This window comes from Centropristis striata, chromosome 8 (assembly GCF_030273125.1).
Source record: "Centropristis striata isolate RG_2023a ecotype Rhode Island chromosome 8, C.striata_1.0, whole genome shotgun sequence".
Classification (NCBI taxonomy): Eukaryota; Metazoa; Chordata; class Actinopteri; order Perciformes; family Serranidae; genus Centropristis; species Centropristis striata.
The window spans coordinates 40,748,539-40,809,753 of NC_081524.1; the positions used below are offsets into that span (position 1 = coordinate 40,748,539).

At 42.5% G+C, this 61,215-nt stretch overlaps 7 protein-coding genes across 9 annotated transcripts in view; 5 read left to right on the forward strand and 2 right to left on the reverse strand.

Annotated features, from left to right (window-relative positions):
* Nucleotides 1-191, forward strand: part of hoxa10b (homeobox A10b) — a 2,277-nt gene extending 2,086 nt beyond the window's left edge. The window contains exon 2 of the mRNA XM_059339730.1: nt 1-191. This exon is cut by the window's left edge and continues 421 nt beyond it. The gene's annotated coding sequence lies outside the window, so the exon portion shown is untranslated.
* A 1,962-nt stretch (nt 192-2,153) lies between these two features.
* hoxa9b (homeobox A9b) lies at nt 2,154-3,492 on the forward strand. The gene is made up of 2 exons (XM_059339775.1): nt 2,154-2,695; nt 3,254-3,492. Exons 1-2 carry the CDS (start codon nt 2,176-2,178, stop codon nt 3,490-3,492), a joined length of 759 nt encoding a protein of 252 aa, XP_059195758.1. The 5' UTR covers nt 2,154-2,175.
* Nucleotides 3,493-11,371: 7,879 nt separating this feature from the next.
* On the forward strand, nt 11,372-13,163 carry hoxa2b (homeobox A2b). Its single transcript, XM_059339626.1, has 3 exons — nt 11,372-11,730; nt 12,231-12,525; nt 12,646-13,163. Exons 1-3 carry the CDS (start codon nt 11,391-11,393, stop codon nt 13,007-13,009), a joined length of 999 nt encoding a protein of 332 aa, XP_059195609.1. The 5' UTR covers nt 11,372-11,390; the 3' UTR covers nt 13,010-13,163.
* A 3,405-nt stretch (nt 13,164-16,568) lies between these two features.
* Nucleotides 16,569-31,144, forward strand: skap2 (src kinase associated phosphoprotein 2). The gene is made up of 13 exons (XM_059339624.1): nt 16,569-16,696; nt 17,020-17,125; nt 17,215-17,240; nt 19,134-19,229; nt 19,988-20,068; nt 22,518-22,601; nt 22,730-22,854; nt 23,211-23,274; nt 23,773-23,895; nt 24,053-24,127; nt 25,466-25,578; nt 30,808-30,911; nt 31,016-31,144. Exons 1-12 carry the CDS (start codon nt 16,660-16,662, stop codon nt 30,898-30,900), a joined length of 1,023 nt encoding a protein of 340 aa, XP_059195607.1. The 5' UTR covers nt 16,569-16,659; the 3' UTR covers nt 30,901-30,911; nt 31,016-31,144.
* Nucleotides 31,145-33,933: 2,789 nt separating this feature from the next.
* Nucleotides 33,934-37,622, forward strand: LOC131976775 (uncharacterized). Its single transcript, XM_059339928.1, has 4 exons — nt 33,934-34,084; nt 36,555-36,852; nt 36,929-37,388; nt 37,446-37,622. Exons 1-4 carry the CDS (start codon nt 33,934-33,936, stop codon nt 37,620-37,622), a joined length of 1,086 nt encoding a protein of 361 aa, XP_059195911.1.
* A 4,267-nt stretch (nt 37,623-41,889) lies between these two features.
* snx10b (sorting nexin 10b) lies at nt 41,890-44,006 on the reverse strand. The gene is made up of 6 exons (XM_059339664.1): nt 43,939-44,006; nt 43,681-43,767; nt 43,495-43,595; nt 43,260-43,361; nt 42,409-42,615; nt 41,890-42,188 (listed from the first exon to the last, which is right to left on the reverse strand). Exons 1-6 carry the CDS (start codon nt 43,957-43,959, stop codon nt 42,065-42,067), a joined length of 642 nt encoding a protein of 213 aa, XP_059195647.1. The 5' UTR covers nt 43,960-44,006; the 3' UTR covers nt 41,890-42,064.
* A 721-nt stretch (nt 44,007-44,727) lies between these two features.
* On the reverse strand, nt 44,728-48,746 carry cbx3b (chromobox homolog 3b). Of its 3 annotated transcripts, none has more exons than XM_059340186.1 (5): nt 48,514-48,746; nt 48,005-48,145; nt 47,772-47,922; nt 47,221-47,375; nt 44,728-46,037 (listed from the first exon to the last, which is right to left on the reverse strand). In XM_059340186.1, the coding sequence occupies exons 2-5, from the start codon at nt 48,142-48,144 to the stop codon at nt 45,917-45,919; spliced, it is 567 nt and encodes a 188-aa protein (XP_059196169.1). In that variant the 5' UTR covers nt 48,145; nt 48,514-48,746; the 3' UTR covers nt 44,728-45,916. The 3 variants fall into 3 exon arrangements, with proteins under 3 accessions (XP_059196169.1, XP_059196167.1, XP_059196166.1); XM_059340184.1 differs by having other exon boundaries at nt 48,428-48,746; XM_059340183.1 differs by lacking the exon at nt 48,514-48,746 and having other exon boundaries at nt 48,005-48,252.
* Nucleotides 48,747-61,215: the final 12,469 nt, after the last annotated feature.

The following is a 61,215-nucleotide window of genomic DNA, read 5'->3' on the forward strand; positions in this document are numbered from 1 at the left end:
CTCCATTTGTAACGTGTTGAAGATGTTCAGAATGTGACCACAATGTTTCAGAGCTTCAGGCTTGTACAGATTGTAAATCAACCTGAGGGAACCATTGGACTTTGCATGCTGGACGAACCCTTTGGGATACTTGTATTACATGTAGACCTCTATGTGACAGCTAAAGAGCCGAGAGGTCTGGTGAATATTTGCACATTTTGCTGGTCAAATTAATAAAACCATCCCTGCAACTGCAGACTTCTTATTTCATTGAGCAGGACAGAAGGACCGCGTGTTTAAATCTTCCACTTGGCTCAGGAACACTGCGTGGTGCTAATGCTCTGTGTGTTGGACAGGTCCGCTCCCTGCACTGTAATATATATATATATATATATATATATATATATATATATATATATATATATATATATATATATATATAAATATTACTACAGCAGTGGAGGCTGATCTTCATACTTTAGGCCTGTAATGGATGTCTCTGCACACTTCGCTGCTTTTTGTCCTTGACTTCAATGCACGAGTGGAGAAGCTGTGATTTCCCTCTTTATTATTATTATTATTATTATTATTATTATTTTTAAATTATTTTAAATTGTGAATAAGTTGTTGAAAAAACGGAGACAAACATGAATCATTTTTGGTAAAAATAAAATAAAAAATACATTTTAAAAAAGTAAAATGTATTTGAAGGTGCAGGCAGCGACTCATCTGACGGGACTAGAACACCAAAATAATTTAAGAATTGCCGCAATCACTGATAGAATCAGTCTGAGTGCCTTTAATTTTGTCTTTTGCGCATTTACAGATTTCTTAAATTCTTGCAGGTAGACCTGTTGTACTGAGAAACTATTTGCACACCTTGAAAACACAAAACCGACTTTTAAAGAGTTTTTCTGCAGAGGAGAGCGGGCTGTGGAGTGGTTTAGGTAGTCTCATGTTGTTGGGCTTTTATATTTCCCCACAACACGAAACTGCCTTGATTACCTCAGTAAAACTCGTCGCATCATGAAAAGTGAATCACTATTAATTTACTGCTCGAATTTATTAATAATTTGGCGCAGGTTGCTTCAAACACATAAAACATTATTGTTCCAAAACGTGCAATAACGTGTTTTATTGTTGTGCGTAAAATGAGATCTTAAAATGATTTTTGTCTTGTGGGTTTTCTTGATTAAACTACATTCTGTTATACATGTTTTTGGTTATATTTAATGTTAAAGACAGAAACTTTTGTCTACGGTTGAAGGATCCTGAGCGTCTCTGTGTGATCCTAACAACAGGAAGCATGAAAGGATTCAGGCTCTGTGAGTCCAGAGAGGACTAAAGCACAGACAAGGCCTCGGTTATGATCATTGCAGTCTGCCAGTTGCTCGCGGAGGAAATGCCGGAGAGAAAGGACACAAAGGCTGAGTTTATTGGTGATATTTAGCTGAGACAGCCAGGTTGTAACCTAAAGAAAAACAACCCAATTGCCCGTGATAAAAAGGTTATATAGCACCCAAATAACCTCTCCCCACTTTCCGTTTTAGATTGCCTTCAGAGTAGATCCCTGCAGACACAGCGATGCTGTCCCTTCATATGTTTTCATATTATAAACTTCAATGAAGCTTTAAACACATTTCTGCTTCTTTTATTTCATTCAAAAAGCCTTGAACATGTTTTATATACCAGCCACTAACAAGAACCAGAAATGTCTTTCTCAGAATCAGAGGCTTTTTTTTATGAAGGTCATTAAATTAATATAAGTTTAATACTTTGTAAAATAAATAATCCCATTAGTCACAGTTTTAAAGGGAGGTTGTTGCTTTAAAGTCATTCTGCTCATTTCTATCACAACTATGTTCGATTACAGCAACGTGACAAAAATCATAACATTTATTGCTTATAAAAAGAAATATTTCCCAATAAAGGCGCGGGGACTTGCTATTAAAATATGGTGGGGAAAATGGTGGCCATTTAGTTGAGCAGCAGGCTGATTTATTATTTATTGTTCTGTCCCACGGTCACGTGTTCGGGGCGCCCTATCCAGTGTTGGGCAAGGTTCAACTAACTGGACGCGTCGAGCCTGGCTGGTGCAGGAAAGCAGCACATTAAATGCAATGAATGTCTTTTTTCTAAGCAGTGCAAGGCTGTAACGCGTTACAATTATACTTTTTTTGCTTTTGCATTTTTGCAATGTCGACGCTGGGAACGAGTTATTACGTGGAGGCGCCTCTTCTTCCCGAGCAGGAGGATCTGGCACCGAGGTTCTCGTCAGCTGCAGGGGTGGAGCAGGCGATGCTCACCGAATATGGCGGACAGGAATCCTGCCCTTTGCAGGCGAAATCTTCTATTTTTGGTGGATCTTGGAGTCCCATCCCGGCCCACCCTCCGAACACAGCCGCCCCCACCTACATACACCACCACTACAGCGGCGCGGACAGCGATGGCATGTTTACGCGCTCCTGGGCGTTGGATCCGGTCTCTGCGTCCCTGTGTTTGACGGGGTTACCGTCGACAGCCATGCATTATGAGATCAAACCAGAGCCTCTGATTGGGAGTGCTGAATGTACAACTTTGGAGACGCACACACCTCTTTTGTCTGACATTGAAACCGGAGCGTCCCTGGCGGAGATTCCCTGCGAAACCACATCCACGACGTCCAAAACCACCGAGGAGAGCCCGGCAGCAGAGGACCAGAGGGGGCTGGATGCAAGTAAGCACTGTTTCTTTTTACTCTGGCCACTTTCTGGACTCATCGGAATGAATGGAAATGGCATTGAGGATGGAGAAATTGCTTGGATGTCAATGTTTTGGTTCAGTGTATGGATTGGCATGACATTTTCATAGCAAATTATGTTTATGATCAATTCATCTTATGGCTCAGTGGCATAATATTCTGTAATAAAATAATAAGAAGTGCATATACTTAAAGGTGATTGACACACTTCACTGCGTAATTATTCACATTCCAAAGGACTTTGGTGAGAATTTGGCTATTCTTAACCCCAAAATGCTTAAAATAAGACAAAAATAATTCCTATATAAATATCCAGTCCTGCTTGAAGTCAGTCCTGTGTTGAGTCCTATTATAGATAGATACATAGATAGATAGATAGATAGATAGATAGATAGATAGATAGATAGATAGATAGATAGATTGATAGAGAGATAGAGAGATAGATAGATAGATAGATAGATAGATGGATAGATGGATGGATAGAATAGTATTGTGGGAGCATTAACTCTCTGTCTCCTGGTTTAACTCCTCCAGATAATCCTTCGTCCAACTGGCTTCACGCGAAGCCGACCAGGAAAAAGCGGTGTCCGTACACAAAGCACCAGATTCTCGAACTGGAAAAGGAGTTTCTGTTTAACATGTACCTGCCCCGGGACCGGAGATACGAAGTAGCCAGAGTCCTGAGTTTGACCGAGAGACAGGTGAAAATCTGGTTTCAGAACCGCAGGATGAAGATGAAGAAAGAAAACAAAGACCGGCGGAGAGACAGTTAACTGGTTTCTGGAGACAGTGAACTGGTTTCTGGAGAGTTAACTGGTTTCTGGAGAGAGTTAACTGGTTTCTGGAGACAGTGAACTGGTTTCTGGAGAGAGTTAACTGGTTTCTGGACTCTGGAGGATAAGAGGAGTCTGTCTTTAATATTCCTGACCTGTTACACATGTTGTTGTAAAGTTTGTGTTGTTAAACCGATGCTGGATGTTTTTTCTCTGTGTATCCAGTGTTTGATAGATGTTAGTGAACTGTTTGTTATTTGCATGAAGTGATCCTGACTACCTGAATGTCTCAGCTACCTATTGATTATTGACTTGTTTAACTTATTGGGGTTTTATTGTTTTGTTTTTTGAGTCTAGATGTTTTTTAACCGTTATGGTTTGTTCCATTTGTGCACACTTCAAATACCTCGTCATTGGAAATAAACAGTAGTTTGTATAGCACTTGATACAATTAGTATGGCTTATTCATTTATTAATATCTTTTGCTTGATATTAAAGCAAACCACGTATTTTAACACATTTTAACAATATATTTATTATCAAAGTACTGCTACTATTTTCTTTTCTTTTCTTTTTTTTTTTTTTTTACAATTAATTTTCTGTTTACCTAAAACATTTAAAAACAATTTCTACAATATCAAAATCTGATTTTTCTGCTTTTAAAATGAATTGCAATGTTTTTATTTCAGGGTAAAAACACTTTTATGACGTCTTCTGGCTTTTGTTGAGCTTTATGGCGCAAACAACCCAAACAAGCCACAGAAAGAAAATCCTCCCTCCTGTCCACATATTCTCTTCCAACAAATCTTTTTCTTTACTGCACTGGCATGAAATTACGTTTCTAAAAATAATATTTATATATTGCAATAATACTAGTGTTGAAATGAGAGAGGGCTCTTTATTTGATTGTAACACGGCCAATAACTTTTTATTTCTTAAGAGGCCCTATTCAAAGAGCCTTGTTGAATCAAATATTGAATATAAAAACACATTCAACACATGAATTATCTTTTGGATATTCTTGGATCCTTCGATTACATTTTTTAAAAACATAAAAACAATCTGCAGCACTGAGGAAGCAACCCAACACACACACACACACACACACACACACACACACACACACACACACACACACACACACACACACATAGTATTAAAACAGAAAAGTCACGAAAGAGTGAAAGTAAACTAAACAGAGTTCAGTATTTATAGATTATTCTGCATCTAATTGTTGTCTGAACCTCAGCATGTTTATATTTATTTGTATTTTCAGGACTTTTTTTTGACGACATGCAAACTAGACGAGATGACGAGATGTCCTCGTGCAGGAAACCTCGAGCAGCTCAACTGTTTATAAGGTGCGAAGACTGAGAATCAGCAGAGGAAAGCTGCATAATGAGGCTCACACACACACAAATATGGGATATTGTTGTAAGATACACACACACACACACACACACACACACACACACACAGGAGGAGAGGTGCAGGCTATGTCAGGACTGCAGATGGGTCTGTCTAATTACTTTACAACCGTCTACCAACAATTAGTCTGTCTCAAACATCCGTTTGTTGCAAAGCTCTCTGGACAACACACACACACACACACACACACACACACACACACACACACACACACACACACACACACACACAGTTACACAACATGTTTCACTCACTGGAATAGTTTCCACATAAATTACCCTCCAAACTTCACTTTATTTCACTTTATAGTGTGTACAACTGGAAAATGACACAACATAATAAAAACAAACAAACAAACAAACACCAGTGCCAGTAGAAGCCAGTGTGCTGTGGTGCTGGTGGTGCTGGTGGTGCTGCTGTGCTGGTGGTGCTGCTGATGGTGCTGGTGCTGGTGCTGGTGCTGGTGCTGGTGGTGCTGCTGTGCTGGTGGTGCTGGTGGTGCTGCTGTGCTGGTGGTGCTGGTGGTGCTGGTGGTGCTGGTGGTGGTGCTGGTGGTGGTGCTGCTGTGCTGGTGGTGCTGGTGGTGCTGGTGGTGCTGCTGTGCTGGTGGTGCTGCTGTGCTGGTGGTGCTGGTGGTGGTGGTGGTGCTGCTGTGCTGGTGGTGCTGGTGGTGGTGCTGGTGGTGGTGCTGGTGGTGGTGGTGGTGCTGCTGTGCTGGTGGTGGTGCTGGTGGTGCTGGTGGTGGTGGTGGTGGTGCTGTGCTGGTGGTGCTGTGCTGGTGGTGCTGGTGGTGCTGCTGTGCTGGTGGTGCTGGTGTGCTGGTGGTGCTGGTGGTGCTGGTGGTGCTGCTGTGCTGGTGGTGCTGGTGGTGCTGCTGTGCTGGTGGTGCTGCTGTGCTGGTGGTGCTGCTGTGCTGGTGGTGCTGGTGGTGCTGGTGGTGCTGCTGTGCTGGTGGTGCTGGTGGTGCTGCTGTGCTGGTGGTGCTGGTGGTGCTGGTGGTGGTGGTGGTGCTGCTGTGCTGGTGGTGCTGGTGTGCTGGTGGTGCTGGTGGTGCTGGTGGTGGTGCTGTGCTGGTGGTGCTGGTGGTGCTGGTGGTGGTGCTGGTGGTGGTGCTGCTGTGCTGGTGGTGCTGGTGGTGCTGGTGGTGCTGCTGTGCTAGTGGTGCTGGTGGTGCTGCTGTGCTGGTGGTGCTGGTGGTGCTGGTGGTGGTGGTGGTGCTGCTGTGCTGGTGGTGCTGGTGTGCTGGTGGTGCTGGTGGTGCTGGTGGTGGTGCTGTGCTGGTGGTGCTGGTGGTGCTGGTGGTGGTGCTGGTGGTGGTGCTGCTGTGCTGGTGGTGCTGGTGGTGCTGGTGGTGCTGCTGTGCTGGTGGTGCTGCTGTGCTGCTGTGCTGGTGGTGCTGGTGGTGCTGGTGCTGCTGCTGTGCTGGTGGTGGTGGTGCTGCTGCTGTGCTGGTGGTGCTGGTGGTGCTGGTGGTGCTGGTGCTGCTGCTGTGCTGGTGGTGGTGGTGCTGGTGGTGGTGCTGCTGTGCTGGTGGTGCTGGTGGTGCTGGTGGTGCTGCTGTGCTGGTGGTGCTGCTGTGCTGCTGTGCTGGTGGTGCTGGTGGTGCTGGTGCTGCTGCTGTGCTGGTGGTGGTGGTGCTGCTGCTGTGCTGGTGGTGCTGGTGCTGCTGCTGTGCTGGTGGTGCTGGTGGTGCTGGTGGTGGTGGTGCTGCTGTGCTGTGGCCGCCAGCAGGTGGAGGCAGCGGCTCATCTCAGCAACTCTGTTCAGACTGGATGATGCGTTCAGGGACCACCAGGACCACTCCCCATTCATCAGACCTGCACCAGTCTGTCGCTTTCCGTCGTAAAACGTCTCGTCCTGCTGTACGGGCTCAGTTTGATTTTATGGTCATCCATGGCATTAATTGTTCTTTAAAAATCTTTATTGAAATAAAGTGTAAAGGTCCTTTTAGCTCAGGGATTCCTTTACTCTTTATTTTATTATTTCGAATATTGTATCAAATGACTCCATCTTGTTCTTTTGGATAGTTTAAAGGAATCTGGGATGACGTCAGTGCTTGATCCAATAAATACTCACAAATCAGCAGCGGTGGAAGAAGAATTCACATATTTTACTTTAATAGAAGCAACAACACTGTGTGGTCCTACAAACACATGTTTACTCCAGTAAAAATACCAAAAGTGATCATGTCAATGTTTATTGCACTACTAGATTATAATTATTGATACTTTAATACATACATCATGTTAATGATGGTAAAGCTGGACACCATTAATGTGTCTATATCATAGACTATATATAAATGGTCTTTATTACCTAATGTGTTGCTTGTTAGCTTGTAAATTCACCTCCAGGGATCAATTCTCATATTCAGCTATGATAAGACAGTTTCTGTTGATATTTTGTTTTGTTAATAGGAATCTGCAAAGTGACTAAAAGCTATAGAATAAAAGTAGAGGAGTAAAAAAAAGTACAATATTTGTCTCTGAAATGTCAAGAAATAGAAGTTTAAAGTAACAAAAAATGGAAATACAAGTACAATAAAATGTAAAATGTGAATACAGTGAGTGAGTAAATGTACTCGGTTACTTTCCACCACTGCAAAAAAATAAATTCAGCTGATACAGATAGAGATGTAAAAAGTATAATGTATCTATTTATATGCATGGGATCATTCAATATTCAACCATTTAAACACATCTGGATATCATCACTTCTTCCTCCAGGACCTGTTGGACCTTACTGGAGCAGCTAGTGATGAACTTGAGGCCTTGAACAGTGAGAACAGAGAGATACCTGAACCTTCTTTACTTCCTGGTTCCCCCCCCCCCCCCCCCCCCCCCCCCCCATCACCCCTAAGGTCACCCACATGCAGCTCATTATATCTGATATTCCTTTTTGGGGAAAACTGTTAAGATAAGCGTGGTAACATTGTGACATTACACGATATTTATTCATCTTAAAGTAAAGTCTCTAAGAGCATTCCTGTCTGATCTGTGAATCTTTAGATGGATATCTTCTGTGCAAACAGCCTTTTGGGGAGCCGTGCTGCAGGAAAACAGAAAGTTGTTAGATGCTGCCTTCACTGACCCTCATGACCCCGATGCATCAAACTCCTGACACCGCTGGTGACGGAGGAGCCACAAGAACCCTGCAGGAGAAGTTCAGGGGAGTAAAGTCAGGAGCACATGGAGGCTTGTTGATCCACTTCCTGTCTGCCAGCATTCTGTAGTTCTGATCAAAGTGGATGTGGATGGTGAGGTTACTGTCACAATGGTGTGTGTCATTATAGGCTTATTATATGCTTATTATAGGCTTATTACGCATTAATAACACCTCAGATTAATGCAGTTTTCTGTGAGCTTGGAGAGAGATTCTTTGGCACCACTGCATTATTTTTATAGTTATTTATTTTGCACCCTCATCAATTTTAAACGATGCTATTTCCTCATTTGTATCCATTTTTTCTCCATCAGGGCAACTTGGCTCACAGCAGACTCTTGTTGTGTTGCACAGGTTGGTATTTATTCCTTTACAATGATCCCACATTCTAATAGTTTGGTCCTCTATGATTTCCTGAGAGGTTAACAGCGATGGGGGTCCAGAATCACCTATAATAATAATAATAATATCTGAGGTTCCATCACGATGTTTGATTTGCCAACAGTGACAACAGTTTGATTTGCGGCCCTGAAATATCTGTCAAATGTTGTCGTGAATCAGAGGCTCAATAAATACAACTGTAATGTGAAAATCCTGTCGGGAACACTGCTTTGTTTCCAGACACACACACACACACACACACACACACACACACACACACGGCTCGACCCTAAATGTGTTTTCCTGAAGGATACTGTTGTATTTTTTTAGAGGTTTTTTTTTCCCAGAAGCAAAATGTGATGTGATATTTGATATAATGCAGCTTTAATGATTGATATAATGATGTAACAACTTGCAATAAAAACTAAAAACTAAATATCAATCATTTTCATCATAAAGAATTTCAAAATATTACACAACCTCACTCATGCAGACTGTATAATAAATGAACATCAACATGAATACATTTTCCATCTTTTCCGCAGTGAAAAACAAAACACGTGCACAAGAAACCGTCCAATTATTTATTTTTAGTCTGGCTACACATTTATATCACATTCACTATAAATGGGAATAATTTCCCAGCACAGTATAGACTGAGAGGTAATATTTCCTTCAGCAGAGATAAAGAAAGGAGCCCAGTGGTCTCTGGTCTGGGGTCTCTGGTCTCTGGTCGGCCTGCTGGTCCAGATGTCTCCTGTTGTCTGAACAGACGGGACGCGGTTCTTCTTCTGTTGCCTTCAACACGCAGCAGAATCATAAATGTTCCTTTGTGCTCAACAGCAACAACACACATAAACACTTAGCTGCAATAAATAATGTTCATTCAGTCCACAGCATCAGAATACAGTGTCCGGCTCTGATAAATATGACAGTGGTTTATTTATTTCCTCTGTTTGTTCTCCTTGTTCTGATTCGATTTAAATCTATATTATCCATATAAAACACAATGTATTTGCACATTAAATAAGCAGAAATAGTGAGTAAATGTGGTTAGTTTAGAGAATAGTTTTCATTAATAACCATACATGCACAATGAGCTACACAAATGGAATTCAGTTAAATTAAATTAAAATAAAATACGTTTCTATTATTGGTGATTCAGTTATTTTCAGTTTACCTAAGCCTAATAATTGCCTCATATTATAAGCATATTATAAGAACATTATTCGTTCACAAGCTCCCTATTATATTCCGAGTACATCCTTAAAAATAAAAAATATATTTAAAATAAATACACAGGTATAAAATATAATAAAAGCTAACATTTTCAAGCCAATGTGGTCAAACTGAGTGATTGTATTTATTTCAGACTGAGGCAGAGAAAGATGAGGCTGAATGGATTCCTGCTGAATGAAACTCCCACTCACCTCAGCAGACAATAAAAGCTGCTCCGCTCGTTTCTGACACTAACCGGGTCCTCTACGGGTTTCTGAGCCAGTAAAGTCCTTTTAGAAAACGAAAAAGCGACAGATTTTCATCTTTAGATGGATTTATTATCGAGCGAGTGTAGAAAAAAGAAGCTTTTGTGCGTCTCATCCGTGCGTCCTTTAGAAACCTCTACATTAGTAAATGTAGAACTTGTCCTACAGCAGAGAGAGAGTCTGTCCTCTGCCTGGCCATGTATGATCTCAGATCTCTACATTAGTAAATGTAAACCTTGTCCTCCAGCCTAGTGCCTGTCCTCTGCCTGGCCATGTATGATCTCAGCAGTGTTAGATGCTTTAACGTGTTCTCAGGGCAGGAGCTGTCAGACCTTTTGGAGAGAAAGATTGATCACAGCAGCTAGCAGGCTCTTTGTTTAGAGCCGAGCCATAAACAGCCTCACATCCACCTTTCCTCCGCCTCACTAGTGGCAAATCATTCATCCCGCCGTTATGTTATAACCAATAACGCTGAAGGTGTAAGGATGATGGCTGGGTCAACATTATCCCTACAGGTGGGATAAAATAAATGAAATGGGATGTGGGGCAGGGAGCTATAAACTGGGAAATGGTGACAAATGACTCCTAAATAACCCGACTGCTTTCTTATGTTGACACAAAATATTGTTATTTTTTCAACAAGCTTTTAATGATAAATTATACCAATAATAACACAATTTATTGTAGATAATTTCAGATGAGCAGAAATCAAATTGTGCCAACATTTGATGCAAAATCATGTTGAATTTTATTAAAAACGAATCTTTCTAATCTGTCTGACTCTCTCTGTGTGTGTGTGTGTGTGTGTGTGTGTGTGTGTGTGTGTGTGTGTGTGTGTGTGTGAGTGTGTGTGTGTGTGTGTGTGTGTGTGTGTGTGTGTGTTGGGGGAGGGGTGACATGCTGCTGCAGCGTTTCCTCTCCAAGTAAAAAACAAACCTTGAAGAAGAAAGTCTCAGATTAGCGCCTTGCTGCTGATAACGACTGAGGGCGTCGCCGCATTAGAGACACACCAGTGTGATGCTGACATGATTTGTGGATTTGTGGATTTGTGCAGTGCCACGCTACAAATACATGCGCGCGCACACAAATCACACGCGCGTACAGCAGACTGCGTGGACGCGCAGGAGGCAGAGTGTTTTTGGAGGGGGGGGGGGGGGTAAATTAAAACTGTGTAAATAAAGAGACCCCTACCCGGAACGAGGCGGGACCCTCCGACTCTCTCCATCAATCACAGGGACAGTGGCTTCTTTTGATAAAAGCCCAAACTGTCATTGGGCAGATCCAATCATGTGACAAGCAGCAGGTCTGATTCCGACCATGTCCTCATGGAAGCAATAGTTTATGGCACAGAGGTCTCCACACGACCGACTTTAGTAGTTTATGATAATAAACTGCTAATAATAAGCTTAAAAATCTTTTTTTTTCGAAGACAACGGGGAGGAGATGAATTACGAATTTGGGCGAGAAAGTGGATTCATCAACAGCCAGCCGTCGCTCGCTGAGTGCCTGACATCTCTCTCTCCTGCCGGGGAGGCTTTCCACAGTTCATCCATCAAGAGCTCGGCGCTGATTCCTCCTCCCTTTGAGCAGAGCATCCCCGGCCTGAGCCCGGCCATCCAGCCCCGCACCAGCCGCTCCAAGCTGCGGGTTGCGGCGCTGCTGGCCCCGGAGTACCAGGAGTACCAGGAGTACCAGGAGTACCCGTGGATGAAGGAGAAGAAGAGCATCAGGAGGAACCAGGCTGCTGCTGCTGACTCCTCGCCTCTCTACTTCTCCCCCCAAGGCAAGACATAATGATTAATAACCTCTGTGTAAAAAAGAGTCTCCTCATTGTGTGAGGAGCCTCAGCGTGGAGCTGCATCCCGGGGCCTTGTGCAGCGTGGGCGTCCCTGTAAGCCGGGATAGCATTTTGATTTAAGCATGCTTAATCTCATCAAGTAACGCAGTGATTTGTGATGCAGTGTAAGAGTGTTAATGTGTGACAGTAATGGAGAGTGATAGATGATTCTACACGGCCAGCAGCTGCATGTCCATCAATCTCCATCTCCGTCCTGTCCTGTCCACCAGACCATCATATTCTGCCTGGCCGCCATAAATCTCCCCAGTCCCGCTGCTGCTGCAGCCACAAGTTTCACCCCATGCAGCTTGTTTTCTACACACACACACACACACACACACACACACACACACACACACACACACACACACACACACACACACACACATGCAACTGTTCAGCAGCTTTTCTGTGATTACAAAAACAACCTTTGGTTTATGTTCCAGGCTCTCCAGAGGAGCCGGAGGTCGGTGGAGGCGGTGGAGGCGCGTCCCGGAGGCTGAGGACCGCGTACAGCAACACACAGCTGCTGGAGCTGGAGAAGGAGTTCCACTTCAACAAATACCTGAGCAGACCGAGGCGGGTGGAGATAGCAGCGCTGCTGGATTTAACAGAGAAGCAGGTGAAAGTCTGGTTTCAGAACAGGAGGATGAAGCACAAGAGGCAGACTCACTGCAAGGAGAACCGGGACAGCGAGGGCAAGTACGCGGGTCTGGACGACGGGGACGGGCCGGAGGACCAGTTCGATCCGGCTGGAGGCAGCAGCGCAGCCGGGACGCTGCTGGACAGGGACAGGGACAGAGACAGGGACAGGGACAGGGACCGGGACCGGGACCGGGACCGGGACCGGGACAGAGACAGGGACAGGGACAGGGACCGGGACCGGGACCGGGACAGGGACAGAGACCGGGACAGGGAGAGGTATTTCCACAATACCTTAACTTCACAACAATGTCACAATGGGGAGAATTTGAGCAGCAATGAGAAACATCTGAAACATTTTCCTCCCACTGTTCCTGTCTGCGGGTCCTCAATAGGTCCGGACAATGATCATTCCCCGGGCCTCGACGTGTCTTTGCAGGATTTCCAAGTTTTCTCCTCCTCCTCCTCTTTCTCACCGAGTTTGTCAGATTCTGCACAAAGTCCTCTGTCTTTATCCTCCGAAACTTTTGACCTCTTCTCAGAAACACTCACAACCATCGACCTGCAGAACTTGAGTTACTGAACATTTGTTTTATTCACTTGTGTTAATCAGTTAATAGATCTCACAGAAAAGGTAAGTTAAAACAAAAAAACAACTATATTGACAGATCATTCCATTATTTTTATATGGACTATAACTGAGCAGAATATTTTTCTTGAAATAAAAGTTTACATTGATTGGAAACAGAAGAGCTATTGTCTTATTTCACAGCAAGAAAGTTTGCAGAGCTCATTGGTTTTAGGCCTATACGCAATAAAACACCAAAATACATACAAGAATATCGGCCATAAGAGATGAATTATGTTCATGCATAATTCATAATGCTGAATATCGTTTCTCACCGCATTCAAATACAGATAAAATAAACGGTTTAATTTAAAAGCCACGGGATATTTTATAAATTATAGTCCGAGTTAATGTGTTCTTGTATCATAAAGATACTATTGATTTTATAATTTCAAAGTTCCACAGAAACAATTAGCCAAGCAGATGCAGCGAACAAATACAAATAAAACACAAGTGACAAGAAATCTGAAATTGTATTCCATTTTTTAAAAATCATTCTTGAAATAGTTTTAGTTGGAATATATTTTCTCATCGACCACTCCTCTGGTACAGACCAGTGATTTATCTGACCAGAGAGAAAAAGATCAGATTCATGGCCTCCGCGTGTTTCAACCCAGAAAAAGAACATTTGCAGTGAGAATCGCCTGAAGGAGTCCCAGGCCAGAAGCGATGACTTTTCTTGGCTCTCTAATTAAATTTTATTGCCTATAAAACTCACAGCACTGAGGTGCCTGTTTATAGCTGATCCGCAGTGTAATACAATCCTTTTGAATTAAGAATAGCTCCAATACGCATTGTGTTTTTTTTTTTTCAAAACATTGTATGATTTAAAATTATATATATATATATATATATATATATATATATATATATATATATATATATATATATAAAATTTAAAGCAGGCGACAAACGACGTTTTCCCTCAAAATTGGTGTAATTTAAAATTTAATAAGGTTTTGAAACTAAGCCAGAAACAAAAACATGCTATTTATATATTAAGCCAAAGCAGAATGTATTAATTCATTCATTTGTCGTATTTTGCCATAATGGAGGTAAATGTTGATTCTTTACTGCAGAAGGAATTCTTCACACCGACCAGTTGAGTTTCCACTCGATAACAAAAAAATACCAGCCGTGCTGCCTGTTTCTTTATTAGTGCTGTTATTACATTTTAGAGGGGAAAAGTATTGATAAAGCTAGAAATTGTTGCAGGAATCACACGATTAACAATCACACTGATCAGTTATTCTACCACAGTGATTGTTAGACGGTCTGTATCATCGAGCTGCTCTGCGGGTTTTCTTAGAATAATACTGATAATAAAACGGAGAGGAGAGCTGGTGGACGGCTTTCCTACTCACATATGGGACTAAGTGCGGGCTAATTGTGATCATTTTGAAAATTGATGGTGAAAGTGTAGAAAGCCAGGAGGCAGAGAGATCAGGTCTGGTCTGGTGGTTTTACAGAGAGAGATCAGGTCTGGTCTGGTGGTTTTACAGAGAGATAGATCAGCTCGTCCACCACAGACTCACTACAACACAGCTCCTGTTTATTACTGGACAAAGTTTACTGTCTTTACTTTGAGCAAAAAAATAAAGTGCATCATTATTGATGCATTATTTTATTTTCCACCTAAGTGTGCCTATTTAATTATTACATAATCAGATTTGTGAATTTGATTATGCATTTATTTATTGTTTATAGGAAAGAGTCTGGTGACTTGCAGTAATAAGATTACAAACATGCAATCGGTGATTAAAAAGGGTCGGAACCAATCACAAGAGAGACAGAAAAGTAGATAAAGCTTTATGGGAAACTGGATACAACTAGCCAGCAGACCCCTCCCACACACACACACACACACACACACAGGTCAGAGGTCACGCTGGCGCTGCTCTGCTCTCCAGGCTGGGAGGAACTACTGCAGGTCAGAAGGGGGTCAGGTTCTCAATGACCTCAGAAGGTTTGAGGCTCATAAAGAATGTAGTCAGATAACTCTGGACAGGAAGTGACATCAGAATATGTATAATATAATATATAATGATCATGCAGAAAATGATGTGGGGTTTACTTTAGCATTAAGATGTGTTGTGTCAAGAGCTAAAAGGTGTCTTGTGAATAAACATCCAGGTATTTTATTTTATTTTTTCAGTTGCTAACAAGCTTTGGTCAATACTGAAGCAATATTTTCTAAATGCTTACAGTTGGCCTCCAAAATCCACTCAAAATAAGGTTGTTGGACAATAACACTGGCAATAATTCAGAAACATAAATCATACATTACATACTGACCCAAAAAAACACAGGAAGCATAACATAAATTATTAACTTTTACCTTTTTCTCACATAAATCAATATTTCACCATCTGAAAAGAATAACACACTTTCTTTTGATTGACTGTACTAAAGTATATGTAACACAAACGAATCAGGAATGCACCATTAAAGTGCTTATTGGACGCACTTTGTGTGAAATCAGTGGAAAATTATCCACAGTTTGCTCCACAAAGACTTCTGATTCAAGCACAGTTTGGAAAGTTTTGACAGTTTTCACAAATGCATGTTAGCAATTTAAAAAAAACTGTAACAAACTACTCAAAATATAAATCAGAAGTATATAAGTGCACCCCTGCCATCTTTTCCTCTATGTAAGAAAAGGACTATAGATTTAAAACAGACTAGAATAGATATTGTGGTGATGTTAAATGCTGCTGGACTGAAACTGGAGTAAATAAAGTGTTTCTGTGTGTTTCTGTGTCCTGCAGCACTAAACAGCGTCCAGCTGCAGCTAAAGTAAAGCTGCAGCTCTTCACTCTGACATCTCCGTCTCATTTCTCCACAACAACAGGCGATACAGTTCAAAGGCTGTCTTTAAAGCTGGATTGGGTGATTCTGCCTGTCAGAAGATGACTAATGAATGACTGACAGCTTCATAAACAATATGACAACCAGCTCCTAGACACCAGGAGGACCAGTCTGCCTCTCTGTTAGAAGAGACTTTACTCTTGTTTGTCATTCAATAGAAACTGATTAGAAACAGTCTCACAAATGAGATGCAAATATTCAAAATTAGAGTTATGAATAAATCATGGCAGCAGAAATTGCACAGGCTGCTTGGAACCGACGAAAAATCTGGCACAGAAACCTGCAGAACAGTTTTATATAATTGCCTTCTCAACTATTAATGATCCCTGTTTAGATTTACAATGTTGACATATTCATAAACCCAAAGTGCTTGCATCATTGTAAAAAAGACACTCCCAATGTGTCCAGTGAGTCAGTCACAGACTAAAGTGCCAGAGAAATATTATCTGGAATCAATCAAAAATATGATCATGTGTTATCCGCTGACTTTATTAGTCTGTAAAGACTCGTAGCTCCATTAAAGCATCAGCTCAGGAGCAGTCACACACACACACACACACACACACACACACACAGAGGGAAGCTGGTGGACCAATAAACGTCAGTGGGTGTTTTTTCTGCAGCGAAACTGTGTGGTCAGTTATAAATAATTAGCAGATTACAGATTAACTTCCGTGTCCGTGAACTCATCGCAGCTTCCGTGTAGTGGTCCACAGCTGCTGACTGACTGCAGCACAATGACCATTCCCGAGGAGTTAACCACGCTCATTTCAGGTAAAAACACTTCATAAACTCATGTTTATTTGCACACAGTGGGTTGTTTCCGTGTTAACTTGGGGTTTGAGCCTAAAAGTCCAGCTTTAACAGCCGTTTAGTAGAAAGAGGAAGCGCAGACTACATCTGTAGTCAGATGATTTGAGTCCATGTCGTGAACTCACCACGCTGTTGTTGTTCATTCAAACTGTGTTGTCTTGCTTCAGAAAGGTAACATGATCTCCAGAAGAACTGGGTCATTTGCCTGCCAAAATAAAAGCCCACAATCAGTAAGTGATACCAGATTATATTCACGTTTACATGGTGCTGTTGTTGTTTTTTAGATCTAGAATATTTCCTCAGTGATGGATTAAAAGGGGAAAGTCTAAGCAAGAAGGCAAAAGAGAAGAAGGAAGCCTTCATCAGGAGGATTAAAGAGGTCAAATCTGGGTATGTGTGTTTGCATCATTAGCTTTAGTAGATTGTTGTTAATGCAACATGTGGAAGTTGTTGACAAACATTTACTGTCTCCTCAACAGATTCCCACATGATTTCAAGGACAAAAGTGAGTGTTATTATTTAATATTCCACCTGGGGGACACAACATCAATCTAAAGGCTCACAAGAAGTGAGGATAAAACTCTTAAATTTAAATCTGAATCAAATGGGATTGTTGATACAGTTATTAGAGCAGAACAGTTAACCAACTGCCAGCTGATATTCATAATAGATAATAGAGCTTTTTTATTTGGATTGTGCACCAAATTTGGACAAATATGACTGCAGAGGTTCTCAGAAAGCTGCTTTCTTAAACAAATAACTTTATCAACAAATATTTAACATTATTATTGTTCATTATACACCATAAATACACAGTATTACATTGTCAACCAGTTCTAAAAATGATAACTGAGAAAATTAAAAATAAATAGCTAAATAAATACATGTACTTTATGTTTAATATCAGTCAATTGCTGACCACTTGAGTAAAGATTAACTAGAAGTAAAATACATTGGTAATGCCATTTCTAAATCATAAACATCAGTTTATGCATTATGTGTTGAAAAAGTTTTCATATTTGCTCATATGATGATAAAAATCAAAATGATCAAAATGATGATTAGCAACATAATAAAAGAACTCTGCTACACAAAAGATTATTTTCATATCTGTCTCTATTTTTTTCATGGCAAATAAGAACAATAATAGGCCTTTACAACATTTCAGAACAGTCTAAAAAGGTTAACTTCCTCGTTATGACATCATAACACATCATCGGTTGGGAACCACGGTGTTACAGAACAACATGTAGCATTACAGAACAACATGTAGCATTACAGAACAACATGTAGCATTACAGAACAACATGTAGCATTACAGAACAACATGTAGCATTACAGAACAACATGTAGCGTTACAGAACAACATGTAGCATTACAGAACAACATGTAGCATTACAGAACAACATTACAGAACAACATGTAGCATTACAGAACAACATGTAGCATTACAAAACAACATGTAGCATTACAGAACAACATGTAGCATTACAGAACAACATGTAGCATTACAAAACAACATGTAGCATTACAGAACAACATGTAGCATTACAGAACAACATGTAGCATTACAAAACAACATTACACAACAACATGTAGCATTACAAAACAACATTACAGAACAACATGTAGCATTACAGAACAACATTACAGAACAACATGTAGCATTACAGAACAACATGTAGCATTACAGAACAACATTACAGAACAACATGTAGCATTACAGAACAACATGTAGCATTACAGAACAACATTACAGAACAACATGTAGCATTACAGAACAACATTACAGAACAACATGTAGCATTACAGAACAACATTACAAAACAACATGTAGCATTAGAGAACAACATGTAGCATTACAGAACAACATGTAGCATTACAGAACAACATGTAGCATTACACAACAACATGTAGCATTACACAACAACATGTAGCATTACACAACAACATGTAGCATTACAGAACAACATTACAGAACAACATGTAGCATTACAGAACAACATGTAGCATTACACAACAACATGTAGCATTACAGAACAACATGTAGCATTACAGAACAACATGTAGCATTACAGAACAACATGTAGCATTACACAACAACATGTAGCATTACAGAACAACATGTAGCATTACACAACAACATGTAGCATTACAGAACAACATGTAGCATTACACAACAACATGTAGCATTACACAACAACATGTAGCATTACACAACAACATGTAGCATTACACAACAACATGTAGCATTACACAACAACATGTAGCATTACAGAACAACATGTAGCATTACAGAACAACATGTAGCATTACACAACAACATGTAGCATTACAGAACAACATGTAGCATTACAGAACAACATGTAGCATTACTACACAGCTTTGTGTTTTATAGGTGATGACTCTGATGATGAGGAGGAAGTCGACAGCAACAACGATGGAGGGTCGCTGCAGTCGGAGCGAACAGACAAGGATGAAGAGGCCTGCGAAGGTAAAAGCCAGAAGCACTTAGCAGACGTCCACACGCTGACGTGCTAACTGCTAACAAGCTGCGGATTAAAGTATTGAAAATTGGATCTTGGCATGAAAATATACAAATCTCTGGGTCTGCTCCTTGGAGAAAGTGACTTTGAGTGGCACAATGAGGGAGACATTCCAACTGTAACTTGGCAACATACTTGGAGCAATTTGGGGGCACGACTGCTCCTCCCACCTCCTCCCACCTCCTCCCTCCTCCTCCCCTCTGACAGCCAGAGCTGCTTTACTGCTCTCAGTCTGGGGCCTGAATGTTACTGCCATGGCTCTAGTTTGAGAGAAAACATACCTCAGTATACAGTAGCTTTAACCCTGTACACTCCACCATAGTCATCTATGCAAAGATTTCCTATTTTCTTTTATAAATAGAGTATCAGGGAAATCTGTGTGAAATGGCTAACAGAGGTCTGGGGTTTATGGGCTGCAAGCAGCTGCCAGTTTTATGGCTGCTCTTTCACACAAAGCAACTTTGACACAGCAGTTGAACATTTGCATTGAAGTTGCTCGCTGCAAGGGGAAGCAACACATCGCTCAATGGCTTTGGCTACTTAATTTAACATCAGTCAAATGGATTCATGATAAACTACATGCATGAAGAATCCATAAAGATAGTCAAAATCCCATCTGCTATGTTTAACTGTAAAAAAAGTAGGCTTATTTTGACTTTTGCATATAAACACACTTTAAAACAACTGTTTCTCGACTCTTCTTCAGGTGCTCAGCAGTCTCCACCTGTAGCGGCTCAGGACCTGACGTCTGTCTTTAAAGCAGGATACCTGGAGAAGCGCAGGAAGGGTGGGTGCTTTCATGTTTTGGGGTTTTTAATGGAAGAGGTGTCACCCAGTTGAAGGGACAGGTCACCTCCAAAATCAAAAATGCATATTTTTCCTCCTACCTGTAGTGCTATTTATCAATGGTTGCAGTGTTCTACCAGCCAAGAGATGTCTGCCTTTTCTTTGATATAATGGAACTAGATGCCACTTGGCTTGTGGGAACTATTTATTTATTTATAGTTTCTACATGAAACCAATCTCAACAAGGCCTGTGGATTATCTTCAGTTACCGGGTCATGATTTCAGGAAAGAGACATTGCTTTTAAATTTTTCAGACGTATTTTTTGGCACCTTGAGCACCACGAGCCGAGTTCCATCTCTTTCCCTTTTTGCATAATGAATGGGTTTGTATGATTTCTTGCATAAATGTATATAGTTTGGTATATATGATATACTACAGTATGACTGACTGCTATTTCAAACACATTAACCTTGTGAAACTGAACTACTTTGTTAAGTTTAGGCACCAAAGCTACTTGGTTATGGTTCTGTTAAAGAGAACAGGGTTAAAATAATTACAGTCTTAATAATAACGTCCAGTAGAGATGAAGACCAGTCAGTAGAGATGAAGACCAGTCAGTAGAGATGAAGACCAGTCAGTAGAGATGAGGACCAGTCAGTAGAGATGAGGACCAGTCAGTAGAGATGAAGACCAGTCGGTAGAGATGAAGACCAGTCGGTAGAGATGAGGACCAGTCAGTAGAGATGAACACCAGTCAGTAGAGATGAACACCAGTCAGTAGAGATGAGGACCAGTCAGTAGAGATGAACACCAGTCAGTAGAGATGAGGACCAGTCAGTAGAGATGAAGACCAGTCAGTAAAGATGAAGACCAGTCAGTAGAGATGAACACCAGTCAGTAGAGATGAAGACCAGTCAGTAAAGATGAAGACCAGTCAGTAGAGATGAAGACCAGTCAGTAGAGATGAGGACCAGTCAGTAGAGATGAAGACCAGTCAGTAAAGATGAAGACCAGTCAGTAGAGATGAAGACCAGTCAGTAGAGATGAAGACCAGTCGGTAGAGATGAGGACCAGTCAGTAGAGATGAGGACCAGTCGGTAGAGATGAGGACCAGTCGGTAGAGATGAAGACCAGTCAGTAGAGATGAAGACCAGTCAGTAGAGATGAGGACCAGTCGGTAGAGATGAAGACCAGTCAGTAGAGATGAGGACCAGTCAGTAGAGATGAAGACCAGTCGGTAGAGATGAGGACCAGTCGGTAGAGATGAGGACCAGTCAGTAGAGATGAAGACCAGTCAGTAGAGATGAGGACCAGTCAGTAGAGATGAGGACCAGTCGGTAGAGATGAAGACCAGTCGGTAGAGATGAGGACCAGTCGGTAGAGATGAAGACCAGTCAGTAGAGATGAAGACCAGTCAGTAGAGATGAAGACCAGTCAGTAGAGATGAGGACCAGTCAGTAGAGATGAGGACCAGTCAGTAGAGATGAGGACCAGTCAGTAGAGATGAGGACCAGTCAGTAGAGATGAAGACCAGTCAGTAGAGATGAGGACCAGTCGGTAGAGATGAAGACCAGTCGGTAGAGATGAGGACCAGTCGGTAGAGATGAGGACCAGTCGGTAGAGATGAAGACCAGTCAGTAGAGATGAGGACCAGTCAGTAGAGATGAGGACCAGTCAGTAGAGATGAGGACCAGTCAGTAGAGATGAGGACCAGTCAGTAGAGATGAGGACCAGTCAGTAGAGATGAAGACCAGTCAGTAGAGATGGGGACCAGTCAGTAGAGATGAAGACCAGTCCGGGCTGAGAGCGTTGGGCTTCTTTCCCCCATCGACCACCTATGGGAGATTATGTTGCTCCAACACTGGACCAAGTGTAGCTGCCAGTTTCATGGCGGCTCTTTGACGCAGCAGTTGAACATTTGCTCTCTCGTTGCTCGCTGCAAGAGGAAACTCCTCCAGTGAAAGCAGAACATCGCTAGAAGATTGATATGACTTCTAGTATATTACTTTACATAGAAATACCTATAAATGGTTATGAGGATAGCCATTAGATTCAAGAGAAGGCCGACATTTCTATGGGCGATATCTCCAACAATCGACAACTCACCAAAATATCTCGATTGATAGATTGGTATGCAAGAGGAATAATATGTTATTTATATTTTAACTGTCCCCTTAAAGCTCCCAAAAATGTGTTTTTGCATTTGTATTGATTGATGTTATGTTTTGACCTACAAGGTCCTCTTCTGGCAAAGCATCCAGGTGAAGGAAAAGCAGTCTATTTATAAAGACAAAAATGACAGTTTCACCTACAACTGGGACATAATATAACCCCTAAAATCCCATTGACATTCTCTTTTCTTTGCAACACGCATCTCCAGCTAACTTCTAAGTAAACCAGGAGAGGATTTATCTTTTTTCCGCTGATTATTGTTGCTTTCCCTCCACAGATCACAGCTTCTTTGGCACTGAGTGGCAGAAGAGATGGTGCGCTCTGAGCCATCAGACCTTCTACTACTACGGCAGTGAGAAAGGTACTCACAATCATCCCAGTACCTTTGGATCACACGCTGTTTGAGAAGGATATTTTGCATTCTGCCTTTGACATCAGTGTTGTTGAATGTGAACCATTCATGATGATATGTTCATTTCCTGTAACCAGACAAGCAGCAGAAGGGCGAGTTCAGTATCGATGGCTACACCGTCAAAATGAACAGCAGCTTGAGGAAAGACTCGAAGAAAGACTGCTGCTTTGAGATTTCTGCTCCAGACAAGCGAGTCTATCAGGTGCGCTGCTCGTGATGATTTGAGTCACGGCTGTTCTCAGTGTACGTCCTAATTGAAAAACAAATGTGGACTTGAGATGTGCCATGTTTAAAACTTGGCAAGGCACATGTGTACATGCACTTCATTAAATCGTTATTTTTAAAACCTATTCATTCATTTGACACTGCTGCCTTTGCAATGGCTCAACCTGACACGCATATTTAAGAGTCTAAATGAGTGTTTCTAACATTCGGGCTCTTCCATGCGGAACATTTTACTATGCATAAATGCAGTATTATTTGTTTATGTTAATTAATATATGTAGAACTGCATATAACACTGACTGCAGTTTTCATTTCTCTCCTCTTTCATCACAGTTTTGTGCGTCATCGGCAAAAGAGGCGGAGGAATGGGTGAAACAGATAGACTTTGTTCTGAAAGGTTCGGACTGTTTCAATCACAACAACTCATCATAATGCTCCGTCCCAGCTGATATAATGTCCCAGCTGATATAATGTCCCAGCTGATATAATGTCCCAGTGATATAATGTCCCAGCTGATATAATGAGACCATGGGGAGATTATGAGAGAATGGGCCTCTGGGCCATAGCAGCAAGACACAGACTTTATGGTTGTTTAGCCTCTTTTTGTGGTCATTTTGTTTCTCTTTGTGGTCATTTTGTGTCTCTTTGTCATTGTTTTTCATCTCCTTGTAGTTGTTTTAGATCATTTGTTGTCATATGAGTTTCTACCTGTTTGTGCATGCTCTTTCATTGACAGTTTGTTGGTAAAGGCCAGGGCCATTCAGTAATCCATCCATGTCAGAAACAGCAACAAGTTTTCACAAATACAAAAAACAAAATTGCATAAAATACTCTATGTTCTTGCTTAATACTCAGGAGAATATAGTGCGTTTGACATGATCGCTCTTGTTTGCAGATATGTCGGGCATCATCCCAGAGGATGAAGAGGAGGAACAGGAAGTGTACGATGATGTTGGAGCGATAGAAGATGCAGATGATGCGGAGCCGATTGATGAAGACATCTATGAAGAGCTCCCAGGTCGGCCATTGTAGCACAACAACACATCAAACAGATCAAAAATGGCTTCCATCTCATTCATACTGGGTTTTTTTTATTATTCAAGGTTTTCTTCTTCTACTGTTGCATATTTCTTTGGATAATCTTAGATAGGGAACCTTTTGTTCTGTTTCTCCAGAGGATGACGTGCCGACTCCAGTAAAACCTCCTCCGAAGGTCGAGCCGGCCAGCAAACCTGCTGCTCCTGCTGCAGGTACACAGCAATGTGTGTTTGGCCTGCAGAGAGATGAGTGGTGTGTTTACTGTGTAGATGAGGCTGCAGACAATTTAACTTTATATAAAGAAGATAAGACGAGACTAATCGACATTCTGTCACACGCAGTCTTTGTGTGGTGGTTCCCCAGTTTAGAAGAAGTAACCTCAACATGGGAAGTTTCTGTGAACATGAAAGTTAACACAATGCTGGAAATAACTTTCAGCCTCGTTGGCCAACTTCCTTTTTACAATAAGTGGCGTGTTAAAGTTATGCAAGTGCAGAAATAGCACGCTGTCTCTCTACATCTGCTTTATCTGTGTCAACCTTCTCACAGCATGAACTCTGAGGGCCGACAACCAACAGAAGAAGTTCATTTCAGATCAATAAATAGTCTGTGGAGGTAGAATCACTAACTGTGAAGAAACTAGCTGCACCTCATTCCTACTACTCACTAACTGTATACAGCGGACTATAATGCAGTATTTTTAGTTAGTAAATCATTTATCATCACTTGACTTATAAGGAGATAATGCTATACAAATGCTGTACAAAGGCAAACAAGCTTTACAAGAAAGTTTCAAGTTAAGATTATTTCCAATATCCGATTTAATCATTTTCTTTACTAAATATCAGAAATTCATTCATTTCTTAATGATTTAAAGCAGAAAAATCAGACTAATTTTCTAACCAACTTTACAATGACAGCACAAATTAAACCTTACATAGATAAAGCTAGATATTAATAGTTATTTTCCCCTGAGGTGTTCCTGGATCTGTTTCTCTTTTGTGCAATGCATTTTGGCAAACTTTGTTCCCATACGACGATACAATTTATTATGCCAGAAAGTGTTTTAGTAGGTCCCAATACGTAGTGTAATATATCAAATGCAGAATGCCAAAAATATCAGAATGTCGACTACATCTGGTCGTATTTTGCAAAATGCACGCAAGCATGATTTCTGGCTATTCTGACCAACAATCCCCTGCACAGCATGAATGAGCTAGAGGCTCAAAGTTCACAATGCAAAGATGAAGGATGTCCCGACTGCAGCTGCAGGATCAACGAAAGTAAAAAGAGAAAGATTTGGAATGCAGCAAGTGTTTTGTTAGTCTGCATACTGACTTTTCTTCTTTAGCATACATCAGTTTGTCCCTTTGCCAGCGGGAACAGACTACATCCTGGAGAGTTAGTAGATGTATGAACTTGGAGCAGCTGCTGTCTGAGGCTCTCCACTGCCTCCTGTTGGCTTTCTGCACACAAACAACCAGCTGTACACTGCAGGTTATTACTCTCTGTGAATATGTTCTCATCTTTCTTTCTACTTTCCCATCTAGTTGATAAGAGCACAGACTACCCCAACTTCTACCAGGGCCTCTGGGACTGTGCAGGGGACCAGCCAGACGAGCTGTCCTTCAGACGTGGTGATGCCATCTACATCCTGAGCAAGGTGTGTTCAGGGACCTCGCTACTCAGAGCTAAAACATCCTGAGCAAGGTATGTTCAGGGACCTCGCTACTCAGAGCTAAAACATCCTGAGCAAGGTATGTTCAGGGACCTCGCTACTCGGAGCTAAAACATCCTGAGCAAGGTATGTTCAGGGACCTCGCTACTCGGAGCTAAAACATCCTGAGCAAGGTATGTTCAGGGACCTCGCTACTCGCAGCTAAAACATCCTGAGCAAGGTATGTTCAGGGACCTCGCTACTCGCAGCTAAAACATCCTGAGCAAGGTATGTTCAGGGACCTCGCTACTCAGAGCTAAAACATCCTGAGCAAGGTATGTTCAGGGACCTCGCTACTCGGAGCTAAAACATCCTGAGCAAGGTATGTTCAGGGACCTCGCTACTCAGAGCTAAAACATCCTGAGCAAGGTATGTTCAGGGACCCTCGCTGCTCGGAGCTAAAACATCCTGAGCAAGGTATGTTCAGGGACCTCGCTACTCAGAGCTAAAACATCCTGAGCAAGGTATGTTCAGGGACCTCGCTGCTCACAGCTAAAACACTGATTTGTCCCTTAACGAGTGTTTTCTTGATGCCTGATGAAGTCAGGGTGAGCTCAAACCAACTGTGATGTAAAATGAGACGAGGTCTGCAGTCAGAGTGGTTCTGCTGGTCTCAGACCACCTAAAGTGAGTTATTTCTAGGCCCTCCGAGGAGCCGCCTGTTCATATCCTTTACTGGCAGCACCTGGCGCTCCGCCTGGAGGTAAGAGGCAGACTGGGCTGGTTCTCTCTCTGGCGCTGTGATGGGGATTAGTTGTGTCACAACGGAAACTGTTTTAGTGCTGCTGGCGGAGGCCGGGCTTCGCTGGCACGCGGCGCCGTTCCATCACTTCCATCTGGACGTTTCAGCGCTCTGCCGCTCTGCCATGCAGCCCACACACCTCTCACACGTCCCCTCACCTCCACAAATAGGAATGTGTGTTTCAGGAAACCAGGCTCAGCCCGCCACTCTGCTCAGAGCAGGTGAGGACGTGTGGTGGACGCTCAGTTTCCGAGGCTTGTCGGCTTGGTGCGGCTGCCAGCTATTGAGAACTGAAGGGCTGTTCTTCACCTTTATTATGTAACTCAACAGGAGCCCTTTTGTGCTTAACTGGTTCATATGAACGTGGAATTGGTTTTTAATGTGATTAATTTAACAAGCTTGTTTTTGAACATTGAACTGCAAATAAGTCAAGGAATTTGATCCTTTTACAGATGCATGTCGACCTGTGGTTTGTATAAAAAGAAGGTGTGAAATGTTCACCATCTAGACTGGTTTGATTTCCTGTCTGGTTTGGTTTCTATGGAGCATGAAGTCAACGGAGACACACTTGTCAACTGGCCAGCTGCTTTTACAAATTCAAGTCTGCCATCTAGTGGCACCAAAGAGCCATGAAGGCCTAAAAACATGACGATGAGTTGCAAACATTATTTATTTCTAAAAACCTGAATTATAATTTAGACTCATAATTCATTTCATGTAAGCTACAGCTGCTGTTTTGATGATTAATTACTCTGTTTATTTCTCTGATTTATAGATTAAATAATATAAAATAGTGGCGAATGCCAACCAACATTTTCCAGTCTGATGACTTTCTTCTTTTGGTTTGACCAACAGTACAAAGTCTAAATTAAATGCATCTGTTTCACATTTGAGAAGCAGAAACATACAAATGTTCAGCAGTTTTGTTGTAAATAGTAAATATTGGATTTTCTAAATCTTGTGTTGACCAGCTAATTGATTAATTGATTAATTGATTCAGCTCTGATGGAAGGAAACAACTGCACAAAGGCAGACAGACGCCATCGACGCTCATTGGCCAAATGCCTGTTTATGACTCTTCTCGTGTGGAAAAGGACCAAGAATCAAGTTGCCCTTTCACTCAGACTGGGAGCCATTAGCTGGAACCTTGGTGTTGGGGGTTGTGGCCCGCTGCGAGGGCAATGACCATAAAACCCGTCTGGCCTGCAGCAGCCAGCTGCATCTAAAGAGTCCGCTCCTTCCTCCTATTCTCCTTCTCCTGCTCCTCCCCCACCCAGACCCCCCAGTCAGGGCTGGCTGTTGATTATGGGGAGACTGGGAGGGAGTGTTGTCCGGATGTGCTCCACCCCCTCCACCCAGCCTGGTCCACCCTCCACCCAGCCTGGGATACCCTCCACCCCCTCCACCACCCAGCCTGGGACACCCTCCACCCCCTCCACCCAGCCTGGGATACCCTCCACCCCCTCCACCCAGCCTGGGATACCCTCCACCCCCCTCCACCCAGCCTGGGACACCCTCCACCCAGCCTGGGACACCCTCCACCCCCCTCCACCCAGCCTGGGATACCCTCCACCCCCTCCACCCAGCCTGGGACACCCTCCACCCAGCCTGGGATACCCTCCACCCCCCTCCACCCAGCCTGGGACACCCTCCACCCAGCCTGGGATACCCTCCACCCCCTCCACCCAGCCTGGGATACCCTCCACCCCCTCCACCCAGCCTGGATACCCTCCACCCTGAATAACAGCACATAAACTAATGGAGATGTAACATCTCACTTCTCTTTAGTGGCTGATAGAAGTAAACACGTCTCTTCCTGCTTATTCTACAGTCTGTAAGCTGTGGAGTGTTTTATTTGATAGCAGTAATATGATTATCTTTATATATTATGTGTGTGGTATCATTAGTCTTCCACAGCTTCAGACGTGTTCTCATGTTGTGTCCCACATTCACTCAACCGCGACTTATTTGTCAGCTGAACTCACCAACGAGGTGTTGCTGCTTTGAAAGGCGAGCTGCAGGAAGTTATAACACACACACACACACACACACACACACACACACACACACACACACACACACACACACACACACACACACACACACCTCACGTCAATCTGCTGTATTACCCCTCAGGGGCTTGTGAAATGTCATTTTAACCATGTGACACATTAATTATTTTCCTCTGTTTGTTTCTTGTGACGTTTAATTTGCTGTTAATAATGTACTCGTACTAATAACTTTTACTGCGTCCTGCGTATTAATATCTGACAGTCAGTCATGCAGCGTTTTATCTGACGTGATGAATGAATCACTGTTGTTATTGTAATCTTCTTGTGTCTCATACTGCCATAAGATCACTTCATCCATTACTCTCTCCTGGGAATCACAGACACAGATGTGATCCTCTTAGTCTGAAACATTGAACAGGTTCCTTCAGACGGAGATCTCCATGTTGATTCATGTCCTGGAGGACTTTGATGTGAGGTCAGAGAGAGAGAGAGAGAGAGAATAGAGGGAGAGAGAGAGATTCTCCTCTGGTCTCAGATCTCTCTCTCTCTCTCTCCTCTTGTCTCAGATCTCTCTCTCTCTCTCTCTCTCTGGTCTCAGATCTCTCTCTCTCTCTCTCCTCTTGTCTCAGATCTCTCTCTCTCTCTCTCTCTCTCTCTCTCTCTCTCTCTCTCTCTCTCTCTCTGGTCTCAGATCTCTCTCTCTCTCTCTCTCTCTCTCTCTCTGGTCTCAGATCTCTCTCTCTCTCTCTCTCTCTCTCTCTCTGGTCTCAGATCTCTCTCTCTCTCTCTCTCTCTCTCTCTCTGGTCTCAGATCTCTCTCTCTCTCTCTCTCTCTCTCTCTCTCTCTCTCTCTCTCTCTCTCTCTCTCTGGTCTCAGCATGCTGTCAGCCATTGGAGCCGTTTGCAGCTATAACTTGTTATAACTTGTCTGCTGTGACAGATTTATGTGTGATGTTCTCTCTGAGGTTTCTGTGTGGAGAGGAACAGGAGGAGGAAGTTGTTGATGAGATGTAGGTGTTGTTTTGGAGGAGGGGAAGGAAGATATGATATGATATGATATGATATTATATTATATTATATTTAGTGAATAGTTATCAGGTTGTGCTGATAATAACAGATCTGGTCAGTCAGATGAGGGATGGAGGCAGGGAGAGCTGCTGAAACCAGCCAGAATAATTCCTCCAGCTGTGAATCCATCAGAGGCCCCACGACTCGAATCCCGATATTTGTAATTAATCCCGATATAATCCCGATATTTGAGTCACGATATTTTTATTTTTATTTTTTTTGGCATTTTACATGCTTTATTGAAAGTGAGAGATAGATAGAAAGGGGGTGACAGAGGGGAGGACATGCGGTAAAGGGAGCTCAGGCCGGATTCGAACCCGGCTCCGCCGCAGTGAGGACTGTAGCCTCATGGGGCGCCTGTGTAACCCACTACGCTACGGACCACCCGATTTTAAGCATTTTGTGATTATGGTGACTATCACAATACAATATATTACAATTTAACGGTTTAATGAATTTTGTATCCACAAAATTAAATTCAATCAAGAATTATTTTGTCAAATAAGAGAAAATTCTCAGTGTATTTATCACAATGAGAGTCAAACCACAGACTGACAACAAAGTATCCAGTCAAACTCAACAACTGCAGCATTTTATCAAACTTTCCTCAATTTTAAGCTTCACTGCTCTGATTTTTTTAAATTACACATTAAAAAAACAACTTGACAACTTACTGACACGATATCCTGACGCATATATATATATATATATATATATATATATATATATATATATATATATATATATACTTACTTGGTGGCCATGAATTGATATTATTGCCACGCTAATAATCATGATACTGTGCTGTATCGATTTTTTTCCCACCTCTACTAATTTCAGTTAGTTGTATTCATCTTTAGATGAATCCTAGTTACCATAGTTCAAGCCCAGGTACTTTGGTGATTTATGCTGAGAACTATGTTGAGTTTGTTTGATGGAACAGAATCTATTGAAAATGAATCAAACAGACATGATGCTGGCTTGTTCTCTAACTCTGCTTCATGGATCAGAGCCCAGAGGGTCTATAGTATTAAACATCCTGCATCTGTTAGACATACTGTCTGTCTCAGGGTCTCCATAGTAATATATATATATATATATATATATATATATATATATATATATATAATATATATATATATATATGCTCTCTGTTCCTATGGAGCTTTCCCATCAGGCAACATTTTACAATATAACATGAAGCCTTGTGGTGTGATGAGTAATGGGCGATATTTATTTCATTAAAACAAAAGTCTGTTTCTCAGGGATGACTACATGAATTTAAAGGGATGGAATGTGTTTTATAATCTTATATATATATATATAATCTATAATCACTGTGTCTGTTTCCAGGAGTATCAGAGTTTTGGCTGGTGGGTCGGAGAGAAGAATGGAAATATAGGAATCGTCCCCAAAGACTTCCTGATGGAGCTTTACGTCATATAAATGCTCCCCGTGTAAGTTGTTCAGCTCTCAGGACTCCTGGAACTATTCCTTACACAAAATACATAAATGTAATTATTCCACTATATTTAACTTACATGCATTCTGTCATTTTCAGGGCCGTTCCTCCATATCCTCCATATCCACTGTAAGAGACTGATGATCGGATCATCTCATGACTGAAATACATTTCAAGGAGTATTTTTCTGCACTTTGCACTGCTTTTTGTATTTATTTCCTTTTTGTGTATATATATATATATATATATATATATATATATATATATATATATATATACTCACACTGTTTTTTCACACCATTTCATGCTGTGCTTTTGGGAAATTTGGTATTTGCAAATGAATAAAGATTTAAACCTTTGTGTTGTATGAAAGTATTTTTATTTGTATTATTTAACCAGCAACTTAAGCCACAAGGTGGCAATAGAGCCTCTTCAGAGGTCAGATTACTGCCTCTACAGAGACGCTTCAGGCAGGATGGCCACATGCCAGTTAGTTTTATATTTGCCTTCAGACACAAAGTTTGACACACTAAGGTGAAAAAAAAGTTAACAGCAGGAATTGATTAAAAAACTGTGTGATTTGAGGTTTGTTGAAGTATTTTCTTGATGCAAAGACCCTATTAACATGCATAAACATAAGGAAAAAGTGCATTTATCAATGATATTTACCCTGCTGCATCACATTATATGCCCTATGTAATTCTCTGCAGTTAGCATCAGGCCAATGTCAATATCAAATCCTGTGTGCACACAAAATATAAATGATGGACCCTCGATGAATATAAATGATATTTATTTATTTTTAAAAATGACTTTATTCATCTGGTCAGCACTTTTGTTCCCAGCTTTAAAGGGACACTGATTTTCCTGTATTTTTCCTGTTTATGGTCCCGGGGAGACTGCAGCAGATGGCTGTCTGTGCTGCTGCCTGACTGAAAGGCTGAGCTCAGTAATCAGACAGCAGCGCTGCTTATCGGCCTCTGAGGGCCCGTTTGACAGCAGGCTCTCCTCCGAGGTTACACACATACTGTACATTTCTTTTTACTGCCGCCTCGCTGGAACTTGGACTAGAATTTTATCTATAATCTGCTTCTTTTTGGTTTGCTGAGGACAAAAGGGGCCTCGTCAAGGTTTTCTCAAGGTCGAGAGAAAATGGAAGGAAAATGTGTTCATTAACCAATAACTCACTGTATCTTTCTCTCTATTTTTTCTTGCTCCTGTCTCTCTGTTTTGTTCTGCTGAGTGATGAGCTCGTCCTCTGTCCTCTGGGTGACATTCAAAGCCCACATAAATCTGCTCTTTACGGTATAGTGCAGCGATAAAGCCTCTCTGCTAATTGGAGATGTAATGAATTACCATAATTAGTTATTGAATATACTACATGGATATAGAGAGGAAAAGCTTTGTTTTAGGGGAGGAAATGGATGTAGTGAAACAATGTGAAATAACATCACTGAGTGTGTTATTCCTTCGCTCAGACTGATTATATAAGAGTTTGCATGTTTCAGTACTGATGTTAAATTAAATACATCAACACAAATATTATTTACTGCTGTCATAGCTTGGTATTTCCCCCTAAGAGTCCTCTTTTAATGTTAGGCTATGGGTTAGGTTGCCAAAGGCAAGTAAGGCTAAATATTGCCTCTCATTTTTATGTGCCAATAAAGGATTTCCTTAATGGATGTCAACTACCCCCATCCCCCTCCGTTAGACTGGACAGCCATATCTGCAGAATATACAGGTTCTTTTATTGCAATTTAACATCAAGATATAATGTTTCATAGATAAATGCCACCGTGCCATTAATCTAGTGAGCACTAAATTACACTAATGATACCAGAATATCACTAATTAATACTTGCAACCATAAAGAAACACTTTTACCGGCCAAATATATATAGATTGAGCTGCTGAGTAATAATAAATAACATTAGATCTGCTGAGAAAGATGATGGAAATATAAAACAAATTTCCCTTCAGGACAGAATACATTCGCTGACGTTTTCCGCTGACAACTAAAAGCTCTTGATGTTCGTTCTCTCACAGCATGTGTTGCCTCTAATAGGCTTTGATGTCTTCTGGGTAAATAACTCTTAGGACAATATTGGTACATAATAATCTCAGTGATAGCTGCTCATCCTATGAGTATTATCACCCAGAAGGCTAAAGACTTGATCTATACCACTTTAGAGAGGTAATCTTGATCAAGCTGTCAGCTGTTCCTGCTGCTCTTTAACCGGGTCAGTCCGCCGTAGATCACAGAGAGCTTCATAGAGAGTTTCTGTCGGGAATAACACTGCTTTATTTATGTGCTCTCCTCTGGCATTTTGCAGGAAATGTATTACCTCTCCAACTGGCCCTCTGTCAGCATTCCATTAAAGCCTGGTCTAAATCTTAAAATCTGAAATAGACACTTTTTAAATGCAAGTCACTCTTAATTGAGGTCAGTTTCTGTTAACATAACTCATGGCAGCTGACAAATTAAGGTTTCCTCAGCTGGCTCGTGACATTGTGAGAAGAAGACGTGGCGTATTTAAAGTGAAAGCTAACGAACTTAATGACAGGCCGCTCTGAAAATTCATATTTCTAGAATTTGAGGCTTGGATTTTCAGTGATTTTTCAATATATAATGTGTAATATGAAAAGCAGGGTTAGTGGCAGGCCAGTAAATATGAGTCTAGGCAGGTCGTTTATTACAGCACCACCCATCTCTCTCACTGTCTGCTTCTCCTTTGTGGTCATTACTACCTGCAGAGCGTGGTGTCCAGGGAAAGCTTCAGGAGCTGCTCCACATTCTGAAAGTCCAGTTTCTGGCCTTGAACATTTCCCATCATCCCCCAGGAGGACGCCCGTTAAATGGCACCATGTCTCAGGTGGAGCTCCACACTGATGGAGCTCCACGCTGATGGAGCTTCACACTGATGGAGCTCCATGCTGATGGAGCTCCACGCTGATGGAGCTCCATCAGCATGGAGCTCTGTGCTGATGGAGCTCCACGCTGATGGAGCTCCACGCTGATGGAGCTGTTGCTGATGGAGCTGTTGCTGCTGCAGAGCTGCTTGTCATCTCCTCTGACTGTATCATGGTTTCTAGCGTCTCATGTCCTGCTGTCATGGCTGCTGGAGCTCTGTGCTGACATGTCACTGGGGATAAATCAGTCTGATCAAGGTGACAGGTGTTTGTCCACCTGCTATAAACATCTCCCACGCCCTGCTGCTGATCCACCTCCTGGCACATTATTTACTGTGTTTCCTGTGTGATATCAGGTCAGCTGTCTGCTGATTTACTCCACCAGTTAGTGAGGTGAGTAATGAGCTGATGGTCTGGGAGGAGAGTTTGTAATCAGGAGGTCAGAGATGCTCTAACTGTAATTACAGCCTCTCTCTCTCTCTCTCAGCTGACTGATCACTGCTTCTCTTCACAGAGTCTCATGGCTGAACCACATCCAGCAGCTCACTGTCAGCCCTTAATATAGCTGCCCCCCCGGCAGAGGAAGTGAAGGTGTGAGGGTTGAGTTTCAGGAGCTCTCTGAGTTAACCGAGTCACCGGAGAGCAGAACGCTGCCATCACTCTCACTTACTGTCAGCGTCGGTATGTCGGAGCAGGAAGCTAACCGGAGCTAATTCAGGACCAGGAGCTGCTAAGTAGCACAGTGACCATGTTGATGGGTGAAATAACACAACTACTACTGGGAACCACTGAGGAGTTTATCTGACAATAAACAGAAAGTTTTAGAATCTCACATTCTTAAATCTAAAAACACATTTTTTCTCTTACGTGTGGTGTTATTTGTCAGTTTTTAATGTTTTAGTGATTATTCATGATACTCCATAAGCCTTGTGAGCAGTTTCATGTAGGAAATACATTCCTTCTTTTTTTCAAATCTTTTTTATTCATTTTTTTGCTTTTAATACCAGATGGTGTATCAAATAGAATGTGACCAAAGCATCTATATAGAGGAAAATGAGAAATAAGACCTGAACCCAGCAGGGGCTTCACTCACCCGCCCGACTTCTCCAGTTGGTTGTGGCTACAACAGGATTAAATATATATACAATAGGATTAAATATAAATACAATAGGATTAAATATATATACATAGGAACTTTATTATTTCTGCCAAACTACACAGAGGGTTGAAGCACTCAGTAATCCACCTGCACATCATGACTAAAGATTTAAAGTCTCCATCACTGCTCTGGTTGTGGTTCAGTTCCATATAAGCATATAAATATCGTATACTATACTATATATATATACTATACATATACTTTCCCCGTTGGTTGTTTCCCCCTGCTGTTTCTTCTGTCGGTGCAGTTTTTTTTGGCAGATTTTGTTCCAGTTTTCACTTTACTCTAAATAATTTTGCAGTTTTAACTCCGGGACATTAAAGAGTCTCTTTTTCTGTTGGCCAGTGTAAAAAAAACTAATTTAATATTTTTATTGGCTCATGGTCTTGGTGGTGAGAAAATGTAAAGAAATTGGGTTACATGTGATTAACATTAGAAAATGATAATATAACCTATATGAAACCAATGATCCAAAGATCCAAACATGATTCTTCTGCGTTTCCAACCAGGGACGAGTTTAAACCAGCTGGATGTGCTGAAGAAGACCATGCGGAGCAACTAATACTAATAATCAACCAAACGCTAGTAGCAGCTTTGAGTTTAGATCTTTTGGTGATATATATTGTTTCCAAAGGTCAACAATGAACTTACATGCTAAAATGAGAAAAAAGAAAAGTTCAATACCACAAGTTTGCCCACGTTGATAACTTGTGTCTAGGACTTTATATATATAATATAAAAGTTATAATATATATTTAACCACGTCTGCAGAACTTTAGACGTGTGGTTTGGCAGGCGACATCATTGTAACGTGCATATTAATGACTTTGACATGGGCCCTATTAACATACCATGAATGATAATCATGTGAATTTAGGATACTCATTACATATGTATTACATGAAGAGCAGGTGGGGTAATTTGAGTAATTTGTGGCTTTATGCAGACAGCGAGATGATGGACGGCGTCTGCAGAAGACAAGCTGAGCCGGCCACTGGATCTACTGCAGAGGAAGGAGAATTTAGGCTCATCATAAAAGATTTCTCCTCGCCTCTTATTTCACTCCGACATTTTTATGTTTTTTTTATTTTCTACCTCATTGCAGCCGTGAGCTGCCTGCTGATTTACACACACTGGCAGCGAAGCAGAGAGGCCTCCAGAGACGCTGCCCTCTAGCCTCCACCCTCTCTAGCCTCCACCCCTCTACCCTCCACCCTCTCTACCCTCCACCCCTGTTCCTCCACCCGTCCTCCTCTCTGCCACCTCCTCTACAGCTCCACCTCCACCTGCCTCTCATCTAACCACCTCTACAACGAAGCAGAGAGGCCTCCAGAGACGCTGCCCTCTAGCCTCCACCCTCTCTAGCCTCCACCCCTCTACCCTCCACCCTCTCTACCCTCCACCCCTGTTCCTCCACCCGTCCTCCTCTCTGCCACCTCCTCTACAGCTCCACCTCCACCTGCCTCTCATCTAACCACCTCTACAACGAAGCAGAGAGGCCTCCAGAGACGCTGCCCTCTAGCCTCCACCCTCTCTAGCCTCCACCCCTCTACCCTCCACCCTCTCTAGCCTCCACCCCTCTACCCTCCACCCCCGGTTCCTCCACCCGTCCTCCTCTCTGCCACCTCCTCCACAGCTCCACCTCCACCTGCCTCTCATCTAACCTCCTCTACAACGAAGCAGAGAGGCCTCCAGAGACGCTGCCCTCTAGCCTCCACCCTCTCCACCCTCCACCCCTCTACCCTCCACCCTCTCTACCCTCCACCCCTCTACCCTCCACCCCGGTTCCTCCACCCGTCCTCCTCTCTGCCACCTCCTCTACAGCTCCACCTCCACCTGACTCTCATCTAACCTCCTCTACAACGAAGCAGAGAGGCCTCCAGAGACGCTGCCCTCTAGCCTCCACCCTCTCTACCCTCCACCCTCTCTACCCTCCACCCCAGTTCCTCCACCCGTCCTCCTCTCTGCCACCTCCTCCACAGCTCCACCTCCACCTGCTCCTCATCTAACCTCCTCTACAGCGAAGCAGAGAGGCCTCCAGAGACGCTGCCCTCTAGCCTCCACCCTCTACCCTCCACCCCTCTACCCTCCACCCTCTCTACCCTCCACCCCGGTTCCTCCACCCGTCCTCCTCTCTGCCACCTCCTCCACAGCTCCACCTCCACCTGCTCCTCATCTAACCTCCTCTACAACGAAGCAGAGAGGCCTCCAGAGACGCTGCCCTCTAGCCTCCACCCTCTACCCTCCACCCTCTACCCTCCACCCTCTCTACCCTCCACCCCCGGTTCCTCCACCCCCGGTTCCTCCACCCGTCCTCCTCTCTGCCACCTCCTCTACAGCTCCACCTCCACCTGCCTCTCATCTAACCTCCTCTACAACGAAGCAGAGAGGCCTCCAGAGACGGTGCCCTCTAGCCTCCACCCCTCTACCCTCCACCCCTCTACCCTCCACCCTCTCTAGCCTCCACCCCTCTACCCTCCACCCCTCTACCCTCCACCCCTCTACCCTCCACCCCTGTTCCTCCACCCGTCCTCCTCTCTGCCACCTCCTCCACAGCCGCTGGAGGCTCAGAGCTCCGCCTCCACCTGCTCCTCATCTAACCACCTCCACCTCCACCTCCACCTGCCTCTCATCTAACCACCTCCACAGTCTCAGGAGGCTCAGAGCTCCACCTCCTCCTCCACCTGCCTCTCATCTCTAACAGGACGTACGTCTGCTGTTATTCACACCTGATGTGGTGACACAGAGGCTGTTAGCACATTCATAAGAACAAAAGGCATCATAGACACTAAAGGTTCCTGACAATCCTCACGTTTTATTTCAGTTCTTCCTGTTTGAGCTCCTTTATGACCTTTAGGATCCTGTTGGCACAATAAACACACTAACAGGCCGATTGTTAGACAGCGGGCCCCACATACACACACACCTCCGCCATTTTCCTTTTAAAAAATAAATCTCTTTGTAGTTGTTATGCATCTTTTGATTTGTCTATTTTGGGTTTCTTTGCAGTCATTTTGTGTCTTTTTAGTTGTTTAATTGTTTGTGTCTTCCATCACGTCTTTTTTTGGTCATTTTATTTGCTTTTGCAGTCATTCTGTTCCTCTCTTGTCATTTTGTGTCTCTGGCGTTATTTTTGGTCGTTTCAGTTGTTTTGTTTTTCTTTGTGTTCATTGTGTGTCTTTCTTGTGTCCCTTTGCCACTATCTTGTTTCTTTACTGGTCTTTTTCTTGTCATTTTGTGTCATTTTTGTGCATTTTGTGTCTCTTTTTTGTGTGTTTTGTTTTGTACTTCTTTGTAGTCATTTGTGTCTCTTTGTGGTAATTTTGCATTTCTTCATGTAACATTTAGTAAGTGAAGGCCTTGGAGCCCCTGATGTGTTAGACCCATTCAGTATCCATCCATATGAATGTGTTTTAGTTTAGTAGTTTGGATTAAATACTATTTTGAAATGCCTTTGCAGGCATGTTATCTTAACTCAAGGCCCGTCCTTCTCCATCTGTTGGTACGCTTCAGAGGAAACATGTCTGATGTTACACACCATATTATTTCAGGAAATTATGAAGCAGTGATCTCAATTTCCCTGTTCTCCCTCAGGCCCACGTGTTCCAGGAGAGGAGCTGGTTTCACGCTGCTCGCTCTGGTTCCAGGAGATGAGGAGCTGTTGCTCTCCGTGCTACAGCGATCACGCCGCTCCTGGTAATTGCTACATCCGTGCAGCAAGAGGCGACAGCATGTGGAGGAGAAATATCAGGTATAAACTGTGCAGGAGCGAGGAAAGGTAGCGGGGCTGTTTGATGAATGATGGATAGCTCTAAAGTCAGCTCATTTCCATCTGGGACAGTTGAGTGACGAAGAAAAATGTTCCAGCCTTGACAGAAGTCTTTTCCCACTGAATGAGGCAGGTGTTAGAACAGGGTTAGCTCTGAGACACACAGCTACAAGGACAGATGGAACGTCTGAAAATCTTTTTTTTTTGGTTGTCAGGTTGTAGAATTTTTGTGGCCCTCAGTAAATCAGCGCTCAGTATTGGCATGAAATGTGGGAGACCTTGAGAAATGTTCAGAGCAGAGGCGTGTTATTAACAGTTCAATTAACCTCAGACTCCAGATCATTCCTTCTTCTCCTCCTGCCCTGGATGTGATTGTCTCCCCGTCAGGATCTGCAGCCTGTGATGCTGTTATCATATGAATGATGCTGTTATCATATGAATGATGCTGTTATCATATGAATGATGCTGTTATCATACGAATGATGCTGTTATCATATGAATGATGCTGTGGCATCCTTCCTTTAGCTTCATCTCCTATCTACTGGCAGTGCAGCTGGACTTCTCTGATATTGACTCATCCTGGTTCCACTGGGTTGCAGGCAAAGAGATTTAATATCTCAAGTGGTGCTGAACTCCTATTGCTACTAATGGATTCTGTATAATGTGGCACTTAAAATGCATGAGCAGCCTCTGATTTATCTGTAATTTGCCTCCACTGGAGCATATCTCCCTCAATACTTCCATTTGTTTTTGGCTCTGTGCAGTCTGCTCAGTAAACGAAGCCTGATTGGGATTTCATATTGTTGCATTGGAGTTTGACAACTTGGTTCTTTCCAGCACATAAAATGGATTTTGGCTTTTTGTGATTCTGTTTTAATTACACAACAGAGGGAATAGTAAGTCAAGCATGAGCTCACAGACACGAGGAGGGTTTATTTGAGCTGTCGCTGCAGAAAGACATGCTGACTGGGTCAGAGGCAGATGGGCCCCTCCCTCAGGGGCCGTTCCCTTTATCTTATCTTCTACTGCTTTATGTATCAAACAATAAGCATACTAATTAGATTAAACTCAGCTAAAGCATTTGTGGAAATAATTAAAATGTGATTCTATCTGATACTTTTCTCAATAACTGTGGTTGACCCCTGATTTTCTGGCTCCCCATGTTTCCATCTGACCTCTTCGGGGTCACGCCACACGGAGCAGCGAGCTGTTAGCCAATCGATCTGATGGGTTTAAATGTGTCAGTGTTGCCATGGCAGCAGAGCAGCACTGACAGGCTAGGCTAGCGGCTCAAGGTTAACCGCCAGCGGACCAGAGTCACAGACCATTAAAGAGGCGTCAATACTCTGGAACAGGTCCGACAAAAACCAGCGATGTGAACGTTTCAATCCAGCAGACTGGAGGCAACAAACAAAGCTTCACTGTTACTGTTAGCACATGATAACAGGATAACACATTAGACATCTTTAGAGCTGCCCAAACCCAAGAAAATCACTTTCTGAAAGTAATCATGTCCTGCATTTTTAGCATGCTCTTCCATTAGCGGCTGCTGGGTTGCATAATATAATAATAATAATAATAGGATTTTTTATAAACACTGAGGTCATGAATCTTCCAAACATACAGTTCATAGACCCCAGATATGAGTCTGGACCTGAACTTCTTTTGATAACGACTACTGGATGTTCAGCAGAAGGTTGTTTCATTGTATGGCTCCTGGATAAAAACTTTCTGTAAAAAGTATTTCCTATTGTCTACCTGATGCTTCTAAGCCTTCTCCACACCACCAGCAATACAAATCTAGAGGAGAAATAAAATCCTTTATTTATTTGGTGGCTTAAAATAGCAAAAATGTAAAGATTTTTAATGTAAAAACTCTGGATTTGCCACATAAAATACCCATAAACTCTGTCATTGTGGAATGATCTCTTCCATGTGAAACATTTGAGTTGCTTCTTTGCTGAAACAACACGTTAAAATAATCATCTGAGAATGTGCCACAGAGACGAGTAAAATTTGCACCAGAACCCCAAAAATGAACCCATGAAAAAATATCGGTGATAGAAATAGTTTTATTAGACTGGGTATGGTTCTACAGACGCACACACCTTCTTCAACACTTCAGGTGCATGAATCTCTGTTGAACATCTGCAGCATCTTCGTATCTGAAGCTGCAGGGTAAAGCAGCTCTGCCCCGTTAAGCACAGACAAAGAAGACACATGCGTATTCTGCATTAGCACATGTGGATGCACATGAACACATTTACACCCACACATCTTCACAGGAGACATCCCACCCCCACAGTCTGAGTTACAGGGCTTTATACCGTCCAAACAGCTCAGAGCAGGTCACACACCTTCTGTCTGCTCTGAATTCATAATGAATATCACAACTGCTGCAGAGAGACAAAGCTAAGCTAATTAGCTGAGCAGATATGTCAGCCTGCTGCCACTCTGTTTAGTGGTCATTACCTCTGCATAAGCACACACACACACACACACACACTCACACACACACACACACACACACTCACACACACACACACACACACTCACACACACACACACACACACACACACACACACACACTCACACTCACACTCACAGGGATATGTGACACAGAGAACAGGCTCATACAAACACCAAGCGACAGAGACACAGTAAAGGTTCTTCTTCTTGTCAGAGCAGCTGGCAGGTTGTTCAGCAGGGGGTGGTGCAGTGTGTCTAGCTGGTGCCCCCCCCCCCCCCGACAGGAGCGAGTCCACTGGGATCGTGGACCTCCTTCCTCCTCCACACCTGACAGGAAGCTCTGCAGAGAGCCTATTACGCGTCAGGATGCTCTCCAGCCTTCATTAGGAGGAGGAGTTCAGCCACAGAGACACATCAGGCTGTCACTGCCTGAGATATTGCTTTATTATCTGCATGTGTGGCAGAAATACACCTTGTGAACGACCATAACTGGTGATGCTCCTGTTAGGTTTGTGTGTGAAGTAAATATGGACAGTTTCAACATATGTTTATGGGAGAAGTTAACAAACAGATTGATGCAACAACACTGCCATCTTCAGGCACATTGTTGCTACAACAGCTGAGCACACAACATACTGAAGATACTGAACAACACTGTGTGGATTTACAATAGATACATTCTTTATTACTTGTTACTGTACATGTTTCAGTCTGAGATGCCACAATGAGAACATAATAAGCTTTACAATTAGAAGCAACCACATAGACAAAAGTGCAGTATGACGGGTAACAGGCAGATTTCTTCCTCAGGGTCCCAACAATGAGACGATGATGATGTTTTCATGTGGAACCACATGAGCAGCTGAGGGTCTCCTCCTCACTGCTCCCCATCAGACCAAGTGAAGGCGCACTCTGCACTTTGTTTATTGCCAAATCTTTAATCCGAAGTCCTGGACACTCTGAGCTGCAAGAACAGAGAATGGTAAGTGAATAAAACGTTATAATTTGGGGAATAAATCAGAAGGAGTTCTCATTTTATCTGTCCTGGAAAATACATCAGTGAGGGTGCACTTAAAAGAATATTAGGCCTTACTGCTGACAAAGCAAACACAAAAGGAACTCTATCCTTAGAGGTAATGGGCTTTCACAGTGGAAAAAGGCTCAGAAATGTAGCATTGCAGTACCAGTCTGAGTCAGAGTCACAGGACATGAGCTCCTTCTGCAGCTCCTCCTCAGAGTGGAATCTCCTGAGGCCACAGCTCTGGACGGCCTGGGCCACGGAGTAGTGGGTCCTCCCAGCAGCACAGGCCTCCATCCTGGCCACGCTGAGCTCAGACTGCAGGAAGAGATGCAGGCAGCTGTCGGACAGCAGCAGAGGGTTCTGGAGGGTCCTGGAGGATAACAGCAGGGAACCAATCACATTATTGTGGAAATGGAGAACCTGTTCCAGTTGAGAGGTACTAATGGTCCGCTCCTTGAATTGCTTATCAATTCCTTTCAGCAATGCCAGTTGCTGGTTTTGCTGACTTGCGCATTGCAGAACCAAAACAGGAAACTGCTGGAAAATTGCAATGTCTGTAAAATTATCATTTCAAGTAAGAATGAAACCGGCTAAATGCAAAAACATCTTTCTACAGGCTTAAATTCCAGGAATGCCATGTGTTTTATGTGTTTTAACACTGCTTTCTCGCTTCTTATTACACTAAGAAAACTGATATGTAAACAAATTAGAATATTTTCTCATATCACTGTGGCCAGACTAACAGTTATGTTGTCCTTTTTTCCATACAGAAAATTAATAGGTCAATCAATACGAGAATCAATGAAAAGTCTGATAAGAATGGATATAATACTAATATAAGTAATAACATCATCCATATTTCCATCCCTAACAGTATAATGTGTGTGTGATATGAGAACAGTCAGTCAGTCACATGGCTCTGTGTTCCTGGAAACTGTGATTCACCGGATTTGTTATGTTTGTGTTGCAGATGTCAAAGTTCATCTGATTATTGATCAGTGAGATCATTCTTACTGTTCCAGGAACTGCTGCAGGCCTTTCATCCGCTCAGTGATCTGCTGGGCGTTGTTCAGGCTGAAGAACAGGTTCTTAGGGGGCAGCTGTGGAGGCCGGACCCTGCAAGAGAAACAAAAACACCCTAAAAAATAACAGGAACCACAGCGCAGATTACTTTTAACATGAAAACTTAAAGCGTTTGTTCAGTTTTTTTTCAAATTGTTAGCTCAAAAATACAGTAAACTTGACTTACATTAGCATTGCATTAGCCTGCAGCTTCTGTCGGAGCCACACAAACTCACTGAACCTTCTTCTCACGCTGGAGATCTTCTTGGTGAAGCACACGCTGTCGGTCTGAAACAAGTGAAGCACATGTCAACAGTAAGCTCCATTATTTAACTGCAAAGGTCAAAACAACTTATTTTATCTTTCTACTTACATGCAGACAGATCTCATAGTCTATGTAGGCATGCCAGAAGTCGTTCTTTCGTATCCGCGGGTCCCGCACCCAGACACTGACCACCTGCTGCATGGAGAAGGCAGAAGACACACTGACTGGTGGTGGTGAAAAAGGGGAAGTCTTTTATTGGCAGATAGAGGAAGTGCATGACCAAGCCGACAAGAATCACAATAGGAAAATCCCACCAAATATCCTCTATTGCTCAGGACAAAACCAAGCTGTTGGTTCTCAACTCACAGTGTCAGTTTCCTTCCTCATAATCCAAACAGTGTTTGACTCTCAGTTAGATAATGATGCAGTTAGCATTGTGCCAGTGGCTTTTATTTCCCTTATTATTGTCCTGGAGCAAAGGTTTTCAAAATAAAGTCACAAGACCAAGATAAGCTCCTCCTGTCAGATCAGCAGAAGTTTCCGTGCCAACATGATAAAACTGCTGCTGCTGGTCACGTGCACGGCTCATTGACTGTCGTTTAAAAAACACATCCAGCTTCTGTTTTATCAACTTATCATCAGTTCTTGTGGGCACTGGATGTTTAGGGGGAGACAGCAGGTCAATAAATGGCACATAGAAGTGGTGACATCACCTAAAGCACTATCTCAGCACTGTGTCAAGTTGTTCTGATCTTATCTCTCATTAAAAAAACCACTAAATAATTAAACCAATTAAGGAGTATAAGGACTGAGCACATTAATGAATGGCTTTCTGAAGTCCATTTACATTTTTTATATTCAAGTATGGATAAGAATATTACATCAATAAACAATAAAGATCTGGGGAACACCGTAGAAAGATCCATGCTGTGATTTAGTTTAAGACTCTTGTGTCAACCATCATCTACCTGAAGCTTTATATCTCCTGAGTTCTCCAGGTTCACTAGTTCCTCTAAAGCCTTAAACTGAGCCCCGAGGCAAAGGGGACATTTGATTTAAACTGATCATGTTTAACCTTTGTTACATTTAATTATTTGCATTTGTTGTTAAATTCATCATTTAACATGTGACAAAGGAAAACACTGAGAGGGAAACTTGACAAAAAAGGTTTCTTTTATTCACAGACTTCACAGATCCATGGTCAACAGTAATCAGTAGCAGGTTGTTAGGAGGTTTAAGGTTCAGTGTCCCATCAGTCACGGGAGATATGTCGAGTCAGGACTTCACGTCCCTGTAATACTGGAGGACAGCAAGTAAAAGGACAGTCTCATATCTAAAGTGCTACATTAACAATCGTATCAACCATCACAGGTTCAGTTATTGTGTTAATCTCAACAGATTTTAGAAATATTATTATCCTCTGATTCAAACTGACATTTCTTTGTGCAAGCACCGAATATTCAACAATACTCTGGTTACATTACAAAGAAGAAGAGAACATTTGGTACTTAGCAGCTGATTGGAAAAGGGGGAAATTTCTGGTGGGCAACATTTTTAAATATTTGACATCAAACAAACATATCAAAGGATAATACAGCAACAGAGACACAGAAAAGGCTATAAACACCTCACAGGATACACGTTCAAACAACAAACAGCTCTACAATCTGCAGCTCTACAGTCTGCAGCTCTACAATCTGCAGCTCTACAGTCTGCAGCTCTACAATCTGCAGCTCTACAGTCTGCAGCTCTACAGTCTGCAGCTCTACAATCTGCAGCTCTACAGTCTGCAGCTCTACAATCTGCAGCTCTACAATCTGCAGCTCTACAATCTGCAGCTCTACAGTCTGCAGCTCTACAGTCTGCAGCTCTACAGTCTGCAGCTCTACAATCTGCAGCTCTACAGTCTGCAGCTCTAACTAAAGATCTGCTGAGCGGAGGTACGTTAGTTAGCTCACTCTGCTTCATAACGCTACTGTTAAAGATAGACACACACTGAAGAACCAAACATGGAGCTAAACAGGACGAGAAACACTAAATATCATAGAACAGTCAAAACAAAACATTTCCACAGTGATTCTGTCTGTTTCACAGACCAAAGCTGCTACAGGTTAGTCTGACCTTAAAATGCTCTACGCAAAGATTAGTTTTACTCTCCATCGAAGTCCCCACAAAGGCACAGAGACCCCGTAGAGCACCACGGGGCAGAGGGCTATAAACCGTCCCCGCTGAGATCTCTGAGACTCTACCTGTAATTTCACACAGTGTGCTTTTAATGTGAGCTGGAGGAGGACTGATGGAGGTGAAACTAAGCTTCAGCTGTTTATCTGTACACAACCACGCTTCACTGCTCCTCGTCCCCGCAGTGCCAGCTCAGCTTCTGCTCGTAGAAGTCGATGACCACCTGGGGACACCTGGCGCTGGCCTCACGGGCCGGCAGCAGCGCCACGTCCTCAGAGTTCTTCCTGCGGGGACACACAGAGAAAAACAAAGAGAAACAGAGAAAAACAAAGAAACACAGAGAAACACAGAGAAACAAACACAGAGAAACACAGAAAAACACAGAGAAACACAGAGCGTTAGAGCGGTTAGAGCCTCCTGTTTATTTACTATTATTATTAATAGTAATTATTATTATTATACTGTTTACTTATTATCATGTTGGAGCAGCAGGACTCTCCTGCCTGTTTGGAAAAAGATGAAGGAGGAAAGACTACGGGGACTGAATCACATCTTTTTTATTATTAGCTGCAACCAGTAGCCCAATAATCCAATAATATATTAATTATATATATATATATATATATATAATATAATATAATATACTGGCTCCACCGATCAGAGGACAGAAACACACTTTAACCACCTTTAAGGCTCACACAGTAATATTTACCTTTAAGCACTTTTAAGGTACCTGAACCAAACAGTATTGCATATCCTGTATCATCACATCTAAAGTGTTACAAAATAACTTTTACAGAATTATTTCATTCCCCCAGAAATCAATGTGAATTGACACTTTGTTTATTTGACCAGCTGTTGATAATGACTATGATTGTATGTTTTGATCATAATTTTTATTGCTTGCTTATTACAGGAATAAGGGATCAACACACGAAAACAACTTTACTATCTGTTCAAACAACAGAAAGGATCAAATGAACAAAATTAATAAATAATCAATTGTTTTTTTATAAAAAAATTGCAAATTTACACCAAAAAAACACATGTTCACTACAACTAAGTGGGTTGTTAAATGTTCTCATTCAGGGTGTGTTGGATTGTTTCATTTCTAGTTCTGAAAGATTTTTGGTAATTTTAAAGATTTTTGGTAAATTTAATGTAGATGAACCACCAGAAGTATTTTTATTAACAGGAAGTCCGACAAATAAACAGCCTGCAAGCGGCGGTACAGGTGGGGAGGCTACTTTATGATCACTTTGTTTTCCATCATCAGTTACTAATCTGAGGAATGTTTGGTCATCTGGTCTCTTTAGTGAATGATTTACTGTATAACTACTATAATAAACGGTTTCATTACCGGCTCTAGATGCTCCGTCATCCTTTCTGTGAACATGTGACTTTAACCATTTCTGAAACATTGACCAGCGCTGGTTCTGACTGGAGGAAAGAGGAAGCAGTAGTTACCATTTGACGAGGAACATGAGCTCTCCCTGCCGGTCCGTGGAGCCGATGATGCATTCAGGCTCCAGGTAGGAGCTGAGGTCAGTGGGGGAGTCCGGCTGCTGGTCCGGCTGGTTGCTGCTCTGCACAGCGTGAACCTGCTGCTGCTGCAGGCAGGACTGAGGACAAAGCAACATCTGTATTAAAGGCTGTGAGGCCCGCATGGGCCTACTTCTGCTTTTTTTTTTTACTGTACAGGCCAACTGCAAAAAAATGGAAATTTTATTGCTTTCACTTTCAGGGGCATTGCAAAAGCAGCCACCTTCACACGCCATTTAGTTTCATATTCAGCCTCAAAACTCTCCAACAAGTATGAAGAAAATCTGCCAACAGTCACATGTTCAGTTCAGTTTCTTTAGCTTTGCTTCAGCTTCCTGAACTCGACTGTAATGCATAAATAACATGCTAACAATATGTTATTTCCTCCCTTTACAGATTTAGCTGCAGACGTTTTATAAATAACATGGAAACAATATAAACTCAGACACTCCCCACTGCATTCCTCACATACTCACAATTTCCGTCTCTTGCTCTGTCATTTCTTCTTTAGGTATGAACTCTTGTTCCGTGTGCTCTTCCTCATCTAGAAAATGGGTGTTTCTCAGGAACTCCTCGATGAGTTCAGGGCAGTCCAGATTGTCCTCAGGCTCCCACGTATTCTCTGCACTGTAAAATAAAAAGAGGCTGCACTTTAATATCATGCACAAACAGAAAGAAATGACCCGATGCAGCAGAGCAGATCACTCACTCAGTGAAGCCTTTCCACTTCAGGAAGTACTCAACTCTACCATCAAAGATTCTGCGGCGGATTATTTTTTCTACCACAAACTCCTGGACAACTGTAGTCTCCTCAGTCTTCCTCTGTTTGGCAGTCTGCTTCTTTCTCATCCTGCACATTCATTTAGAAAGCAGCTTGTTACTGGCACAAACAAAAGAAACAAAGTGTGCATGTTTAGTTGAGATTTCACATCGATAAATCATCTTGTTGTTGCAGAATCAGGTCGCAGTGGAGAGTCAGCGGTGCCTTCACACAATGATCTCTCTCTTATTCTAGCGCTCCACCTGCTGTTTCTCTCTGGAGCACCACAACAACAACAACAACAACAACAACAACAACAACAACAACACACTTCTCCTCGAGTCTAAACGCAACATGTTAGTGTCTACACACGGACAGCTCGGAGGATTCGAGTCAGAAATCAGCCTGGAACACGCGTGGAGACGTGCCTGGTGATGCACGGAACACTATGCACGTACGCTGGGTGTTAGTGAGGAGGGCGGACAGCCAGCTGGGGCGGCTCGGCTCGGCTCGGCTCGGCGTGGAGCGGCTCTACATGCACTCGGAGCCGGAGAAGCTGCTTCCAGCAGAATGTCGCTCGGCGTGTTTACATGAGCGGAACAACTTTTCATGAATGAGTTAAAATTAAAGATGGCCGTGGATGCTCGGAGGAAGTGGTTGCCAAGGGAAAAGGTCATGCCAGGAAAACCGGGAGGAGACGACGGGGACGCGCACGCTGCCAACCAATCAGAGAGCAGTCCGTCCCCCGTCCAGCGGTCCGGAACAGTCCGCCACCCAGGGGCGTCCGCGGGGTACGACACGGGACTGGAGGCTCCTGGTTATATATACAGGGTTATTGAGCCTTATTTAAATTATTTTATCTTTTTGATCATTGTCAGGGGAACAAAATAGGAATATATTTGGAGGCTACATGCAAGAAAACAAAATCTCATATACGTTCAAATACAAGCAACCAAAAACAGAAAAACAAGACAAAATAAAAGAACTAACAACAACAACAAACAACTAAAGATACTCAAAATCTGCACTATTATATTATATTATATTATATTATATTATATTGCGTTATAATATATCATGTTATGTTATTTTGTTTTATTTTATATTATATTATCATACTATATATATATGTGTTACCATTGCTACCTTATACTCAAAGTCCACTGCATTTCTAAATCAAAACATAATTATTCTATTTTTTTATCCATCCCATTTATTTTACCACTATATTTTATATTTAGTTATTTTGATGGATTTAATTACAATAATACTATGTAAAATTAGCGTAATTTAAATTAAAGAGTAAATTAATTTTTGACAACAAAATGAATTTAAATGCATCAATAAGAATATTTCATATTTTGTTGAAAATGTTTGATTGTAATACTTTTAATAATTTCATTATCTCATTATTTCATACTTGTGAGCGCACATTTAGCTGTACTGGGGTATTGAGGCTAAATGGAGAACATTTCCACGGAGGGATCTGAGCTCCTCGACCTCCTAAACTGTTCTGAGGAGACCACAGAAACTCGCCCTCTGGAGGATTTGATTGACAGCTCCCTGTTAGCCAATGGGGAAGCCCCAAGCTGCTGATTGGCCCAGTAAGCACCACTAACAAGCCTTCCTACTTGACCAGGTTCACCTTTTCCCCACCAGTTACTCCACACAGTTCACCAGCAGGCCGCTGGGGGGCGCTGCCGGCCTGCTGCAGCTGACTGATGAGAATAATGAGAATGGATTTATGCTGGAAGCTCAGCAGAACAAAAGGCTTCAGCAGGAGTCGGACTCACACTGCCGCTGCCTCTGATGCACTTGTTTCTGATACTATTTCATCCTCAAGGCAGGATTATGTAACATTTGTTCATGAAATGTACTTATGCATTCACCACAATATCAGAATGTAACACAGATACAGGCATGCCTCCAGTAAAAGCAGCGACAGGAGGAAACAGTGCCGAGGCCCTGGGGAAGTGATTAAAAGTGGTTCCATAGAAAAGGCTGGCAGAAGCCTGCATGGAAGATGAATGTGGTGAGTATCGTCTCCAGAAAAGGAGCTTATTGATCCGGTCTCAGAGGGGACGGGGACAGGTCTCCTGCAGGTTGCAGATCAATGTTTGGTCCCATTCAGCTCCCAGTGCTGAACACAGAGCATACTGGTGATATGATCATCAGGAGTTCAGCTTCTCTACTGATCAAGCCGAGCTGCTGTTTTCTTTTGTGATTAATTATTAACACTGTGTTGCAAATGTTTTCAGCAATTAAACACAATTTAATTTTTGCTTTGCTTCAATTTGGCACTTCTTTCTACACCAACTTATAACTTTCTCTCCTTGTCTTCTGAACTCTAACAAGCCTCCACAGCAAAACTGTTTATTTTGTTCAGCTGCACAGCAAAATGACCATTTCTACTCATTTCTACTTTTCATTCCTATTTTATAGAGACTTTACAAATTGGCCTCATTAATTGTTAATAAATTATTAACTTTTAATTGATAAACGAATATATCACCTGCAAAATGACCATTTGTATATCAATTCTATCGAATACTCAGGGGAAAAAACAACTTACTGATTTATTTCAGAATGAACCCCATGAACAGATTCATGCTCCTGTTTACTTCAGTTCATCAAGGATTTACTCTGTTTTGGGATTCTCACCATGGAGGCATGCAAGAACAACAAAGTTTTCTTCAGCAATGAAAGATAAACGCGAGTTATCTTGAAGAGTTATTGATATGGTCAAGTATTCCTTGGAGAAGCTGTCTATTAGGTCTGTAGTTTTAAGTGTAAATAACCTAATAAATGGATAGTGGTCCAGATCTTCTTCGGGGAAAAAGTTTAATGTCTATGACAGCCAAAAAGATTTTTGAATGACATGAAAACCCAAACTCTAAACTCTAAACTCTTAATAAGCGTGTTATCATATATTTTAGTTTTCCCAACAGAACCAGTTACATCTCTATCTACAGTAGGTTACAGCATCCTGTCCCACTGAGTAGACCCAGAACTCAGGACATGTGTTGGTTATCTGCTGTATGACCTGCTGCTGCCCTCTGACCCCTTCTTGTCGGCTCTTTTGGGGTTTTAGTACTAGTTGCCATAGTAACCCAGCAGCTAATAGGGTTGAGCTGTCGCTGCAGGCGCGGGAATGGCAGTAATGCATGCAGCGAGTCCTGTCTGGATTTACTACTCTGCTACAGGACGGATCCCTTTGGGCGATCTTAACCAAACTCTGGAAAGTCAGTTAGTTATTTCAGCTGCGTAGCAAAACTTGTTCAGAAACACAAGACAATCATTTTTACATTTGACAACTTTTTAAAGAGGATTTTTTTTCATTTTTCATCTTTATGGAATAGACAGTGAGGATACAGATGGAACATATGAAGAGAGAGTAATGAGCTGCAACCAACGTCAATGGCTGGAAATTAACCAGGAGCTACATTCCCAATTAACAGCATCTGTTTTATTATGGAACCATGGGAACATTTAAAGGACAACCTGGATTGTTGGACTTGGAGTTTAAGGGATGGGAAGAAAGATTTTAGATGTTTTTTAAAACATATTTCATGTCTTACATTTATTTGTAGCCTAAATGACTCAACAACAGGCAAAAGTGAAGAAATCTGAGACATATTTTTGTGCCTAAAACCAAACAGACTGAACTCAAGATTGACCGGGGCACTAAAAATGAAATACAGATGTTGATGAAATGACATGCTCAACTGTACGGGGTGGAAAGATATATCGCGTTGCGTCGTCATCCCTTAAATCTGCTCAGTTCTCTCCCAGACCTGCACATTCCTGGGGCCCACTGTGAACGGGCCCTCAGACGGGCCCTGAGAGCCACCCTGCAGCAGAATGAGTCCAGATGGCTGCGTCATGCTGAGAGGGCCCGCTGGAGAGAGAGGGCCCGCTGGAGAGAGAGGGCCCGGTGGAGAGAGAGGGCCCACTGGAGAGAGAGGGCCCGGTGGAGAGAGAGGGCCCGCTGGAGAGAGAGGGCCCGCTGGAGAGAGAGGGCCCGGTGGAGAGAGAGGGCCCGGTGGAGAGAGAGGGCCCGCTGGAGAGAGAGGGCCCGGTGGAGAGAGAGGGCCGCTGGAGAGAGAGGCCCCGGTGGAGAGAGAGGGCCCGGTGGAGAGAGAGGGCCCGGTGGAGAGAGAGGGCCCGCTGGAGAGAGAGGGCCCGGTGGAGAGAGAGGGCCCGGTGGAGAGAGAGGGCCCGGTGGAGAGAGAGGGCCCGGTGGAGAGAGAGGGCCCGCTGGAGAGAGAGGGCCCGGTGGAGAGAGAGGCCCCGCTGGAGACAGAGGGCCCGGTGGAGAGAGAGGGCCCGGTGGAGAGAGAGGGCCCGGTGGAGAGAGAGGGCCCGCTGGAGAGAGAGGGCCCGCTGGAGAGAGAGGGCCCGGTGGAGAGAGAGGCCCCGCTGGAGACAGAGGGCCCGGTGGAGAGAGAGAGCCCGGTGGAGAGAGAGGGCCCGGTGGAGAGAGAGGGCCCGGTGGAGAGAGAGGGCCCGGTGGAGAGAGAGGGCCCGCTGGAGAGAGAGGGCCCGCTGGAGAGAGAGGGCCCGGTGGAGTGGTGCTACAGGCTCCAGACCAGACTGGTTCCACTCTGAACCAGTCTGGTGTGGTGCTACAGGCTCCAGAGCAGACTGGTTCAGAGTGGAACCAGTCTGGTGTGGTGCTACACGCTCCAGACCAGACTGGTTCAGAGTGGAACCAGTCTGGTCTGGAGTGGAACCAGTCTGGTCTGGTGCTACAGGCTCCAGACCAGTTTATGTTCTCTGTAGCAACAGCAACACAAAGAAAAGTCACTTTTCCTGAGTAACAGTGACGCGGATGGCAGACCACCTGGGTTTGCTGGCGGAAACCTGTGTGGTGTTCAGAACACTTACTGCCCCCAGATACTTTCTCTTTGTTATTCTATACCTTGTTCATGCATGGAGGGCTCCAGGGGGTAGTTATGACTCAGCTCTGGGTCTATAGAGTTACTGGTGATGAATACAGGCGGAATGTATCTTCAGAGTATTCGTTTCACAGGTTTCCATGAGAAGATAGAAACTTCCACACAATGAATGTGGTCTATAGATCACTGAGGTAACCACTTTATGGTTTATGCTCTCTTTTTAACTTAAGTATGCACTACATTTCATAAGCTGAACATGTGTTTTGTATATGAATCTGCAGAGAAGCAACTGACCCTAAAGTAGAATATTGAGGTATTATAGGACGTCATTGTCTCCTTTCCTTTGGCAAAGGATGCTCCAGTGTGTCCTATCAGCTAGAACATTTGACCTGTAAGTTTAAATATTTACATTTTTCCAATGATTTCTGTTTTTATTTTCTTTGTTTTTTAAAATACTTTATTCATTTCATTTACCATTTTCATATGTGCAGTGCAACTGCTTCCAAAGATTTTAATTCATCAAACAAAACAAAAAACTGGAAACAATAAAACACACAAAGGAAAGAGAAAATTAAAAGAAATATTAATGTAAAAAAATAAGAAAGAAAGAAAGAAAGAAAGAAAGAAAGAGAAAAAATTATAAAAAGCAAGCAAACTAAAGAAAAACAGCTTGTATATTGATAGGATTTGTGCCGTTTTGTAAAGGTCAGAGGTCAGTGGTTGGCAGTAGGTGGATGTTTCCTCCAGGACAGTTTCTCCTGAATAAAATGTGATTTCTGCCCACGATGCTCCACCTCATCACCCTCAGGTCCACACTGTCTTCATGTATAATCTTTGTGTACAAATTCATCATTATATTCTGTCTAATATGGCCGTAGTGATTTGACATTGTGGTGCTGTCAGTCTACCTGCATCAGAACTGATTCAAGATTAAGAAATCATAAGCAAATCAAGAGACGTTACTGAACTGGTCTCTGGGGACGATCTAGAAGTGACAGTCCAGAGTATTTGATGTATTTATGACAGACAGGAAAGTATGATGTCTGAAGCAGACAGTGGAGCAGATAGTGTTGCTGTAAAGAGTGGTGAGTTTATCCGTGAGCCTCTTGGCCGGGGGTTTCCCTCCTCAACAGCCCCTCAGATCCTGTAACACTTGACTGACAGATGAATGGCACCAATGACAAGCGACCCATCCCCCGGGGTCCAACCTGCCACACAGTGAATAGTTGAGTTTGGAGGGAGAAAGATCACCTTTGAACCTTAAAAGACCATTCCCCCTTCTTCTCCTTCTCTCAGTCTCTCTGTGTGTCATTCTCTTCACTTCTTTTCTCTCTCAGTGTGTTTTGTTCTTGTTTTGTGGCTGATGAGCTCGTTGACAGAATAAAACGTGAGTAAAGTTAAAGTTAAAGTTAAAGTTAAAGTTAAAGTCCTTTCAGAGGACGGTCCGTCAGGGTTTAGGAGAGACAGTGTAAGTACACGATACAAATCAAATGAAGTTAATATTGTTCAGCACAAGTCATATTTTTATGACTTTTATGTTTAAACTTAAGCTGATTGTTGATGAATTAATGCAAGCCCTAAAATTCTCTTCATATGATTCATTTTCAGTCAAACGGGGCATTTTGTTGTCAGAGCGTCACCTTATTCCTTCATGTTTGAGATGTAAAGTGAGAGAAATACTCACAATAAGTGACTTCTGATGGATTGACTTGCACTGGTTACTCACAAAGCCATCACTGCTGCTGTCTACTCGCAGAGTGTTTGCTTTCTAGTGGCTCATCCCCTTCCTTCTCAGGTTCTTCCCATGTTAAGTGTTTCCTTTCACAGCTGCCGATCACCGTCTAGTGAACCCAAACAACAAACGCTCTCTTCACTTGTTTTTATTTCCTGATAGGCAAAGGGAACAGAAGAAGAACAGAAGAAGGCAGGAGAACGGATGAAGTCATCACTCAAACTGCTTTAAAGAAAAAGTTTGACATTTTGGGTGTTTTTAAAAAAAACCTTTGTATTTGTTGGGATCAAACAACATGTTAATAAGTGCTTTAAGGGTCTGGTAGGTGAAATTATTTTTAAAAAGTTACATTATTTATTACGTTTTAAACAGATTCAAAAGTAACCTTCTGATCACTGTTTCTACGTATTTATCAGGTGAATATGAAAGCTATCAACAATGGCCAGACTCAACATGAGACAGCTGAATAATCTCTCCTCCTGAGTGGTGAGAAGACCTTTGCCTTGGTAAATCTCCTCGTCACTGTGCAGCTGCTGGTTGCGGCTCCACAAACCACCGTATCCAGTCTGTTGACCTTTTAGTCTCTCTCTCTCACAGCTGTACGCTTTGAACTTTAGATCTGCTCCACATCCAATCAGGATTCGACCCTTAAACCCCACTTTTCCCCCCTCTAGCTGCAGGAAACCAGCCCATCTGCAATCAAACTGCGTGTCTGGTGTGCGAGGGTCTGGATGTGAGGCTTTCCCCTCCAATACAGAGCGTTTTCTTTCTGGGTCCTGAGGATCTGAAGCTCTTATTCCTCAGCCAAAAGTACTTTGACCATGACCCATTTCAGCTCAGCCCAGCCTGCAGCAGCACCATGCCATCTGAAGCTAAGTGCTGCTGTAGAGACTGCAGCACACGCTGAGACTAACCAGCTCTTGAGTCTTGCCTGCCTGCCATCTGGAAAATAACAGCTTTAAGCAGGTCCTGCCAGTAATTACCCTGCAAACTCTGAACAAAGACACAGAATAGACTGTGGTGATATCTGGGTAATGGATGTTGACAGGACTCAGTAACTGCCAGTTTATTTCAGAAAGTCTATTTGTAGTTTTGGCTTTAAAAACATAACTTATGTTTGATTTTGTTTTTCAGTGCAACATCTGATATGAAAAATGTGTTTGCCACAGGTAGATGAATGACCTCACCGCTGTGCATCCTTAAAACAGCTTTGTTTAAAACAAGATGTGGTGGTGCTCATGGAAACACGCCCACTGTTGTCTACAGTGACCAAACATTACATTTCCTTATAGTTGCTTTCACTTGAAGCTGTGGTACGTAGTTTTCCGGAACATAAATAAATGTGTAAATAAATGGATGCTGCCCCCTTTGCACCATGATGACCAAAATGGCCTTTTGTCAAATTTGTTTTATTTCATTTTTTAAGGCCTAAAAGTGGCCCTCATCAAAAATAACATTAAACAATTATTAATAATTTGGCTATCAATAAAAAATCCCCTTGCTGCTAGCATCAGTTAGCTTACTTCACATGATCACCTGCGGCAGGTGAAAGGTCATCACATGACGTCTGCAAACACACACAGGAACCTTTAGATGGCATGTCTGTGTGACTGATTATCTCTTTTATTTATAGTAGTTTATTATAGTAGTAATATTTATAGTCTTAGTGCTATGCATCGTCTCCTTCAAAGCGTACAGTATGCTAAATAATATGGGACTTAAAGTGACGCTCACCTGTTTTTAACCCCTTGCTGTGCAGGTTGATGTTATTGGTTTGTTTGTACACTACAGCTGTAAAAAATATGCTGATGTTACAGTGAGAAGGGGCAGAGCTGCAGAACTTTAAATACTTTTGTGGTTTTGGTCACCCTGTTGATCTGTGTAAACTTTTTTGATGTGGATGGAACTTAAATTCTGCATAATGTTTTTGCTGAGCTGACCATTTTACGCAGTGATTGTCCAGGTCTGCAGAGGGGAAAAACTGATTCTTAATGTCCCCATTCTTCACAACTATTTGTCATTTTTTGTGTGTGCAACACTATGAATGCTGTTTAGGAAATGTATTAAAAGTTTCCTCCCTTATGATTTAAAATGATCACATCCTGCTTATTCATGCTGACAGGAGATTTCAGCTATAAACCCTTTGTCCTCCAGTATTGTATTACCTAGTTATTCCCAGGAAACTCCAACCTCAACCTGCTGCTGCTGCACAGAGACATAGCAGTAATGTTTTCATGAAACTCATGTGTCCACCTCCTTCTTTATTCATTTTGAAAGATGTGTAATGTTTGTCTCACATATGCAGCACATAACTCTGAGCTAATATAAATCAGGCCACCGTCCTCAAGTAGACGCTTTATACTTGCCATGAAATAGTTTCTGGGTGTGAAAAGTTGTTTCCAGAGCTTGCTTTCCACACGTTGGTATAAGGAACAGAAAAACCACAACCACTCCCTGGGTTTGAACCGCTGCCTGGACCTGACAAATCATGAAGCTGATTTACATTGTCCATCCTCCAAAATGTCATTTCTAATTAGAATCCTATCACAGGCTAATCTGGAAACGCTTACTCAGTGCGTCTTGAAAATAAATGGTTTGCAGCTGAGAGTCAGAAGTAGAGGAGGGAAACGTTAGAGGGAAACAAGTGGCGAAGTCCCTGCGGTGAAGTGGCGTGTTCAGGCCGATGCAGAGGAAACAGGCTCTACCAGCCAGGAAATGAAGTGGCGAGCTCAGGCCGGCTTATATTTCTGCTGCAGACGGGCCTTGTTAGAGCGGAGACACCAGGCTCCAGCTTTGGTTCACACAGAGCCAATAGTAAACAACACTGCAAAGTTTTTAAAAGTCTTTAAGTGCTTGTGATGGCTGATGGTATGTTGCTACGAGGTCTTGAGTTTCTCAGACCCCCCCCCCCCCCTTGAGGGGGGCTGACTCAATGTCACAATGTGAAAGAGCTGAAACTAATTTATGTGCAAGTGAGGGGAGAGACCAGACATTTTCTCCCTTTATACTGTGTGTTCTTCTACTCCCACTATTGTCCATTAAACCCACAGAGCAGAAAGATACATCTAGCTATAATACAATAAATAAAACCAGGAGGATACTCACTGTTACCCAAGGAGGACTTAAAGAATTTACTGAGGAATTACTTGAAGGTAAAATCATGCTCTCGTCACGGTGAGGAGATGCACTGCAGATAAAATGTTAAACAGTAAAATCAATACTGAATCATGTATTACTAGCATGAAGGAAGAATGAATGCAAATAAACTGCACATATGTTTATTGTAGAGACTATTATATATATATATATATATATATATATATATATATATATATAGAGAGAGAGAGAGAGAGAGACAGATTATAGAGACGTGAGGTGAAGGCTGCTGTGACATGTGACCCTGAGATCGTGTTACTTTGACTCAGTGATGAGTAAACTGCAACACCTGCCAGCAAACAGGACAAAAACTAGTTTTGCACCAGCCAACATGCTGCCTTCAGATATTCCTCAAACCACAGTTACATTTTAGAGTTTCAACTAGACAAACATTACAATAAATTAGAATCATTCATTTATTTGTCAAGTTATTTGTTAAGAATTATACTTCATGGGCTTCAGCTCTAAAATACAGCAGGACTCATGTAAAAATAATAGAAAATCAGTTTTTCAATAATTGAGAGACCAGCTGTGACATAACTCAGAATCAATAGTCTTATTTTCATTTTGACTGGCCGCAGCACAAAGCTCAGGTGGAATATATTTAGTTCCTGTATGCTCAATGACAGGAAGCAGCTCACCCAACATGTTTTATGTTATCCCTTACATCTGTTATGACAAGCAGAAATCGTTCTTTCATTTAGAAAATTAATTAAAGGTATGTCTTTAACTACATATATATTTCAGAACAATTAGAAGGCCTTTTCGAATATTTAAGCTGTATGCACAGGTTCATTTTATGGAGGGAAATTAATAAAATAAATAAAACTAAGTAATTTGACACAATCAAATTCATATTTTTCAATTTATGTGCATACTTATCTATTTTCAGATATATACTTTACTGCAAATGTATTTTGTTAATGAGGCTTTTATTTATTTATTTTTGTATTATAATGCTTTAATTCTCCATATTATCTCACCTCAATAGGACATGAACAGCCATGCTAGTAGCTGTTTAGCATGTTACCACTCTATTTTTAAACAGCAAAATAATAACCATTATAAAAAATAATAATGATAATAAAAACACTAATCAACACAGATGTATGTGTCTACTCTATATTACATATATAGTTTCATAGAACTACAGTAGCATGCTATCAGAAGCCACGATGCCCAAGGAAAACATTTTATGGTCCGAGAGTCGAGAGGATGGCAGCTGAGCAGAGATTTCCTGTTTGCATTCACATGTTGGAGGTCAGAGCTGGCTGGATGCCCACACAAACTCAGAGCTGCCTCTGGATGAAGCAGACCACCTCGGTGTGAAGGCCTGCTCCGCGGAGCAGAGAGTGATTCATGCCTACAGCTCAGGGCTAAGGTAAAGTTAATACAAACAATTACTGTTGATGTATTCTGAGTGTGTATGTGAGTTGGAGAGGGATGAAGCGAGGGAAAAGAGAAATACGGCTTTCTGTTTGAGCTCACTGGGATTTGAGCTCGGTGAACATGTTCGCAGTGTTTATAATTTCTTCTCACAAGCAAACTGACGACCTGAACCGTCTGCCGACCGTGGAACATGTAGTGATAATGGAGCGTAAAGGGGCTGCAAATCAAGCTGAATACTGCAGACGATGAGGCTCTCAGACGAGACGCATAGTCAGAAAGAAACCTTTTCACCCCAACTTGAAACTTTTAAACAGTTGTGATCTTTTAAGTGAAAATGTACATATCTGTCAAACTCAAAATATAAATAAAACATATTTTTTCTTAGCAAAGGTTGTATAAGAACCGTGCCAGTAGTCATCCCTCATTGGTTTGTGGACTTGAAGCCTTGAGTTTGGCATTTTGGTCGTCGCCATCTTGGTTTTCTGCAGCCAGGTCATGCAGAGAATAGATCAGGAACATGTGTGTTGCTACATTATTATATATGAAAAGAAGCTGCAGCTCTAGCTTGGTTAGCAAAAGGGATTTCTTGCCTCCTTACAGTGTCTTTTAGTGTCTTTTTAAGCACCAAAACTGTTCAATACATTTAAACTGAAAACCCACTGTGAAAGGGTCAGAACTCTCTGGTGAAACACACTGTGGTAGCAATCTGTCAATCTGAAGGAAGCCACACCTTAAAGCATACCATTTATATTTATATTTATTTATATATATTTATCATTTTACAATAAATGGAACCATAACTTAGATCATGCTGTATTAAAGAAGACTTGACCATACTTCACCAGAAGAATGTTTACTCATATAATAAAGCAAGTGGAGGTAGAGTCATTTTCCTATTGACTTACATACAGATGGAGACTTTATTGCAACCAGTGGTTTGCCCCCTGCTGGCTGTTAGAAAGAATGAAGTATTACTGTGTAGTAAAGTATCAAGAAAACATCAGCCTTGTTGTTATAACTCTGGACTGAGCAGGATTCTCTCTCTGCTTCTGTGACTGTTAGAGTCCTGATCTGCTAGAGTCCTGCTCTGTTAGAGTCCTGCTCTGCTAGAGTCCTGCTCTGCTAGAGTCCTGCTCTGCTAGAGTCCTGCTCTGTTAAAGTCCTGTTAGAGTCCTGCTCTGCTAGAGTCCTGCTCTGCTAGAGTCCTGCTCTGTTAGAGTCCTGCTCTGCTAGAGTCCTGCTCTGTTAGAGTCCTGCTCTGCTAGAGTCCTGCTCTGTTAGAGTCCTGCTCTGCTAGAGTCCTGCTCTGTTAGAGTCCTGCTCTGTTAGAGTCCTGCTCTGCTAGAGTCCTGCTCTGTTAGAGTCCTGCTCTGTTAGAGTCCTGCTCTGCTAGAGTCCTGCTCTATTAGAGTCCTGCTCTGCTAGAGTCCTGCTCTGCTAGAGTCCTGCTCTGCTAGAGTCCTGCTCTGTTAGAGTCCTGCTCTGCTAGAGTCCTGCTCTATTAGAGTCCTGCTCTGCTAGAGTCCTGCTCTGCTAGAGTCCTGCTCTGTTAGAGTCCTGCTCTGCTAGAGTCCTGCTCTGTTAAAGTCCTGTTAGAGTCCTGCTCTGCTAGAGTCCTGCTCTGCTAGAGTCCTGCTCTGTTAGAGTCCTGCTCTGCTAGAGTCCTGCTCTGTTAGAGTCCTGCTCTGCTAGAGTCCTGCTCTGTTAGAGTCCTGCTCTGCTAGAGTCCTGCTCTGTTAGAGTCCTGCTCTGTTAGAGTCCTGCTCTGCTAGAGTCCTGCTCTGTTAGAGTCCTGCTCTGTTAGAGTCCTGCTCTGCTAGAGTCCTGCTCTATTAGAGTCCTGCTCTGCTAGAGTCCTGCTCTGCTAGAGTCCTGCTCTGCTAGAGTCCTGCTCTGTTAGAGTCCTGCTCTGCTAGAGTCCTGCTCTGTTAGAGTCCTGCTCTGCTAGAGTCCTGCTCTATTAGAGTCCTGCTCTGCTAGAGTCC

Excerpts from the sequence above, each read along its gene's own strand:
- snx10b (XM_059339664.1), bottom strand. The coding sequence starts at position 43,959 with ATGAGGAAGGAAACTGACACT. Across the intron at positions 43,362-43,494 it reads CAGGCTAATGCAATGCTAAT|GGTCCGGCCTCCACAGCTGC; the intron begins GTAAGTCAAGTT and ends TTTCTCTTGCAG. Across the intron at positions 42,189-42,408 it reads TGTGACTCTGACTCAGACTG|CTCAGAGTGTCCAGGACTTC; the intron begins GTACTGCAATGC and ends CTGTTCTTGCAG.
- hoxa9b (XM_059339775.1), top strand. The coding sequence starts at position 2,176 with ATGTCGACGCTGGGAACGAGTTATTACGTGGAGGCGCCTCTTCTTCCC. Across the intron at positions 2,696-3,253 it reads CCAGAGGGGGCTGGATGCAA|ATAATCCTTCGTCCAACTGG; the intron begins GTAAGCACTGTT and ends TAACTCCTCCAG.
- cbx3b (XM_059340183.1), bottom strand. The coding sequence starts at position 48,153 with ATGTGCAGGATGAGAAAGAAGCAGACTGCCAAACAGAGGAAGACTGAG. Across the intron at positions 47,923-48,004 it reads AAGTGGAAAGGCTTCACTGA|TGCAGAGAATACGTGGGAGC; the intron begins GTGAGTGATCTG and ends TTTATTTTACAG. Across the intron at positions 47,376-47,771 it reads CAGAGCAAGAGACGGAAATT|TCCTGCCTGCAGCAGCAGCA; the intron begins GTGAGTATGTGA and ends CTTTGTCCTCAG.
- hoxa2b (XM_059339626.1), top strand. The coding sequence starts at position 11,391 with ATGAATTACGAATTTGGGCGAGAAAGTGGATTCATCAACAGCCAGCCG. Across the intron at positions 11,731-12,230 it reads TCTCTACTTCTCCCCCCAAG|GCTCTCCAGAGGAGCCGGAG; the intron begins GCAAGACATAAT and ends TTTATGTTCCAG. Across the intron at positions 12,526-12,645 it reads GGGGACGGGCCGGAGGACCA|GGACAGGGACAGGGACCGGG; the intron begins GTTCGATCCGGC and ends GGACAGAGACAG.
- LOC131976775 (XM_059339928.1), top strand. The coding sequence starts at position 33,934 with ATGGAGCTGTTGCTGATGGAGCTGTTGCTGCTGCAGAGCTGCTTGTCA. Across the intron at positions 34,085-36,554 it reads GATAAATCAGTCTGATCAAG|CCTCCACCCCTCTACCCTCC; the intron begins GTGACAGGTGTT and ends CACCCTCTCTAG. Across the intron at positions 37,389-37,445 it reads CAGAGAGGCCTCCAGAGACG|CCTCCACCCCTCTACCCTCC; the intron begins GTGCCCTCTAGC and ends CACCCTCTCTAG.
- skap2 (XM_059339624.1), top strand. The coding sequence starts at position 16,660 with ATGACCATTCCCGAGGAGTTAACCACGCTCATTTCAG. Across the intron at positions 17,126-17,214 it reads ATTAAAGAGGTCAAATCTGG|ATTCCCACATGATTTCAAGG; the intron begins GTATGTGTGTTT and ends TCTCCTCAACAG. Across the intron at positions 23,275-23,772 it reads GATAGACTTTGTTCTGAAAG|ATATGTCGGGCATCATCCCA; the intron begins GTTCGGACTGTT and ends TCTTGTTTGCAG.